Genomic DNA, 69,570 nt, shown 5'->3' with positions numbered 1-69,570 from the left:
TAAGGAGAAATATTTGGGCCCACAGCTCCAGAGAGTTCAGTTACTCTTAGTGTTCAACAACTACATCTCCCATGATGCTTTGCTGTCTCCTCTGAGGCTCATTGTGAGAAACAGTTGAAACAGAAATATGGTCCTCTTTAAGGAGGACATTTATTCTGAGGTCACTTCCTCCGGAGCTCTCAGCTGCGTCTCATGGTCTTCATTCAGAGACAGGAGCAGGTCATGTGACCTCTGACCTCCACAGTCTGCTGATCACGTGATCAGAGTCCCACACATGATGGCCGACCTGAACCACAGCGTTCACAGGAGACCATGAGACGCAGCTGAGGGACGCAGCTGAGGGACGCAGTAAGTCAACCTTTGAGACCTGTGAGTACTTCTTACTAATTTCTTGCAGTCTGCTGGTGTGTGTGTGTGTGTGTGTGTGTGTGTGATTATAGTGTGTGTTTGTGTGTGTGTGTAACTGTGTGTGTAACTCCTCCTCTGTGCTCCTGCAGTGTGATCGGCTGACGGAGCAGAGAGACGAGGCGGAGCGACAACTCAAACACATCAGGAGAGGTGAGTCTCACTCCATCTGCAGGAGACACGGACACGTTAGGACACATGAGGACACGTTAGGACATGTCAGGACACGTTAGGACACATTAGGACATGTTAGGACAAATTAGGACATGTTAGGACACTTTAGGACAGGTTACGATATGTTAGGACAGGTTAGGACATGTTAGGGCACATGAGAATACATTCGCACGTGTTGGGACACGTTATAGCAGGTTAGGAATTATTAGGACACGTTAGGGAATGTTAGAACAGGTTAGGACACATTAGGACATGTTACGACACGTTAGGACTACTTAGGACAGGTAAGGACATGTTGGGACACGTCAGGACATGTTAGGACAGGTTAGGGCACGTGAGAATATGTGAGGACATGTTAAGACAGGTTAGGACATGTTAGGACATGTTAGGACTGGGCAATATGGCTTTAAGATAAAATATTAATATTTGCAAAATAAAAAGTAAAGTTCAATGAACTATCGTTACAGTAAAATTAAACAAAACATTAATATCAGAACCATCAGAACCTTCAGAACCATCAGAACCATCAGAACCTTCAGAACCATCAGAACCTTCAGAACCTTCAGAACCATCAGAACCTTCAGAACCTTCAGAACCATCAGAACCTTTAGAATCTTTAGAACCTTTAGAACCTTCAGAACCATCGGAACCCTCAGAACCTTCAGAACCATCAGAACCTTTAGAATCTTTAGAACCTTTAGAACCTTCAGAACCATCAGAACCTTCAGAACCATCAGAACCCTCAGAACTATCAGAACCATCAGAACCTTTAGAACCATCAGAACCCTCAGAACTATCAGAACCATCAGAACCTTCAAAACCATCAGAACTCTCAGAAACTTCAGAACCCTCAGAACCATCAGAACCATCAGAACCCTCAGAACTATCAGAACCATCAGAACTCTCAGAACTATCAGAAACTTCAGAACCATCAGAACCATCAGAACCTTCAGAACCTTCAGAACCCTCAGAGCTGTGTGTGTGTGTGTGTGTGTGTGTTGTGTAACTCTGAATCTGTGTGTGTGTGTGTGTGTGTGTGTGTGTGTGTGTGTGTGTCCTCAGTGTCTCAGATGGTGATTGAGGAGGTGAGCGTTCTGCAGACTCAGCTGGAGATTGAGAAGTCGTGTCGGGAGAATGCAGAGGCCCTGGCAACAAAGGTCACACACACACACACACACACACACACTCAATAATCAATGCAGCAGGGTTGTTGGGGGGTCCAGCGGCATTATGGGAGAGCAGCTGAGTCAGGATGACTCAGAGACAGAGACCGTGAGACTCCTCATCATCAAACTGTTCAGATACGACAAACGTCTTTATTTTTAATCTTTTAAATATTTTTATTATTTCTAACCTTTAAAACATTCGGTCCAGTCAGCAGAAGATCATGTTGCCTTTTGACTTTTCTACAAACCACAGATACGTTACGTTGTTACATCGTTACGTCTCGTAACGGCCTATCACCATTATGACATCATCAACTGATGGAGGTCACATCCATATATGGAGTTTGTTTACGTGAGTGTCACCGACATGACGTCTGAGTGAACAGCAGGATTCACTGCTGCTCGAGTTCAAAGGTCACCGCTCTGTGAATATTATCATGATGTCAGTAGCGTCACACGGTCCCAACATGACAGTCACGTGATTTTTTCTGGGACAATACGTCGTCCAGCAGAAACAGTCATTCTGACGTTTCTAAAGTGACGCAGTAACTGTCCTCAGGAGGAAGAGGGGACAGTGGATGGTGGGACATGAAGGAAAGACGCCTGCAGAGCTGCAGATAAACATGACCACACGTTTACCACACGTTTACCACACGTTTACCACACGTTTACCACACGTTAACCACACGTTAACCACACGTTAACCACGGCGCCGTAAAGGTATCAGAATGTAAGGTATCTGCGGTTTACAGAAAAGCACACCAGCGTGTGTTCTCTCGGCTGGGTTGATAATATCTGATATTTTGTGGCGTCAGTAAATCTGAAATGTGTGACGTGTTCTTCATTCTGTGAATACTTTGAGCTCCGTGTTTGATTTTTAGTGTCAGTGACCCTGTGCCCTTTGACCTCCAGCTGAACTGTGAGAACAGGAAGTTAAAGTACCTCAGTCTGTCGTCGCGGCCCTGTTTGGACGAGCTGCTGCCCAGCATCTCCGACTGCATCGCTCTGGAGGCCGCAGACGCCGCAGACGCCGCAGACGCTGCAGACGGCAGTCCTGACACCTTCACACAGCAGCAGCAGCAGGTTAAAGGTACATTACGTAGAGTTATATTCACACATTCAGCTCGTTCTGGTCTCCAGGATAAACAGGAAACGGACCATCTTCGTTGTTACCACATTAAAGTTTTGGCCATTTTCAAAAAAAAAAATTCTCTATAAAAATGTTGGCTTTCTTTTTTTTCTTTAAATTTTTTGGGTAATTTTTTAAGAAACATGCTGCAGGCTTGAAACATTTTGGCAATATTTGTATCAGCAAATATTTTTGGCAATTTTTGAGGAAAACATTTTGGCTTGGTTTTTAATGATTTTTTTTTCTTTAAATATCTTGGCAATTATTTTTCTCTAAAAATTTCAGCTGTTTTTTTTTCTTAAATTTTTTCGGCAATGTTTTAATTCCTTTAAAAAAACATTATCCATGTGTCAAGAAAACATTTTGCAGGTTCCTCACAGGGAGAACGCAGTGGACCATCATTATGTTGACTGTGCAGGATTTATTAACCCTTACCGCCCTGTTGTGTGTTTGTCAGAGCTGAGGGAGACTGTCAACACTCTACTGGAGGACAAGAAGAACTTCATGTGTCAGATTCATGATCAGCAGACACGCATCGAGGAGCTCAGTGTACAGGTGATCATGATAATATCATGTGGTGTTCACGTGTTTATCCTGTGATGGAGAACACAGAGAACACGTAGAACACAGAGAACGCAGAGAACACACTCTGAGTTCTATCACTGTTCATCTTTTGTCTCTGCAGGCTGAGAAAAGTCAGGCAGAGATGAAGGAGCTTCGCCAAACTATCGATCAGCAGAATAAAACCATCAAGAGGTTCAACAGAGGTGAGTCAGTGCTTTTCACACAGACGACACTATTCACACAGTCAACTTTTTTCACACAGCCAACTCTATTCACACAGTCAACTTTTTTCACACAGCCGACACTATTCACACAGTCAACTTTTGTCACACAGCCGACACTATTCATACACCCAACACTTTTCATACACCGGACACTATTCACACAGCAAACACCACTCAGACAGCTGACACTACTTACACAGCTGACATTATTCACTCAGCCAACACTTCTCACACAGCTGACGCTATTCACACAGTCGACACTATTCACACAACAAACGCTTTTCACACAGTTGACACTACTCACACAGCAAACACCACTCAGACAGCTGACACTACTTACACAGCTGACACTATTCACACAGTTGACACTATTCACACAGCCAACACTTTTTACGCAGCCGACACTTTCCACACAGTCAATTCTTTTCACGCAGCTGACAGTATTCACACAGCCAACACTATTCACACAGTCAACGCTTTTCACACAGCCAACACTATTCACATAGCCAACACTTTTCACACAACCGACACTATTCACACAGCCAGCACTTCTGACACAGCTGACATTATTCACACAGCTGTCACTACTCACACAGCCAACACTACTCACACAGCAGATACTACTCAGACAGCTGACACTATTCACACAGCCAGCACTATTCACACAGCAGACACTACTTACAAAGCCGACATATTCACACAGCAGACACTATTCAGACAGCTGTTATTACTCACACAGTCTTCTGTCTCTCTGTCACTCTGTGTCTGCAGTGTCCATGATGGCGGCTCAAGAGTACGATGGAATGAAGGAGCAGCTGGACTTGGAGCAAAGTCTCAGAGTCAAAGCTGAGACATTCGCACACGAGGTACCAAGACGACCACAGAAACACGCTGCCATCACAGAAACATGCCGCCTCCACAGAAACCTGCCGCCATCACAGGAACACGCCGCCGTCACAGAAACACGCCACCTTCACAGAAACACGCCGCCGTCACAGAAACACGCCGCCGTCACAGAAACATGTCGCCATCACAGAAACCTGCCGCCATCACAGGAACACGCCGCCGTCACAGAAACACGCCGCCGTCACAGAAACGCCACTGTCACAGAAACACGCCGCCTTCACAGAAACATGCCGCCGTCACAGAAACACGCCGCCGTCACAGAAACACGCCGCCATCACAGAAACACACCCCCGTCACAGAAACACGCCGCTGTCACAGAAACACGTCTCTTTCACAGAAACAGGCCGCCGTCACAGAAACACTCGCACGTACAGATGTGTGCTGATCAGCTGCTGGTACAGACATGTTTTTGGGGTCTGACTGTCTGATGTTTATCAGTTTTCTGTCTGATGGACCAAACGTCCTGAATGCTTACTGACCTGAACATGAACCAGCCTGCAGGAGAAAAACACACTCTGTCATCCGTTTACGTGGAGATTCATCTTCACCTCCTCTCCTCCTCCTCCTCCTCAGATGCTGGTGAAGCAGAAGGAGGCCAACAGACAGAGCATGGTTCTCCTGCAGAGTTCTGATCCCACCGTTCAGCTCCTCAAAGCTCTGGAGGATGTCGCTGCCGTCACAAAGACCCTGGAGGAGGAACGTCTGCAGCATCAGCAGGAGGTACACCTGTAGGAGGAGGTGTTACTGTGAGGAGGAGGTGTTACTATCAGCAGGAGGTGCTGCGGTTAGCACTGTCTCCTCACAGTAGGAGGTGCTGCGGTTCGCACTGTATCCTCAAAGCAGGAGGTGCTGTTTTTAGAACCGTCTCCTCAGGGCAGGAGGTACAGCTGTTAGCATCGTCTCCTCACAGCAGAAGGTGCTGCGGTTAGCGCTGTCTCCTCACAGCAGGAGCTGCTGTTGTTAGAACCGTCTCCTCAGGGCAGTAGGTGCTGCAGTTAGCACCGTCTCCTCAGGGCAGTAGGTGCTGCAGTTAGTATTGTCTCCTCACAGCAGGAGGTGCTGCTGTTGGCACCGTCTACTCACAGCAGGAAGTACTGCTCCTCAGCTCCTTCAGGGGGCTCTGATGATGAAGGTGTGTGTGTGTAGGATTTATTTTTAAAGGTGGAGCGGTGCGGCGTGTGTGCAGCATATATATTGTCATATATGTGTGTGTATATCTATATTTATATCGATGTTTACAGGTGGAGCGTCTGCAGCAGCGCGGCGTGCAGCAGCAGCTGGAGGCTCTGCAGAGGCAGCTGGAGCTGCTGGAGGTCGCCAAGAAGGAGGTGGAGGCTCGACTGGAGCAGGAGGAGAACAAGAACCAGGAGCTGCAGAAAAGAGGTGGGAGGAAACACACACACACACACACACACACACACACACACACACACACACACACACACACACACAGGGCAGATCTCCAGCTGAGCCGCACATACTTCATCAAAAACTGGATTCTCCAGGTGCTCCGATACTGGGACAAGGACAGGAGACCAGTTAGAGGATCCAGATGGAACCAGAGCTCCACTAAACCGTGACCAGAGCTCCTCTAACTGGGACCAGAGCTCCTCTAACTGGGACCAGCTCTGTTCATGTTAATGTACTGACGAGAACACGCGTGTGCTGCTGTTAACATTTAACTCTTTCCTGTCCAGAGTCCTCCAGTTGCAGGAGACACAGAGGGAGGTCGCCATGACGACCAACACGGCCCCTCCTCCCCCTGAACCAGGGGTCGCCCCGCCTCCTGTCCCTCCACCACAGCCACCTCCTCCCCCCTCCAGATGCAACCCCCTTAGGTGAGGACACACAAAAAACACATACATGCACACACTGAACACACACAACCCTCAGTGAACCCTCAGTTGGGACACAGGGACAGATAGTGAGACTGATGTCCCCAGTTCTTGCCTTATTACGAGTCTCTGTGTGTCTCTGTGTCTCTGTCTCTCTCTCTCTGTCTCCGTCAGCTCTCTGATCGTTATCATGAGGAAATCGTCCAAAGGCTCAAAGTCCTCTGTGAAGACGGAGCAGCCTCCAGGTCAGTAATCAGATTACACTTAGCCTCCACATTTAATCAGAATATTCTCAGTCTCCACATGTAATCAGATACTCTACGCCTGTAGTCAGATTACTCTGAGCTGACGTGTTGTGTGTCTGTGTGCAGTGGTGGAGGGCGAGGACGTGAAGGCGAAGGCGGTGAACGAAATGATGGAGAGGATCAAACACGGAGTCGTCCTGAGACCTGTCAAGAGTCAGGACAGTAAGGTGAGGACAGGACAGACACGGGACACAAGGACACACTGACACAGAGACACACAGGAACACATAGACACAGGGACACACGGATACACAGACACAGACACACAGGGACACACAAACACACAGACACAGAGACACACAGACACAGGGACACAAAGACACAGGGACACTTATTTCAAAGGATGTTAACGGGAGCTGCAGAGACCTTCGTGTTTCGTTCTGTAACAGAAATTCTGTCAGTAAATCTTCCACAGAACTCTGAGGCTTTTCTGTTGGGTTGGATGTGTTTGGTTGGATGTGTTTGGTTGGATGTGTTTGGTTGGCATATATCACGTCCTTGTTCATTTTGTCCTAAACCTGCTGCTCAGAGGACATGAAGACATCACTGTCCTCTGTCTGTCCTCTCAATGTCTCTGACTGATGGACTGTTCTGTCTCTCTCTGTGTCTCTGTGTGTCTCAACAGAGAGCAGCAGTTAAAGTGAGTATATTGATGTTTCACACACACGTGTGTATGTGTGTGTGTTATTTTGCAGCCTCCTCCTCCTGCTCCTCCTCTGTGTGTTAGTAACGTGTGTGCGTGTGTGTTATTTTGCAGCCTCCTCCTGCTCCTCCTCTGTGTGTTAGTAACGTGTGTGCGTGTGTGTTATTTTGCAGCCTCCTCCTCCTGCTCCTCCTCTATGTGAGGAGAAACCTCAGGAGAGCGCCATGGAGGAGCTGAAAGGCATCCTGGTAAATATTCCTCTCCTCATCAGTGACAGTGTGTGTGTCTGGTGCTGTTTGGTGACCTCTGGTGACCTCTTGTGATGGCTGTGTCCTCCTCCAGGAGACGGTAAAGAGGAGTCCCAGTCGTGGCTCTCAGGAGGCGGCGCCGTCTCCACCCACCAAGAAGGACAGCGAGCTGGAGGTCATCCTGAGACGCCGCCGCAACAAGGCGGGAGAGTCTGGCTGCACAGGTATGCTCACCTGAGGAGGAGGAGGAGGAGATAGTAACGTGTGTGCGTGTGTGTTATTTTGCAGCCTCCTCCTCCTGCTCCTCCTCTGTGTGTTAGTAACGTGTGTGCGTGTGTGTTATTTTGCAGCCTCCTCCTGCTCCTCCTCTGTGTGTTAGTAACGTGTGTGCGTGTGTGTTATTTTGCAGCCTCCTCCTCCTGCTCCTCTATGTGAGGAGAAACCTCAGGAGAGCGCCATGGAGGAGCTGAAAGGCATCCTGGTAAATATTCCTCTCCTCATCAGTGACAGTGTGTGTGTGTCTGGTGCTGTTTGGTGACCTCTGGTGACCTCTTGTGATGGCTGTGTCCTCCTCCAGAGACGGTAAAGAGGAGTCCCAGTCGTGGCTCTCAGGAGGCGGCGCCGTCTCCACCCACCAAGAAGGACAGCGAGCTGGAGGTCATCCTGAGACGCCGCCGCAACAAGGCGGGAGAGTCTGGCTGCACAGGTATGCTCACCTGAGGAGGAGGAGGAGGGAGATCCTGTTGACTCCTCATACACAGAGGACACGCTCTGTGAACACGTGTTGTATGACACTCGTCACAGGTTTAACACGTCACAGAATCAGTGATTGAATGTCGATAGAACGCATTCCAGCCATGTCCACTCGGCCGGTGGCTCTTATTCACCACCAGTGTCTCTGAAAGTCCGCTCCCGTGTCATTCTCCGCTGGTGTTTCCGCCGATTTCTCCGCTGGTGTCCGTTCGGCTCTCATTCGCCGCCGATGTCTCCGCCGGTGTCTCTGAATGTCCGTTAGCTCTCATTCTCCGCCGGTGTCTCCGCCGGATGTCCGCTCCGCTCTCATTGTCCTTCAGGTATTCTCAGTCTCTTCTAGGACACCAAAATGTCTCGATCTGGTCCTGATACTGTCATTTATTAGTGTGCTCGCTGCTTACAGTAACCGCTGAACACCGATATCTTCATATCTCACTTAGGAGTCAAAGGATAAGTGCCCCATATATGAAGGCAATGTCCTTGCAGCAGTGGCCGTGGGTTCGACTCCAGGTCACAGTCCTTTGCTGCATGTTGTCCCCTCTTTCTCCACCTTTCACACTGTCAGTCTGTCCTATCCAATAAAGGCAAAAATGAAAAAAAACAAAAAAAAAAAAAACCAAAACTTGACCAAAATAGTGATTTGATGTATATCGTGATATATATCAGTATGGACTGATATGAAAAAAATTATCGCGATAAGACTTTTTTATACATCGCCCAGACCTGCCGTGGTGCTGACCCTGGTGCTTACCATGGTGCTGACTGTTGTGCTGGCTTTGGTGCTGACTGTGGTGCTGACTGTTGTGCTGGCTTTGGTGCTGACCGTGGTGCTGACCATGGTGCTGACTGTGGTGCTGACTGTGGTGCTGACTGTTGTGCTGGCTTTGGTGCTGACCGTGGTGCTGACCATGGTGCTGACCATGGTGCTGACTGTGTCCATCTTCGTGTCCATCTTCGTCTCTGCGTTGATTTTGCGTGTAATCTCGCTGCGTGGCGTTCTGTGTGGACAGGCCATAACAATACTGTGGGAACATGGACCACTTGATGACATCATGAGTCCATATAACATGTGAACAACATGTGAAGGACATGTGACTGATAGGATGTCTTCTACCCTCATCTCTCTTTGTCTTTGTCTCTTACCCAGACGAGCAGGATGGACAGATGAGCCAGGTGTCCTCTTCAGACAGTCTGAATGGGAGACGCACAAGCAGTGATTCAGGCAGGGATCCAGAGGGTACGGGGGGACTAAGTGTCCCTCTGGATTCTTCAGGTCCCCGGGTCAGTCCAGAGCGACGGGGGTCAGGACCAGGGCCCCTAGTGTCCCGCAGGAAGAGCACGGAGACAGGCAGGGGGGACAGAGTGGGCTCCTGGCAGGATAGGATGTCCTGCAGCTCCCTGACTGAGACGGAGACAGACAAGACACTGCTCAGCAACGGCTGCATCAACAGGTGGGAGAGCAGGGACGGGGGTACAGCAGAGGCAGGGAGGACAGCAGGGACAGGGAGGACAGCAGAGGCAGAGGGGACAGCAAGGACAGGGAGGACAGCAGAAGCAGAGAGCACAGCAGGGACAGTGAGGACAGCAGAGACATAGAGGACAGCAGGGACCAGGAGGACAGCAGAGACATAGAAGATAGCAGAGGCAGGGAGGACGGCAGGGACAGGGAGGACAGCAGAGGCAGAAAGGATAGCACGAACAGGGAGGACAGCAGAGGCAGGAGAGGACAGCAGGGACAGGGAGGACAGCAGAGGCAGGGAGGACAGCAGGGACAGGGAGGACAGCAGAGGCAGGGAGAACAGCAGGGAAGAGTCATTTAGTATTTTCTATAAATATTTAATAATGTGTTTTGCTCTCTATGTCCTCTGTGTGTCCTCTATGTCCTCAGCGTGGGGGATGGCCATCACAATGGGACGGAGCCGTGTGTCCAGTCAAACGGAGTCCAACATGCCAAGTCCCATGAGGATGCACACACCCCTGTCTGCAGCATCCCAGTGGACGGCAGCAGCAGTGCAGAGTGTTAGGCCACCGTCTGAGTGTCCCGCCTCGTCTCGTCTGATGCGAGCTCTCATTGGCTGATGTGAGAGTGATGTCACCAACTCTGACATCAGAAGGGTCGGGGTGCGTTCACACCGTCTGTCCATCAGCTCACAGCGTTCACTTTGTCCTTTATATTTACACTAAAATCACACCCAGAGGTCACATGACCCACATTTAAACGTCTCAGAGAGGTCACATGACCAACACTTAGATCATCTATTACTTAAGTTTTCACCACTGAGCTGAACATCAGTTTAACTCACGTGAAGCTGGACGTGTTGCGTGTGAAGGTGTTGCGTGTGAACGCAGCCCGGCCTGAAGGAGCCGTGGTAGAGTCGCTGAGACAAACTGTGTCTGTCACTCATTCACTGTCACCATGAGTACTAAAGGGTTAAAAGTCAGTTAAAGTTAGAATTTGGTCAGGATGAACTCTTTAACCTGATTTGATCCTGACTTTTAAATTCAAACTTGATGAAATCCTGAGTTCTGTTTTATTTAAAATCTGGATTTACTAAACTCTGATTAGAGCTAATCTGAATTCACCTTTAGTCAGTGTAACCCAGCCCAGGATATAAAAAACGAGTCAAATGTTTTATTTTTATTATTTTTATTATTAATGTTTCAGGAAAAAAACTAAAGATTCTGACACAGAAAAGTTGTTTCTTTTCTGCGTCTGAAACAGAGAGAGGTGAACCTGTGACATCATCAGGTGCTCACAGGTCACGTAGGAAACGCGGTGACAGAGCGGTCAGTCCGGCGCTCTACGGCGACTCATCAGACTCCTGGAGGATGGACGGACAGATGGACGGGCTGAGTCTGTCTGTCCATCAGTGGGTCGTGTGATCAGACGGACGGACGCAGTTCAGCTCAGACGTTTGGTTTGATGCTCATAGAAAGGCTCAGTTTGTGTCCGCAGGAGGAATCAGCTGCTCTTCTTCTTCTCCTTCTTCTTCTTCTTCTTCTTCTTCTTCTTCTTATTCTGTACTGTCAGTGCCGCACAGCTGAATCCTGGGTAATAATCACGTGTTGGTTTTGGCACTGACACAGTTAAATATTTGAAAACACGTTCTTCCTTCAGACTCTGAGGCAGATCCTCTCCATCAGGGACAAACTGCTCTAATCAAACCAAACTGCACTAAACTGTCGTATTTCCTCACGGCTTCATGTGAAATCACTGTTGTAAAAAAAATGTTTTATGCACAAAAATCCCTGAAGAAAGAAAACTGACGGAGCTCCTCCTCCATCAGCATGAACCTGTTCTGTTCTGGATCCCTCGCTTCACTTTGAGCCGACCATTTACACCAAAAATACGTCGGGTCAGAACCGGTTTGTTTTCAGCTGGAGACAAAAGTCACGTCGATTTCTTTCCAAAAAAAAAAGAAAAGAAATGTCACGCAAATATCAAGAAATTTGTAAAAAAGTGAAAAAGGAAATAATGTGAAAATTAGTTTTAAAAAAGCGACAACAACTATGACAAAATGATCAAATAATGTCCAGAAAACAATATTTATAACCATTAATATCATATGTTTGAATTTATATTATTATATATATATATATATAGGTATTTTGATTATATTTCTTGCTGTTATTTGCCGGCTGTGTGCTGTTACGTTACAGGTAATTTTGAGGGTTTGAACTAATTTCTTGCTGTTTTTTGCCGGCTGTGTCTCCTCTGGTGATAACATCCCAGTAACCATGGCGACGGATGTTCAAAACATCAGCAGCTTTATTTCTATTGCAGCCACCACACTAGCCGTCATTATTTCCAATCCAAGGCCACGTAGGCGTGTTATGGAGCCATGATGGAAAGGCGAGCCCCTTATACGTGGGAGCGGCCACGTATGAGGGATTTCTGGGAGATGTAGTCCACGATTTCACAGAGGAATTGTGGGTTAAAAACTTTCTCAGAGTTATGTGATGCAATAACAGCTCTTGTAGCTCCTGCTGCATCATGAGGGAGCCAGTTCCTACTGACAAGCACATGGACACAGCATCATGTGCCCTAAAAAAAGTGTTTCCACTGCAGTTTGGACAAATATGGCTTTTTGTAATCACCTGAAATACCACCTCATGCCAGAGGAAGACCTTTTTTTGTGATAAATGGGAGTTGTTGATTTTTTAATTGACGTGTTTCCTTTAGGCGTATTTTATATTCACAATCATCGTTGGGGACTTTTAAAACTTTAATGTGTAAGTTTTGTCCTGATGGTGGCGTCTGAGGACGGGTCCGGAGCAGAGGAGCGGTGGTGGTTGATGAGGTGGATTCAGTTTTTCGGCTGACAGCTAGTTAAACTCTGAGTGTCCCCTCTGATGAATCCTCTGTGACCCTGACGCGCCACCGTGTCCCTCTCAGGCCTCCGTGTCTCTGGGACAATAACTTCCTCTGTCAGTGAGTGTTCATGTATCACTAAACAGCTCTGACTGAGACATCAGACTGTCCGCTGAGGACGTCTCAGACAGAAACTCGGTCAGCTGTGGGGGTTTTTTTTGGTGAGGTCAGGAGTTTATCAGCAGGGTCATGTGAGAGACACCGTCTGCAGGAGGTCTGTCCTCTGCAGCAGCTGGTTCTAACGTGTCCACTATCAGCGTGCCGAGACGTTTGAGACCGGACAGGAGGACAGTACTTCAGGTTTAAAGGGACAGCAGCCAAAACAGTAGCACAGTTCCAACCAGATGTTCTCAGGGTCCATGATGATCTGACTCTCTGCACTCACACCTGGACGTCCTCAAAGAGTATGTCCCCGCACCAGAGACAACATGTCTTCCACACGCCGTCCTCACTGAATCTGAGACGTTTCTGTGCTCAGCGTCACATTTCACCGTGTACTCCTTGACTTTTATTTTGTAGGGCTGTACTGTCTAAATAAAGCTTTCAACACGTGATGCAACTAAAGTATGCAAGTACACATTTATACGACGCTCTCACGCCTCGTCTGCTGAAAATCACACTTAAAGTGCATTTTGTTCTCTTCAGTCGGGCTTTTATTCTGATGCATAGGAGGGAAGGGGTTAATCAGGATGTTGACCGCAGCCACAACACGACAAAGCGTAGCTCCTCCTGAACGTGACGGAGGTGCCGCTCCTCCTGCGGCTGCGTCGTGTTTCCTGCGGCGGTCGTGCAGTTCGTTGGCGAGTTTGAAGGGATTTCCTGAAGCTCCAGAGTTTGGCTGAAGTTAGATATCGTGTGTGTTTGAGATGTAACTGAAGTTTTTTTAAATAATGGATTTTCATTTTAGCATCACTTGAAATAAACTGAAACTAAAAAACTGGTGTTTGTGTGTTTATTTGAAGAAATCAACTGAAACCTCTGAAAAAAAAATAAGTTTGAGTTTCATTCTCATCCTCAGAGATACTGATCCAGTTTAAATAATCCAGTTTAACTGATCCACCTTTAAATATCCAGTTTAACTGATCCAGTTTAACCAGGCTGGGTTTAGTTCCTCCTCCGGGGCAGCAGGCGGCAGTGTGACGTTATTAACTGTTTAGTCGTTTCCGGTCGGTCGCTTCCGCCCCTGCAGCTCCCTCCAGTTTGAACATGGCGGCCTCCCAGTGCTCCCAGTACTACCAGGAGATGCAGGACAGCTTCAGGACCAACAACAAGAGCCGAGAGTTCCCGGCTCACACCGCCAAGGTGCACTCGGTGGCCTGGAGCTGCGACGGCCGGAGGCTGGCGTCCGGGTCCTTCGACAAGACCGCGTCCGTCTTCCTGCTGGAGAAGGACCGGCTGGTGAAGGTGTCCCGGTAACATGTTTAAATCAGTCCGTGTTCCTGCTGGACGAGGACCCCGGTGAGTCCCGGTGTCCCGGTGTCCCGGTTAGATCAGCAGCTGGAAATTTTTGGTTCTAAAAACGTTCTGAGAATGTTACAATGTAACCAAATGTTCATTAATGTTTTCAGCTGCAAGTTTTATTTTAGTTGTCAGAACGTTCTTCTTAATGTTCAGCTAATATTCTCCAGAAACATCAGAACATGTTAAATCTTTTTGATTGTTAACATATCACATTACATTTTCATTCAGTGTTGCAGCTCAAACGTTACGTCTCAGTCAGCATTTATTTGATATAATCAACATTTTTTGGGCCGTAGGTAGATTTATTGGTCACTTTTTAAATAAAGTTTAAAACACGAAATTACAAAGATCCTTGATCCTGCTTCATCTCTGGAGCTGAAGGTTGAGTTGATTAAAATCAGCAGATACTGTGAAGATTACACCTTAAAACGTTTGTTGAACATTAGATTAAAATGTTTTCTTTAAACATTATTGGGACTTGTAGGTAATGTTAGTTGGTGTTGTGGGAACGTTCCCTGCTGGCTGGTGAGTCTTGGGAACATGTTAGATCTGTCCCTGTCCTGCTGGAGAATCGGGTCCATCTTTATTTGGAAAGTGTCAAATGAAATAAGAGAACAAAATAAAAGCATGAAAAACAGCAGCAGAACGCCGTGAGGACCGATTCAGTGAACAAACGTCTTCATGTCTGAAAAAGAGGAATTTTGCAAATCATTAAAGTTGATTTTAAACATGATTATTCAAGATTTCTGCCCAAATATTCACCACACACACCTCGAAATAATCACTCAAGAATGAAGACCAACACAAGAACAGATCAATCTGAATAAACACACACACACACACACACACACACACACACACACAGGTCACGTATCACAGTCGCTCTGTGAGAAACAGCCGTCCTGTCTGTCACATCTGACTGTTTCAGCTCACATCTCTTTAATATGTTGTTTTTTTAAATCCTCTTTAAATGTGTTGGATGTTCTTCGTGTTTTCAGCTGTTTTAAAATTAACCCCTCTGACGGACTGACCAGTTTACAGATCACTGCTGATGTCACAGTTTACCTGAGCACCCCTCTGTGAGGAGTCAAAGGGTTAATATGGGTCTCATTGATGGATGATGTCACCAGTGATGTCACCAGATGTCACCTGTGTGTCACTGTGTGTGTGTGTGTGTGTGTGTGTGTGTGTGTCCGTCAGGTGAAGGAGAATAACTACCGGGGTCACAGCGACAGCGTGGATCAGCTCTGCTGGCATCCGACCAACCCCGATCTGTTCGTCACGGCGTCCGGAGACAAGACCATCCGCATCTGGGACGTCCGCACCACCAAGTGCATCGCCACCGACAACACCAAAGGTACGAGCTCAGCTCACCCAGGAGGAGTCAACTTTTTAATCCGAGAGAGGAATATTTTAAAAACAGGGAGTCATTCTGATTTATTTGCAGGACGACATAAAAATAACTGAGAATTCAAATCTGACGTTCTACGTGAAGTCTGTTTGTTCTTTACACAAATTGGACGAAGTCGATTCGAGGTGAGCGAGATGTGACCTCCGACAAAAACCATCAAGACAAACTGAGATATTTTGAGATTTATGAAGTTAGCATGTTAGCATAGCTGCACCCTCAGAGCCAGACACTTCAGAAAACAGCCAGACACTTCGCGTCCTGAAAACACGCGCCCTGAACTACGCGTCCTGAACTACGCGTCCTCCTGAGCAACGCGTCCTAAACGACACGTCCTAAACAGGACGCGACACGTCCTGAAGGACACGTCCTAAACAGCACGTGCTGAACAAGGCCTTCTACGACTGACTGACGGAGGCTGTGCTCCCTCCTGCTGCTTCATCAATACAAAGAAAAATCGTTATTCAGAACATCTGACCATCAGTCAACATGTCGCCGTCAGTCTTTTCATGTTCGGAGTCATTGATCGGAGATGATCTCAGGTAAAACAGTCACGAGTCTCCTCGTGTGTTTCAGGAGAGAACATCAACATCTGCTGGAGTCCTGACGGTCAGACCATCGCCGTGGGGAACAAAGACGATGTGGTGACCTTCATCGACGCCAAGACGCATCGCTCCAAGGCCGAGGAGCAGTTCAGATCGAGATCTCCTGGAACAACGACAACGACATGTTCTTCCTCACCAACGGCAACATTTTAGGGAACACGAAATCAAAATTATGACAACGTGAAAGTGACTGTTTTTATAAAGAAGTGATTTATTTGTCACATAAATTCTGCAGCGCAAACAATCTGGTCTCCTTCTCCTCCACTCACCTCCTCCTCTCTGCTCTCCTCCACTCACCTCCTCCTCTCTGCTCTGTGTGCTCCTGCAGAGGAGGGAAAATAACTGCAGAGTTCAAGGGTGGACCTCCTCAACAGCATTAGCCCATCTCCTCCTCGCCGTCAGTCCGTCTGTCCATCGTTTGTCTCCTGCAGTGAAACTTTTTATTTATTACCCCGCGTAAATGAGCTCTTCTCTCTCAGGGGTTTATGGGTAATCCACAGCTTGTCTTCTTCACTGTTTTCTGGTGCGGACACACTGCTGATACACACCTGGTGTCCCAACACGCTCATACACACACACCTCTGGAGTCATGTGACCTCTGTGTTACCGTTCTGTGTGTAGTGGTGGGGACGTGATAATTCACTCAACTCACGATTTGATACGATTCACGATGCAATTTTCTCACGTGTGTAGGCGGAGCTAACTGGAGCTCCTCGTAGTTCAGCGCGCTCTGTCAATATCTGCAGACTGTTTTTGTCTTTTCTGTTATCTTCACCTTCATTACTTTCTAACTTGAGGAAGCTCAAATGTCGCCACACTTCTGATTTGAAACTGGAGGATGCATCTTCTCTTTGCTTCGTCTTATTTACGTTGGCGAGTTGTCTTTAGTTTCGACATGACGCAGGAAGTTAAACGTGGTTTTCTCACCGAATCTCAGATCTCAGATATTTTGTATCGATTTTTAACTGCCTCGCCATGTATCGTTACATCTCTATGTAGTCGTGATTGTGTGTTTTGAAGCGTCTGTACAGTGTGTGTCTGCTGTGTGTGTTTTTGTGATGTAGTTTGGAGATGAACAGTGTGTGTTACAGTGTGTAGTTGTGTGTTTTGGAGCTGATCTGTGTGTGCGTGTGTGTGTGTGTGTGTGTGTGTGCGCGTGCGCAGTTATCCGGAGCTGAAGCCGATCCAGTCCATCAACGCTCACCCATCCAACTGTATCTGCATCAAGTTCGACCCGACAGGAAAATACTTTGCCACAGGAAGTGCCGACGCGCTGGTGAGCCTGTGGGACGTGGAGGAGCTGGTGTGTGTGCGCTGTTTCTCCAGGTCAGTGTTTCCATGACAACACCTTGCGATGAGTCGTCACGACTCGGCTCTGTGAGGTCACCTCTGACTCTGTGCTCTGATTGGCCGGCTGCAGGCTGGACTGGCCCGTGAGGACGCTGAGCTTCAGCCACGACGGCAGGATGTTGGCCTCGGCCTCCGAGGATCACTTCATCGACATTGCAGAGGTCGAGACGGGTCAGTACGATACGGGACAGCGGGAGGGGAAAGAGTTAACAAATCTCTGGAGGAAAAATTCAACAGAAATTTGACTTTTCAAAAGTTTTTCCACAAAGTATTTGAATGAGAGCTGTCAGACGATTCATCGTTAATCGCCATTAATCACATTTTTTAATCATGTTTTCATTTCCTTTATTTTGCATCAAAAACTGTGATGAAGTTCATATCGACGAGGCGAAGCAGTTCTCACCAGATCGTCTCGATCAGGAATCAATGACAATAAAAACATCACGGGACCGTAGCAGAGTCTTCATGTCTGTAAAGAGGAGACTGATGGGGACCACAGAACCCAATCAGATATCTGGAGGTCAGAGGTCAAGGGTCCCCTGTAAAATGACCGTGCAGTTTTTCCATCGCGGCGAGAATGACCCGGTAGGTTTCAGGTTATACAAGGATCCCGCTGCAGCCTCTTAAAGACAGAGAGACAGAGAAGAGGACAGACAGTCATGGTGAAGGTGGACCGGTTCATGGACTCCTCAGATCTGGTCCGGTCTATGAGCGGGCGAGTCCACATGGCTCCGGCTCGTAGCTGCCCCAACCCAGCAGAGGAATCGAGGCTGGTGTACATCCCGACCGTACAGATCACGATGCTGATGGTTTCCTCCGGATCTTGATTCCTGCGCACAGAGATTTTAAAGTCTGTCAGTGCGTAGCATCTTTGTAAAACGAAGCCTTACAAATAATGAATAAAAAAACCCAGGAGACGGCATCTGTCACATACTGACGCACTTTCTCAGTTTTGATCATTTCTAAAATTCTTCTCCTCAAACTGGTTTTTAAATGCCTTCAAAACTTAGGACGTTATATGCGAATGTTTCAGCAGGCAAAATAGGCAGGAACACCAGGGACACAGTAAGAGACATTGTAAAATTTAAAACAGCCCGCCCCAGCGCAGACATGGACAGCAGGCGGACACGTCCGACAGCACGCTCCCGCACGGACATGTGCGACTGCCCGAACTTGCATGCGGACTTGTCCGATTGCCTGGTCTAGCGCGGACTTGTCTGACAGCCCTCTCCAGCGCGCGGACATGTCCAATATCCCGCTCCAGCGCGCGGACATGTCCGCAGCCTGCTCCAGTGTGGACATGTGTGACAGTCCGCTCCAGCGCGCGGACTTGTCCTATTGCCCGGTCCAGCCGCGGACATGTATGACAGCGTGCTCCACTGCGGACATGGACAGCCCTCTCCAGCGCGCGGACATGGACAGCCCACTCAAGCGCGCGGACATGTCCAATATCCCGGTCCAACGCGAAAATGTGTGACAGCCTGCTCCACTTGAGCAGTTTTACAAACTGTCTCGCTCCTGCAATGTTTTCCAACTCCAGTGTGGACATGTGCGACAGTCCGCTCCAGCGCGCGGACATGGACAGCCCAGTCAAGCGCGCGGACATGTCCGCAGCCCGCTCCACCGCGGTTGTGTTTTCCAAAAAAAAACACCTGTCACTGCGCGCGACCAACACGGCGGTGTCTGTTAACAGCGCCCATAACACTGAGTCATACATGTACCTGTAAGCCAGGCATCACCAACTGGCGGACCGCGGTCCGGATCCGTACCAAAACTTCGTCCTATCTGGACTTGTAGTAATAAAATGAGAACAGTATTAAGTTGTAGTGCTGGGCAATTAATCGAAAAATAATCGAAACCGACATTCTGGTGTTTGATTCGTTCCTCCTGTATGACGTGTTCCTCCTCTCTCTCCGGTGTGTGTAGGAGAGAAGCTGTGGGAGGTCCAGTGTGACTCCCCGACCTTCACCGTCGCCTGGCACCCAAAGAGGCCGCTGTTGGCGTACGCCTGCGACGACAAGGAGGGAAAATACGACAACAACCGGGAGGCCGGCACCGTCAAACTGTTCGGACTCCCCAACGACTCCTGACGAGCTGAGATCAATAACCACGATCAGTGTGATCGATTATCTTCATCGGTCTGATGGATTGTTCCGATCAGTCGGAGGACAGGAAACAGAATCTTCCTCATTTCCTGTTTGAGTTTGCAGATATGACGTCAAGTCTGTGCCGTAAAATATAGTTTTTCTGTAAAATAATCTGTTTTTGATATTAAAGTGCGACTCTTTGTAAAAGCAGTTTGTCCTGACTGTTGACTCCAGACTCGACATGTTCGAACGCGTCATTGGCGAGTCCGAGTGAATCTGAATCTGTAACAGAAGGATATTTGCTTCATTATCAGCATTTATTATAATTATTTAACTCGGTTATTTTCAGACGCTGCGTCTCAAACTCAATAAGATTTACTGCCGTAATCTAAGAGACAACACGGATTCACATAAAAGTCTCAATAATTCATTTATTGTTTGTTTTATCAGCATTCCCATGGTCATGGAAAACCTGGAAAAGTCCAGGAAATGTGGTGCGTTTATTTAGTTTCATAATGTCAGGTCGACGGTCAGCGCGTGAATGCTCACCGTTACGTTTCGACATTTCTTCACTTTTCAACGTCTCTCTTTGATTTCTTACAGCGAGCTGAAATTATGCGTGAAGACGGTTTGAACCTGAAGTGATTGAATAAGTAGGACAAGACAAAAAAAGGTATTTTGGGTCCTTGAAAAGTCATGGAAAAGTTTTAAGATATTTTCCATGAATATTGTGGGAACCTGGTAACACTAGCTCAAACTGAATACATCGTTTAAAAAATGTCCCGTTCACGAGTTTAATGATCCAGATTTACACGTTTATACTGGTCAGGTTTGCATATTGATGAAGTGTTTATATATTTGTATTGATGGTGTTTGTGTGAATGGAAAAACATGTCACTCTTCAGTGTGTGTGTGTGTGTGTGTGTGTGTGTGTGTGTGTGTGTGAGAGACAACAGCAGCTTGATGTAAATGTTAATTAAATGTTGAACACAGTTCAGCGCTGAAGTAACAGAAGGTTCTCCAAACATTCACACGTCCATCAGCTCTGACTCTGTTTCGGATCTGAAGACATGAAAGACGTTCACCCTCAATATTTCTGCAGTCTGTTAGCTGTCCTCGTGTCTCCTCGCAGAGACGTGTCTCCTCGCAGACAGACGTGTCTCCTTACAGAGAGACATGTTTCTTCTGAGAGACGTGCCTCCTCTCAGAGACGTGTCTCCTCGCAGAGAGACGTGTTTCCTCTCAGAGAGACGTGTCTCCTCTCAGAGACGTTTCTACTTGCAGAGAGACATGTCTCCTCGCAGACAGACGTGTCTCCTCACAGAGAGACATGTTTCTTCTGAGAGACGTGCCTCCTCTCAGAGACGTGTCTCCTCTCAGAGAGACGTGTCTCCTCTCAGAGACGTTTCTACTTGCAGAGAGACATGTCTCCTCGCAGACAGACGTGTCTCCTTGTAGACAGACGTGTCTCCTTGTTCACCGGAGAGAACGCCAACACAGCAGTGCTTAGGAACTTGTGAGTGTCCCCACACTCTGTGTCCCGGTGTCCTCTTCTCCTTTGTGCTCATCCTGGTGTCCTTGTCCTGGGTGAGGTACTCTTTATCTGGATGAACCGTCTGGTTGGGGTCTTGTTGAGTCTTTAGTCTGACCCGTCCTCTGGGACACTGTCCCCAGGATATTGCCGTGGTGGTCCCGGCTCTGAGGGTCTCGGGGACGGGGGAGTTTTCAGGTGAAAGCTGCTGGTTCTCAGGCGGAGGTGTGTCTCCTGCTGTGGTGAGGACGTTGCTCCACTTTCTCCAGATTCAGATTAAATATTGACGTCGTCGTTGCGTGCTCGGCACTGTGTGAGGGGGCGGAGTTTCTGACCCGATGGTGACGGTATGGATCGATGTTTTCGCTGGACATCGATGATTTTGGATCGTCGATCATTGAACCCAAACCTTCAGGTGACGTCACGGAGCTTCCTGTTATTTTCTTCAGTTTATACTGAAAATAAATCCGTTTATTCTGCGGCAGGTTTTCACACACGAGCTTCGTGTTTCTGTGCGTAAAGAAACAGAAATACAGAAAACAGAGACATGAAGAGTGTCGCCGCGTGAGACGGCAGAGAGGCCGGTACGCGCAGACGTGAATTTTAATTTTGAAGAATAATGTGGCGTCCAGACGGGAAGTGTGCTGATGTGTGGACACTCGTGGAGACGTCAGAGAGTCTGGTTCCTCTTCATAAATCGATGAGTGTGTCTCTGTGCGTTTCTCTGAGGTCTGTTTGCTTTGACTCGGCCTGTTGTTGGCGTGATGCGGCGGCGAGCAGCGGGCAGCACCTGTCCGGTGTGTTTGCTCAGTGTGTGTGTTCAGTGATAAATGAGGCTGCTAATGACACGTTAACAATGAGTGCATTAGTGTGACACCATCGTCAGCCTCCAACACACACACACACACACACACACACACACACACAGAGTCGGCAGGCGGCGGCGCCGGCTGTCTGACACATTATGACACCTGACCAGCAGCAGTAGCTCCACCCCTCTCGGTCAGGGTCAGTAAAGCTCTCCATATGTTTTATTAACATTTATTTAATATCACTGAAGTTTTGTACAAATCTGTGATGAAAACCCGCCTGCTGTTCAGTCAACTGGTGACATCACGCGAGGTGTTTGTTGGGAGCTCCGCCCCTCATCACCATGGAAACCTGCAGGTGTCTGTCTCCTGGTCACACTGATAAAGGAGCAGTTCAAAGTTTCAGGAAAAGCTTTGGGTTTGAGATAAACTCTGAGCCTCAGCTGGATGAGTCGCCGTCACTGCAAACACAGACTTTAAATGTGAAACTTCATATTATTTTTATTATTATTATAATTATTATTATAATTATTATTATTATTGTTGTTGTTGTTGTTGTTGTTGTTGTTGTTGTTGTTGTTGTTAATTAATTTGTTTATGATTTTAAAAAAAACTCTGTCAAAGATTGAGGGATTTCAGTTTGGGAGACGTTCTGTGTCAAATTGATGGACATGAGATGTGAGACAGAGACCTGCTGCTGTCTGCTGGGTCTGAGTCTGTCCACATAAGCTTCATGATCTCTGTCTCTGTCTCTGTCTCTCTCTGTCTCTGTGTCTCTCTGTCTGTCTGTCTCTCTCTCTGTGTCCTCTCTCTTTCTCTCTCTCTCTCTGTCTTTGTCTCTGTCTCTCTCTGTCTCTGTCTCTCTCTCTCTCTGTCTCTCTCTCTCTCTGTCTCTAATCTCTCTCTCTCTGTCTCTGTGTCTCTCTCTCTGTCCCTCTGTCTCTGTCTCTCTCTGTCTGTCCCTCCATCTCTGTCTCTCTCTCTCTCTGTCTCTCTCTCTCTGTCCCTCTGTCTCTGTCTCTCTCTCTCTCTGTCCCTCCTCTCTGTCTCTGTCTCTCTCTCTGTCTCTGTCTCTCTGTCCTCTCTCTCTGTCCCTCCATCTCTGTCTCTCTCTCTCTCTGTCCCTCTCGTCTCTCTCTGTCTCTCTCTCTCTCTCTGTCTCTGTCTCATCTCTGTCTCTGTCCCTCTGTCTCTGTCTCTCTCTGTCTCTGTCCCTCTCTCTCTAGTCTCTGTCTCCTCTTCATCTCTGTCTCTCTCTCTCTCTCTCTGTCCTCTCTCTCTGTCCCTCTCTCTCTGTCTCTCTCTCTCGCTGTCTCTCTCCCTCTCTGTCCCTCATCTCTGTCTCTCTCTCTCTCTGTCCCTCCGTCTCTGTCTCTCTGTCCTCTCTCTCTGTCCCTCTCTCTGTCCCTCTCTCTCTGTCCCTCTCTCTCTCTCTCTCTCTCTCCATCTCTGTCTCTGTCCCTCTGTCTCTGTCTCTCTGTCCCTCTCTCTCTGTCCCTCCATCTCTGTCTCTCTCTCTCTCTGTCCCTCCGTCTCTCTCTCTGTCCCTCTCTCTCTGTCTCTCTTCTCTGTCTCTCTCTCTGTCTCTGTCCCTCTGTCTCTGTCTCTCTCTCTCTGTCTCCTCTGTCTCTGTCTCTCTCTCTGTCTCTCTCTCTCTCTCTGTCCCTCCATCTCTGTCTCTCTCTCTCTCTCTGTCCTCCGTCTCTGTCTCTCTGTCCCTCTCTCTCTGTCTCTCTCTCTCTCTGTCCCTCCTCTCTCTGTCTCTGTCCCTCTCTCTCTCTCTCTCTGTCCCTCCATTTTTTCTCTGTCTCTGTCTCTCTCTCTCTCTCTGTCCCTCCATCTCTGTCTCTCTCTCTCTCTGTCTCTCCATCTCTGTCTCTCTGTCCCTCTCTCTCTGTCTCTCTCTCTCTGTCCCTCACTCTCTGTCCCTCTCTCTGTCTCTCTCTCTATCCTCTCTCTGTCCCTCTCTCTCTGTCCCTCTCTCTCTGTCCCTCTGTCTCTGTCTCTCCCCCTCTCTCTGTCCCTCTCTCTCTGTCCCTCCTCTCTCTCTGTCTCTGTCTCTCTCTCTACCCCCCTCTCTCTGTCCCTCCATCTCTCTGTCTCTCTCTCTCTCTGTCTCTCTCTCTCTCTCTGTCTCTCTGTCTCTCTCTCTCTCTGTCCCTCCGTCTCTGTCTCTCTGTCCCTCTCTCTCTCTGTCCCTCTCTCTCTGTCCCTCTCTCTCTCTCTCTCTGTCCCTCCATCTCTGTCTCTGTCTCCTCTCTGTCTCTGTCTCTCTGTCCCTCTCTCTCTGTCCCTCCATCTCTGTCTCTCTCTCTCTGTCCCTCCGTCTCTGTCTCTCTGTCCCTCTCTCTCTGTCTCTCTCTCTCTCTGTCCCTCTCTCTCTGTCTCTGTCTCCTCTGTCTCTGTCTCTCTCTGTCCCTCATCTCTGTCTCTGTCTCTCTCTCTCTCTCTCTGTCCCTCCATCTCTGTCTCTCTCTCTCTGTCCCTCCTCTCTGTCTCTCTGTCCCTCTCTCTCTGTCTCTCTCTCTCTCTGTCTCTCTCTGTCTCTGTCCCTCTCTCTCTCTCTCTGTCCCTCCATCTCTGTCTCTGTCTCTCTCTCTCTCTCTGTCTCTGTCTCTGTCTCTCTCTCTCTCTGTCCCTCCATCTCTGTCTCTCTGTCCCTCTCTCTCTGTCTCTCTCTCTGTCCCTCTCTGTCCCCTCTGTCTCTGTCTCTGTCTCTATCCCCCTCTCTCTGTCCCTCTCTCTCTCTGTCCCTCTCTCTCTTCTGTCTCTCTGTCTCTGTCTCTGTCTCTCTCTCTCTCTCTGTCCCTCTGGACCCTCTGTCTCTGTCTCTCTCTCTCTCTCTCTGTCCCCTCTCGTCTCTCTCTCTGTCTCTCTCTCTCTCCCTCTCTGTCTCTCTCTGTCTCTCTCTCTCTCTGTCCTCCGTCTCTGTCTCTCTGTCCCTCTCTCTCTGTCCCTCTCTCTCTGTCTCTCTCTCTGTCCCTCCATCTCTGTCTCTCTCTCTCTCCCTCTGTCCTGTCTCTCTGTCCTCTCTCTCTGTCCCTCCATCTCTGTCTCTCTCTCTCTGTCCCTCCGTCCTGTCTCTCTGTCCCTCTCTCTCTGTCTCTCTCTCTCTGTCCCTCTCTCTCTGTCTCTCCTCTTCTCTCATCTCTCTCTGTCCCTCCTGTCTCTGTCTCTCTCTCTCTGTCTCTCTCTGTCCTGCCATCTCTGTCTCTCTCTCTCTCTCTCTGTCCCTCCGTCTCTGTCTCTCTGTCCCTCTCTCTCTGTCTCTCTCTCTCTCTCTGTCCCTCCGTCTCTGTCTCTGTCCCTCTCTCTCTCTCTCTGTCCCTCCATCTCTGTCTCTGTGTTGTTGTTGTTGTTGTTGTTGTTGTTGTTGTTGTTGTTGTTAATTAATTTGTTTATGATTTTAAAAAAAACTCTGTCAAAGATTGAGGGATTTCAGTTTGGGAGACGTTCTGTGTCAAATTGATTGGACATGAGATGTGAGACAGAGACCTGCTGCTGTCTGCTGGGTCTGAGTCTGTCCACATAAGCTTCATGATCTCTGTCTCTGTCTCTGTCTCTGTCTCTCTCTCTGTGTCTCTCTGTCTGTCTGTCTCTCTCTCTCTGTGTCTCTCTCTCTCTCTCTCTGTCTCCCTCTTTCTCTCTCTCTCTCTGTCTTTGTCTCTGTCTCTCTCTCTCTCTCTCTCTGTCCCTCCATCTCTGTCTCTCTCTGACCCTCTGTCTCTGTCTCTCTCTCTATCCCCCTCTCTCTGTCCCTCTCTCTCTGTCCCTCTCTCTCTGTCCCTCTGTCTCTGTCTCTGTGTCAGCAGTGAGGTAATAGACCGCAGGAGGGGGAGTTGGAGGTGGAGAGACGGAGCAGAGGGAGGAGAGGAGGGCGGGTATCAGACGGAGGTTTGGCTGCAGACTGCTCGCTCGGTCCGGATCTCTTCCGTCGCCTCGGTCCCTTCACGCGCTTCAGGTCAGTAAACCCGTGCGCACCGTTCACACGGTGACGGTGAGGGGGATCCTCCGGTATCCTCCGGTGTGTTTGTGTGTTTTTTGTCTTTGTGCTGCAGCTCCGAGACTGAGAGGCTGCGCGCGCTTAGGCGTCAGCTGCTGTGTGTGTGTGTGTGTGTGTGTGTGTGTGTGTGTGTGTGTGTGTGTGTGTGTGTGTGTGTGTGTGTGTGTGTGTCAGTCAGTCAGTCGGTCAGGCTGCAGGTAGCTTCACCTGGCTGCATGCTTTAATTCATTCGGTATACAGGTTACTGTAAACGGTCGCGTGCTGCGGATCATCCTCAGCGCCATAACGAGCCTGAGAGGAGTGGAGGAGGAGGAGGAGAGGAGAAGGAGGCTGCAGCTGACTGTCGGTGCTGAGGATGAGGAGGTCCCGGATCCTCTCCTCCCGCAGTGCCGTCAGCACAGAAGCCTCCTCTCCTCCTCCTTCTCTTCCTCCTGTACTCCTCCTCTCCTCTTCCTCCTGTACTCCTCCTCCTCCTCCATCTCCTGTACTCCTCCTCTCCTCCTCTCGGCTGATGGAGGAGCTGAATTATTTATAGCTGCCGGTGCATTGATTAGCTTTATGTAACAACACCGAGTGTGTGTTTCTGCCGGAGGGGCGGTGTTAGTGTGTCCCTGCATGAAGGAAACACAGTGTGTGGTGTGTGTGTGTGTGTGTGTGTGCGTGTTGGGGTGTTGTTGCGTGTGTTTGCGTGTGTGTGTGTGTGCGTGCGTGCGTGCGTGCGTGCGTGTGTTGTGTGTGTTTGACTGTGAATGAATGAGAAAACACAAGCGTCTTCCTGCAGCCAGAGAGACTGAACTGTAGTAACCTATAAAACAGATTTACTCAAAGAAATATTTAAAATCGGACCGAATCACAGTAACCTCTGTTCAATAACACCGAAATATATTTTAGACACATATGATATACATGCTGTTTGTAGTTACTTAGATACTCTCCCTGTCTCTCTCTCTGTCTGTCCCTCTCTCTCTGTCTCTCTCTCTGTCTTTCTGTCTCTGTCCCTCTCTCTCTGTCTCTCTCTCTGTCTTTCTCTGTCTTTCTGTCTCTGTCCCTCTCTCTCTGTCTCTGTCTTTTTTTCTCTGTCTTTCTGTCTCTGTCCCCTCTCTCTCTGTCTCTGTCTTTCTCTGTCTTTCTGTCTCTGTCCCTCTCTCTCTGTCTCTGTCTGTGTTCAGACTGAATGTGTCAGACTTCCTGCTGTGAGACCTTTAAAGACTCATTGAGTCAAGCGACCCTTGTACAATCAAACAAACAAACAAACAAACAAACAAACAAACAAACAAACAAACATTCACACGTTATGTGAGATTGTCTGATGACTGACGACATAAAAAAAAATATTCTCATCTTTAATCCAGAAGTGATGATCCTGAGAGGGGAGTTGCTGAGCATGATGGGAGAATGAGTCCTGTGAGTGTGAGCAGTCACAGAGAGGATCAGCTGCTTCACGAAGAATCAGAATCAGAACATTTTTAAATCTGAGCTCACAGTTACTCGACAGATCTCACCTGTTTTATCGTCTGTGGAGCTCACTGACAGCAGAAAGACGCTCCTCATTTTTCTCCTTTAACACCCTTCGAGCTCATTTAATATTCTGTGTGTCATTCATAAAGAAATGCTGCGTTCATGTGACGTCTGAAGGTCGTGGTTTCCGAGTTGGAAAGTCGTTCTTCACACTTGTTTGTGTTGATGAGCTTTGAGGCTGTAAAGTGGAACAACATGAAGCGACAGAGAAAGATGAGCTGACTGTTAATGCTGAGAGCGTTTATTTAGATTTTTTTAGATATATTATGCATTATATTTTTATGTATTTTAATATATATAATCAAGATGATTCGACATGAACACCAGTTAACATTAATACCGTGTTACACTTACATGTGATCAAAGATTGATAATTAATACGTGAATTGATAAAAAGTTTCCCGTTTGATCAAACATTGATTTCCCTCCGTGTTTGTGCGTTTGTGACGTGGGCATCGGCGCCTCGTGCTGTAAAGTCAGCGTGTTGTCAGTGTCAGTTTTCTGGCTGCTGCAGAGTTCACAGTTTGCTGCAGCTAACAGACGCAGAAACTCAAATGTGACTCTACTAAAAGTCAATGAGAGCTACGAGGAACAAAATAACCAAATATATCATTTTTACCGTCAGTCATTGATGCTGTTTCCATGATTTCTGACATTTCTGCTGAAACGTCACGCAAACATAAGAACTCGAAGATTCGGGTATCATCGAAATTTCCCAACGTAATTCCGACTTATGCGGGCCGTTGGTGACTACAGTGACATCATCAGTCCCCTCTCATTGGTTGGTCTGTGTGACGGATCAGTGACGGCTGTGAACGCGCTCCTCAGATCTGTGACATTATTGTAACGGCAGAATTACCTTCTGATTTTGGATATTTGAGGTAAATAATGTGAGTTTGACAGAAGCTCTCAGCTGTAACTTATTTGGACCGAAGGGGCGGCGACTTCGTCGACTTTAAAAACCCGATGTGTCCAACACGGCGGTGCAGACGAGCCGCTCGGCGCACCGTGAATTATGCAGGAACTCTGAGCTGCACAGCTTGTGATGACTAATTCAGAGGCTCGTCTTTCTTCTGCTGCGGCCGCTGGACTCGTTTGCATCATCATGACATCATTTATTGCGTTTTGGAAAAACAGAGGACCTCTGTTGGATAAATGAGTAAAAACACGCTGCTCTGTCTGAATCTGTTTTCTGTCCTCCACCTTCAGCTCGCTGCGTCTCTGCTGACTCTGCGCCTGCGCTTCTTTGTATCTGTTTTATTTATTTAAAAAGGGGACGTGTACATGAAACAACATTTAAACAAACGTAAGTGTTGGCTGGGAGCTCGTTTTCATCATTAGTCTCCGTCTGATGTAAAATAATAATAATAATCGGAGTGTGTTCAGTGTGTAAGACAAACAGAATTAAGATAAAAGGCGCAAAGTAAAGTTAAACATGTAAAAGTTCACATATAACACGATATGACCGTATGAGTGGCGAGTCGAGCTGTTTTTGACTGAGGTCAAATTGTTGCCTCTCAGTGAACCGTTTCGTCACACTGAGATGGGTGATACGATGGAGACGCCCTCGCTGTCTTTATTCCGCTCTGATGGATGTTCTCCCGTCGTCGTTCACGCTGCAGATTCAGTCGTTCAGCTGTGTGAATGTTTGACAGCTGGACAGATGAAGCTGGTTAAAGTCCGATTTAAGGCTCATTTAATGGTCATTTTAAGGGTTTTTCTTCTCTGCAGTTTATCAGTCTGAGACTCAAAGTCATGACTCGCAGGTCGATGACTCGCAGGTGGCCTGTAGCCACAGCACACAGCTCGAGGCGGCAGACCGTGAACCGTGTCAGCTGAGTGTTTCTTCATTATTTTGTCCAAAGCTGCTGTCTGAACGTCTTCTGTCTTCAGGCGTCTGAAAGTGTCCTCTGAGTGGAGGTAATCAGCAGTGAGGAGGTTCAGAGGAACGTTTTCAGTCGTCACAGGGAGCAGATCAGGCCTGACTGGCTGATTGATTGACTGACTGACTGATTGATTGATTGATTGATTGATTTTTGTCACTTAAAGCAGATTGTTGTTGTTGGACTCTTTAAGTGATTGAAAAGCTTTAGACGATCAATCTTTCCTTCATTGGTCTCTTAGTCTTCTGCCTCCTCTCCTTCCTTTATCTTCATTCCTTTTTGATATTTTTTCCTCTTTACATTTGTCCACCAATCGTCTTCCTCTCTCCTCCCCCTCCTCCCTCATCCTCCCCCCTCCTCCCTCCTCCTCCCCCCTCTGTCCTCATTCCTCTTGGTTTCCCTCTCTCTCTCTCTCTACACCCCCCCCCCCCCCGTCTTTCTTCTCTTCTTTGTCTTTCTTCACTGTCCAACCACAAGACAAATGGACGAGTGCCTGCTCGGTGATATATAGGCTGCATCCTCCCCCTCCGTCCTCCATCGCTGGAGGGGAGGAGGAGGAGGAGGGCGAGGAGGGGGGTGCTCTGCAGCCTCATATAGAGGCGAGTGGCGGAGTCGGTGGAGTCGGTGGAGTGTGTTGACGTTTCTGGCCACGAAGCTTCAGAGACGTCGACTCTGCTGCTCATGTTTTCACTGTTTCACTGTGACAGAAATTCACTTATTCATTTTATAATTCATTTTTATTATTATTATTCATTATTATTCCTAAAAATAACATTAATAATAATAATAATAAACTTCATTATGTAATATCAGAATCAGAATCTAGTTTTATTGCCAAGTACATTTACATATACAAGGAAACAATTAACATAAAAGAGGAATAAAAAAGTGAATTTAAATAGAATTGAACATAAGATTAAAAAAAATATAGAGGCAATTTAAATATATTAAATGACAGAATATAAAGGACACAAAAAAGTATGTACAAAAGGTGCAAGGGAGGGAACGTACAATTTTTCAGAAGTTTAGTTACAGTGCAAATACCTTAAGTTTAAATTTTAATTTAGCATAATATATATAGTAATTTAATATACAAATTTAATATTCAACAGGCTGCCTCCGTTTGTCGCTGTCACTCAGTATGAGATTCTCTCTCCGTCCTTCATCTTCAAACCTTCAACCTGTTTGTTTCTGAAATATTTTTCTGTGAAAACAAGTGAAAATCAAACTCTTTACTGCAATAACTCAAAGAACAGTTCTCCATCATGGTCTGCAGATCTGTCTGCAGTAACATTCGTTAAAACCGGCTTCAATAAAAGCCTTCACAGACGACCTTTGACCTCCCGTTGTAACCTCTGGAGTCCACAAAGACTGCAGCTGACCGCATACACATAAATATAATATTAAATATAATAAAAACATGTCAAACCTGCAGCAGCAGGATAAACACACAATGAAAGCCAACAACAAGAAGACAAGATCTGAGCATCACATGATGCAGTTCATGTAGTTAACAGCTTTTCTGACTAAAACCACATTTATTTCTGCTAATAAATCCTGAATCATATCCACCCAAAGTATGAAATATCTCACCTGTCATCTATTCCAAGTCAGCACCATAATGAGCCATATTAAGATTTATTAAAATGTAAAATATGCAGGTTAAAACCTGCTTCCTCAATGCCACATCATTTCACAAAAAGCTCCTTGAACATCGCTCACTTTCAAAGAAAAAAGGGTTAAATGGAGTTTTGTAGCCCTCCTCTGCCTTCCAGTCTGAGCTGAGGGAATAATTCATTATGGCACATGAATAAATGATGTCAGTGCCCGGCACGTCTGAGAGCGCCGCCCGGCATCGGCGACTCATCATTAATTCATTCACTGAAAACTCCACAATTTACGCTCTGTTTGTGATGACGTTTCACTGCAACGAGTTATTTTATCCTGCAGACGGCAGCTTTGTAAATAATTATTGTTTAAATAACCAGTTTAAATAAGTGTATACCAGTTTTAACCAATTTTAACCAGTTTTAACCAGTTTTAACCAGTTTAAATAAGTGTAAACCAGTTTTAACCACTTTAAACCAGTTTAAATAAGTGTAAACCAGTTTTAACCAATTTTAACCAGTTTTAACCAGTTTAAACCAGTTTAAATAAGTGTAAACCAGTTTTAACCACTTTAAACCAGTTTAAACGAGTTGAAATCCATTGAAACCACTTTTAATCTGTATAAACTGGTTTTGATGGATCCAGTCTGTGTCTGTACTGGTTTTGATGGTTATCACATTACAGGAGGAGAAGAAGGAAAGGTGGGGGGGGGGGGGTCTAACAGAGACACACAGAGGACAGAGACATTATCAGAGTCCAGGATCTTCACTTCCTGTTTGTGAATCTGATAACGTCCCTGCAGGAAGACGATAATGAGAGACAGCTGTCTTTTGTCAGACAAACAGAACGAGACGTATTAGATTTTACTGATGAGACATCTGAGACACGAAGTCTGTTTGAGACACAAAGACAGTGTGAGACACGAAGACAGTTTGAGACACAAAGACAGTTTGATACACAAAGTCTGTTTGAGACACGTAGTCTGTTTGAGACACGAAGTCTGTTTGAGACATGTTATAGTGTTCTGCGTTGTAGTGTTCTGTGTTGTGAAAGTGTCTCACTTTGTCCAGCACAGGACATGTTGGGCAGAAAGTGTCTCACTGTGTCCAGTGTCCAGTACAGGACGTGTTGGACAGAAACACTTGATAGTTCATCTGTGTTCATTGAAAACCGAGCTTCTAAAAGTTATTTGTGAAATCATCATGTCTCATGTCTCACACTGCATGTCTTATGTCGTCCCTCTCAGGTCCAGAGGAGTCCCTAAAGACGCTCAGCACTACAGGCGAAGAGACAGTCCCAGACACTCGGATCTCTTCAATTTTAGAGGAACGACTCGACGAACCAACAGGAACCAGCAGGAACCAGCAGGAACCAGAAGGAACCAACAGGAACCATGGACTTCGTTATGAAGCAAGCTTTAGGAGGTGAGTACTTGTTAGTATTAGTTAGTTAGCATTGAGACCTGATAGTTTTCATGTAGAATGAGAACAAAGAGAGTGGCTCTGTCTTCAACACAGAACAGGAGGACGTGGTTAAACACATCCGAACAGGAGAACGTAGTTTAAACTCAGCTCCGCTATTCTGTCGTCTCGTTTGTCTTAAAGATCAGAGTTTGTCTCCAGAGACACCTTGTCCTCTGCAGCTGCGCTGATGTGAGACAGTGGACAGATGGACAGACATGCTGGTGATCAGAGGTGACCACACGTCTCCAGAACACCATCAGAATCAGCTTCCTGTCTTCAGCGGGACATCAGACACGTGTCCCCCTCCTCATAAAGGAGCTCATACAGAAGAGATGATAATCTGTTAATATCTCTGAAGGAGCCGCGAGCTCGTCCTGACCAGCCGCTGCCCGAGCACGCTTTCATTTCCTGAAGATGGCGAGGACGGAAGGTGATGGCGAGCCGGCAGGATGATGGCTGAACTGTCCCTCTGATGTCTCTCAACTGTCCCTCTGATGTCTCTGAACTGTCCCTCCGTCTCTGACGGAGCGTCAGACTGCAGCTCTCAGCTGACGGCTGAGGAAATCGTTTCTCGGCGTTTCGTTTCTCTCTGAGTGAATCCGTCAGGTTTTGGAGTCGTTAAAAGTTGAACTCTGATTAGATTCTGCAGCAAGGCAGGAGCACACCAGCAGGACTGTCCCCACAGTCCTTATCTCCAGTGTCTGTCTTTCTGTCCAGGGGCCACCAAAGACATGGGCAAGATGCTGGGAGGGGAGGAGGAGAAGGACCCGGACGCCGCCAAGAAGGAGGAGGAGCGGCAGGAGGCGCTGAGGCAGCAGGAGGAGGAGAGGAAGGCCAAACACGCCCGCATGGAGGCCGAGAGGGAGAAAGTACGGCAGACCATCAGGGACAAGGTAAGACATCTCCTCTGTTCCACAGGGGCCACAGTCTGGTTCCACTTCCTGTTGGCAAAACACGCTTCAGGTGGACCACCAGCCCAGAGTGCACTCAGAGCGCTCCGATGGTTGTCTCTCTGATGGTTGTCTCACTGATGATTGTATCTCTGATGTCTGTCTCTCTGATGGTTGTCTCTCTGTGTGTCTCCTGTCTCTGTCCAGTATGGGCTGAAGAAGAAGGAGGAGAAGGAGGCGGAGGAGAAGGCAGCGATGGAGCAGGCCTGCGAGGGCTCGCTGACTCGCCCGAAGAAGGCGATCCCTCGGGGCTGCGGGGACGATGACGAGGAGGACGAGGAGAGCATCTTGGACACCGTCCTCAAGTTCCTGCCGGGACCTCTGCAGGACATGTTCAAGAAGTAAAAACACACAGCGACAGACAGACGGATCCCTGCGCTCGGGGTCCGGCGGGAGGCGTTTCTGTCGGGGTGCGTGTTGAGGAGGGAAGGGGGGCTGGTTGGGGTCTGAGCGTAGATTTAGAGCATGTAGAAGGTGAAGCAGGTTGGGGGCGGGGCTAGAGGCTACTCACTGCCTTTTAGAAACAGTTTACTTCTTTTTTACTCCTCGACGACGGCGTCATTCTCCTTTTCTTTGTCTCAGCCGACACTCAGCAGGTCAAACACTTCGTACGTCTTCTGTCTTTTTACGCCTGTCAGGCTCAGACGCTCTGACCAGAGGACAACAGGATTCCCCTAAAGACTCAGAGGACAGTCTCACAGGACAGTCTCACTGTGTGTCCAGCATGTTGTCTTCATGTCAGCGGCTTTTCTCTACGTCTCAGAACCTGCAGTCGCTCTTTCTGTTCAGATCAGTCCGTCAGCGTTTGAGTTTTAGGAGCCGTGCCTTCATCTCCTCCAACAGAAGATTGTACATGTTGGTGTTTGAACATGTCGGCACACATTCACACACACAACATTCACACACACAACATTCACACACTCTTTCAAAATGTCTTTGGGGTTTCATCGTTGCAGCAGCTTCTGAAAATCCCACAGTGATTTCAAACAGAATTCTCTGAAACGTTTTCTTTTCTTGTTTCTTCCACCTTCAGTTTTACTAAATCTGCGCGTCAGGCTGCCGTCCTGCAAGAAGTGTCAAAGTAAATCTCGCCAACATGTCGAGAGTTCGTGTAAATATAAAAAGATTTTCAAATAAGTTTTCCTTCGCTCCGTCAAAAGCGTCAAAACCACAAGAATCCTTCCAGCTCGTTTGAATCCAGTTTTCAAAACCAAATCTGCTGTTTCGTCCACAAGAGACGAGGAAATGATTTTCAGTCGTGAGGTTCCCAAAGACAATCATTTCCTGTCACGCCATCTGTGATCGGTTTACATGAAGCACTCGACCAACTGATTGCTGTTAAGTGTCTTTAATGTATTAACTGTTTTATTGTCTGTTTCCTTCTTCACACATGAATGCAGCGTCAGGTTTTGTTAATTGTCGTGAATCTGCTGTCACTTTATTTTAAGCCGACTGAAACTGAATCGCTGAGCTCACCGTTATCTTTTGACTTCATCTTCATCAACATCCAGACCAAAGAAATACTGGTGAGACTCTTTTATTTCTTTTGTCACCACGGAAACACAGACGTACTGCCGACGCCAGTTTTAACCGCACAGTTTTTATCAGACGTGCACGGCGTGCGGCAGAAACACAGCAGCCTGTTGAGCGTGCGCATGCATCCCAAAGAGCGTCGCACTAAACGAAGCTTTTTCCTCTGAAGTGTTGTGAAGCTCAATGAGACGAGATGATTGAAGAGAGAAACCTGAACATACTCCGGCATCTCGAATCCCGACACAATATCAGCGTGATCCGTCCTTTAGCGTTAAAGTAGCCGAGCTGTAAATGGAATCGATCCGTATTTCGTGAAACGACCTGATTCTCTAAAACAAAGCATGTTTCCTGAATGAGCTGCGTGTCGGTGTGTGATGAAGACAGCGCTCCACGAGACTGATGATGAAGCACTGTACAGACATTTTCCTTTGGTTCATTTTCTAGCTCAGATAGGACTTTTCACTAGACGAAGCCATACTGTTTAGATCGCAATAATGACTTCAGATGATAAAAGAGAAGTTCGCTGTCTCATGTTTTTTTTCCGGTCAAAGAAAAGTGAAAAAAGAAAGATATTTGCATAACTGTTTGTAAATCTTCAGCACTGTATATCTTTAAACGCGTGTACCGAAGTACACGCAGAGAAAATGTCGGTAGAAAAAGAAGCCATTGTTGTTAGTGTCAGTGTCGACGTGTACTGTAGATGTGTGTGTGTGTGTGTGTATCCGTGTGTCTTTCTACGTGTCCGTGATGTGACTCCATGTCGTCGTTCTGTATTCCTGCTTTGACCACGTTCACGTGTCTTTGAACTCGTTGTGCACATGCCGCACCCGGGCGCCGTCCCGACCTGCCGCGTCTTAAACTTTTAAACTTCACACATTCCTTCAGATGTCGAGCGTGCACATGTTGTCAGCTAATTTACCAGAAGACAAAAAACAGACAGTTTCCTGTTTCTGTCGCCGTCTCCCGACAACACGAAACACAACGATCCGGAACAATCAGCCGTGATTGAAGTTCCTGAGTCCACGAACTCCACTGTACGTTTGGTGATGGTCAAAGTCAAACTTTTTCTCCCAGCTTTGTGACACCGAGGTGTGCGTGCGTGCGTGCGTGTGCGTGCGTGCGTGTGCGCAGGTAAACAGTGTTTGGCCTCCCTCCATGTTGCCGGTGCCTGGAGGTCCCTGTTCGTCCGCTGACGGGGGTCTGCCAGGTGACACAAGAAGTCTCATTACTTTCCTAAGAAGTTTCCTGCAGTTTCACACAGAACCAATCAGACGGCGGTATCATGCTGCTCCAGAGTGTGATTTTAGACAGCATGCCGGCATCACAGAAACTACAGAGGTTTAATGCAACAGCGTGGGCCTCTAGTGTGACAAATAACATACGTGTCAGCAGCTCTTTGTAAACAATAGCAATGACATCACATGTCAACAGCATTCATTGATTGTCCCTGTTATATTGGTAATCAATAACAATTATTGATTGTCTTTGTTATAATTGTAATCAGTAACATATATTGCAAAAATGTATTCTTTAAAAATTGACAAAATGACCCTATTATTCAGCAGGAAACTGTAAACACAGAAATTATCGTTGGATTTTCAAACAATCTACAGTTTGTGGACATTTACGGCATTCTGGCTTTACACAGATCCATTTTAGGGCTCTGTCCCGTCTCAGAGGTGAGACCACTCTGTGTCCCCTGTCTGTGATCAGACACTATATTTAGAACAACAAGGCGGCATGATGGCGTGGTATTCCCCGCAGGAGGTGTGAATGTGAATGCGGAAGGGTGTGTGATCCGGTGAACGTTTGGGAGCTGCGAGCGCTGAAAACACTGAGGGAGGCCAGACAGCGTTCACCCGCTCACAGTCCGGTCGGTCGGGGACACAGAGCCGGCTGAAAACCAGCAGCTCGGTCCTCAACAGAGATACAAAGATCGGAGATGTTTCTGATTTCTGGAGAACACGTTTGTCATTTTAACACGTTCACACATGAAAGTTGAGTTCAGAAAACTCAAAGAGCTGAGTGTGCAGACGGAGGTCAGAGGGCGTCGCTTCCTCAGTGGTGGAATCAAACTACTTTTTCTCAAGTACTTTAGAACAAACTGAAGGTACTTGTACTCGAGTATTTCCGTGTTCTGCTCTGTCTCAGAGGGAAGTATTTATACTTTTACTGACAGCTTTAGTTCCTTCCTGTCCACGAAAACCATGAATCTGCAGATGATTGACAGCAGGAATATTCATCCAGAAAGAGCAGATAGAAAAGGAAAATATTTCCCTGCACTCTGCGTACTTTAACGACACATGAATGCAGCAGAGAGACAGACAGGAGGACACATTTCCCATCATCCCCTCTGATCAGCAGCTCTGTGGTTAACTCTCTCCGAACCCCTCACATACGTTGAGTCTGTCGGTGCTTTCTGCGTATGATTGTAACTCCAAAAGCCACCTTTCGCATCCGCACGCAACGCACACGTACAGAACCGGTCCCGTGCACATAAAACACTGAGGGACAGCGTCAGGTAATAACGCCGCCAGTAACCACGTAATATAAGGACGAGAGTGCGTTCATAGAACGGGTGGCGAGGTCGATTTTTGATGGTCGATGAGTTTTTTTGTACCTCACCATATGTCTCTTTTGCCTAAACCCAACCATGGTGACAGTCGGCGTTGTTGTGTAAACGTAAGGTCCGTGTTGCTTCATCCCGGCGTGTGTGTTTGTGGACGTCATGGTAACAGCGTCCTGGAGCGTAAACAGCTGCCGCAGAGGGTCACTGACAGAGCGGCACCATGTGACGAGTTGAGAACGTGTTGGAAACGAGGACTTGCGATTAAAAAACGTTTGCTTTTAGAAAAACGTTTTTAAAACGTTTAAACGTCAGTGTGGACTCCTTCGTGCTGACTCAGCGTTTCTGTGTGAGAGCAATGATGTCGTTGATGGTGAGCTAACTCGCCGTGCCAGAGCGTCGGACACAAACGGTCGACTGAAAACACTCACAGCAGAAACTGGAAACTGAGCTGCTTTGTCTGATCTGAATGATCACTGGGACACGGGGACCCCCACATCTCGTCCTGCAGCTCGTGGATTAACTTTGTTCCAGCCTTGTCTCTCCGAGGTGGATAGATGGGAGCGAGGGGACATAAATCCTGGACGAGGCTTAATTCATGGAAACTACAGCCATAGACTGTGTGTGTGTGAAACGTGTTGAGGCGTCACAGCGTGTGAACTGCCTTCAAAGGGCTATAACATGTCATCTGTGTTTGAGGTCACTGAGACTCGTCCCGTCCTGCCGTCTCGTCCCGTCTCGTCTCGTCCTGCCGTCTTGTTCTTTCATTTATGGTGGTTGCATGAGATAAACTATGTTTGTTGTTTTCAGAGTTGCTGTGGAGTTTGAGCTGTCGGGTTGTAAAGTGACGGGACATTTGAAGAAGATAAAAAAGTGTAAATTTTCTACCACAGAGGAAGACATGAGCGTCCATCTTGACATGAAAACCCTCAAACACATTCAACATGAAACCCCGACTGCCGTGTCCTCCACTGACGGTTTGAAAAACTGGACCTCATCCTCTGTCCACCTCAGAGACAGACTCTGTTCGGAGACAGACTCTGTCCACCAGTGAGACAGACTCTGTTCAGAGACAGACTCTGTCCACCAGTGAGACAGACTCTGTTCAGAGACAGACTCTGTCCACCAGTGAGACAGACTCTGTTCAGAGACAGTCTCGACTCGTGTCCTGTAAATAGAACTGACTCGTCCCGACGTGGAGCTGCCGCTCGGTTATTTTCCAGCACAGAGTGATTTCAGGTTTGTTTACTTGATTTTAACTTTTTGAAAGGTTGCGAGCGGTTGAAATAAGAATAGTTTCCTCAAACTTTATCGTTCCTCCGGATGGCGAGGACTGTTTGCTGTGATGATGTCATAGCGTTTGTCTTCTCAGTAACATTTTTCACGTGCTCTTCTTCTCGTCACTGCCCTGCTGATTCCTGCCAGTAAATCCAGTCCACGTGTCGTTCTCGGCGAATGTTTAAGATGTCACATACGTAGGATGCTCGTCTCATCACCACGTTTACGTTCCCGCCGGTGGAAGATGAGATTTTGGCGAGCGCTCGTTGGCACAACTGTTACTGTGAAAGAAACTCGAATACATTCCAGTCTTTTTGGCGTTTGCACTTGAAAATGTGGAAATGTTACATAAACAAAGATTATGACATCAACAGAGTCGCCGCCTTCAACTTCCTGTCGTTTCTTTACGATTCGGCTCCTCGACATCAGAGTTCAAAGGTCTGACCGTCGTGAGCGGGTTCGATACCCGGCAGCAATCCCTTTAGTTCGTCCGTTTGTGCCAAACAACGTGATTGGCAATGTTCGCAGGTTTTCTGACGCTGTGATGGCGTTCTGTGGCAGCGTTCTGTGGCAGCGTCAGCAGCCGGAGAGGAAAGCGGAAAGGGTTCAAACAGCCGCGAACCGGAACCCAGAGGGTCTTTCTTTTTAATTCAGGGTGAAATCATTTCAGGGTTCGGAGGTGGAGAATGTAAAATATGAGTAAGTGCATGACGTAAACTATGTGTGGATCTCTGTTAACCCGTTATCAATAACTGTTAACCGTTATCAATAACTGTTAACCGTTATCAATAACTGTTAACCCGTTATCAGTAACTGTTAACTGTTATCAATAACTGTAAACTGTCATCAGGCCAGTTTCATCTTTTTGGAAATTTAACGCAGAACACAAATAAAAAGCTTTGATAAAGAAAGAAATTCGTGTTTTTATTCTGCTGTTGGTCTACCTCACCCTGGATCTTGTCCTTGCGTACGGCATCGAAATTTAAGATTTATCAGTCTTCCCTGAGAAGCCTGCTCTGTCAGACCATTAGTTAACAACTTTTCGATTACGCCTCAGCAAGAGTTTCTATACTAGATGTCTGTCCGATGGAACAGTAGCTACAATTAAGGAACTGATTAATTCTGCATTGAACTCGTTACCATGTCTCAGTGCGACTGACAACAATCTTACGAATTTAAGTCACTCTCAAATTGATCGTCTTGTTGATAGTGCGACTGGCTCGCTGTGAATACTGTGTTTGGCCCTCGGCAGTGATGACGTTATGAGTTTCTTTAATGATAAAATTATAACTATTAGAGATAAAATCCATCACCTCCTGCCGTCACTGACCGGACCTCAGACACAGGTCATTTGGATATGGCCGCGGGGCCTGAAGTTTATTTAGACTGTTTTTCCCCATTGACCTTCACCAACGCTCTACATTTATTTCCACATCCAAGCCATCAACATGCCTGTTAGACCCCATCACAGCAAGGCTACTTAAGGAAGTTTTACCCTCATTAGACAACTCTTCATTAGATATAATCAATGCGTCTTTATTAACGGGCTATGTACCTCAGTCCTTTAAAGTAGCTGTCGTTAAACGGTCCAGAGGTTTTAACTAACTATAGACCGATACCTAATCTCCCCTTTATTTCTAAAATCCTTTAGAAAGTAGTTGCTCATAAATCTGTGATTTTCTCCAAGATAAAAGTTTCTTTGAGGATTTTCAGTCAGGATTCAGAGTTCATCATAGTACAGAGACGACACTAATTGAGGGAATTTCTTAAAATTTGGCACAAACGTTTGAGTGGACTCACAGAAGAAATTATTATATTTGATGATCAAAGGTCAAAGATCAAGGTCACTGTGACCTTACGTTCGTCTCATTCTTGTGAATGCAATATCTCAGAAACACCTTCAGGGAATTTCTTAAAATTCGGCACAAACGTTCACTTTGACCCAACAATGAGCTGATTTTGGTCAAACGTCAAAGGTCACTGTGACCTTGGATCCATCTCATTTTTGTAAAAACAAATTTAGAACAAAAGTCCAGAAAGAACTGAACAGAATCTGAAGGTGGGAGGTCAAGCGAGAAACTGAATAAATAACACGTGCGTTAACCCCAAACTGTCTGACAGCTGCGTCTGTCTCTGTCCCCCCTCTGGATCAGGTCCTGCTGAGTTCCAGTTGTCCCAGTTTGAGTTTCAGGCTGGAAGTTAAAACACTGAATGAGCGATTTGTGTTTCAGAGTGACGCAGCTGAACTCAGAAAGAAAAATCTTTAATGGTGCAAAAGGTTTTACAGAGATATGAAAATATATTGAACAAACAAATGATTATATAGTGATGATGTCAGTGTGCGTGTGTGTGTGTGTGTGTGTGTGTGTGTGTGTGTGTGCGTGCTTATGTGTGTGTGTTTTTGTGTGTTCGTGTGGATGTGTGTGTGTGTTTCTGTGTGTGCATGTTGCTGTGTGTGTGTCCGTGTGAGTGTGTGTGTGTGCGTGTGTGTGCATGCGTGCATGCGTGCTAACAGCTACATTCAAACAGATGTCAGATGTTCACATGATGACATCATCATTTAGGTTGAAGTGTGATGACATCATCAGTGTGGGAGGAGTGGATGATGTCATCCTCAGCAGGGTCCGTCTGAAACGATCAGGATGTCGGCATTTTTCACCCTAAACACAAACAATCAATAATCACTAATCAGTCACAATGGAGATTATTTCTGATAAAGAGCAGCATGTTTATTTATTTTCAGATTGTTTGAATGTTTCTCTGCTGTGGGAGGTGTGCGTGTGTCGCTCTGTGGTGTTTACTTGCTGTTAGGGGTGTGAGTGTGTCGCTCTGTGCTGTGTTCTTGCTGTCTTTGGTGTGAGTGTTGCTCTGTGGTGTGAGTGTGTCGCTCTGGGGTGTGTTTTCTTGCTGTCGTTGTGAGTGTGTCGCTCTAGGATGTGTTTTCTTGCTGTCGGAGGTGTGTGTGTCGCTCTGTGGTGTGTTTTCTTGCTGTCGTTGGTGTGGGTGTGTCGCTCTAGGATGTGTTTTCTTGCTGTCGGAGGTGTGAGTGTGTCGCTCTGTGGTGTGTTTCCTTGCTGTCAGAGGTGTGAGTGTGTCGCTCTGTGGTGTGTTTCCTTGCTGTCAGAGGTGTGAGTGTGTCGCTCTGTGGTGTGTTTCCTTGCTGTCAGAGGTGTGAGTGTGTCACTCTGGGATGTGTAATCTTGCTGTCGTTGGTGTGAGTGTGTCGCTCTAGGATGTGTTTTTTGCTGTCAGGGGTGTGAGTGTGCCGCTCTGGTTCATGTGTCCAAACACTGCATGCTTTTTGTTCAGTCGTCTTCAGCGTCTGTTGATCAGTGCGGGACGATGCAAACTGATTGATGATCAATATATTTTATTAGTGTTTTTACTCACAGACTTCATAAAGAAACAAAGCGATAAATTATCAAACTGTAACTCTGGAAACTCTTTGATACTCACAGTCTGTTAACACACAGAGAACATTCGTTTGGGTAGGTGATGCCATCGCTGCCACACACGGGAGAGTAATCCAGAGGACACGCCTGAGTCACGGTCGTCCCCCCACAGGAGGGCTGCAACAAACAAACAAACAAACAAACACACAAACACACAAACAAACAACACGTTAGCCAAACGTCAGACACAGATCCAGCCAGTAAAAAAAAGGCAGTAAAACCACGAGGTAAAGACAGAAACCGTCACCTCTCACACACGGTCTGAGAAAGCCGAGGAGAATAATGAGTTTTTAATCGGGGGGGGGGCAGCTGTTTGGGGGCCACAACAGCAAAGTCTCTGTCTCCTCTATATTTCTGTCTCGTTTTAGGGATGACGAGGACCTCGGTGACCGTGTCAGTGTGTGGCTGTAAAAGTTCGGAGAGGTATGACGGTCCGTTCAGAGCTTTATAAACAAACAGAAGGGTTTTAAACCGAATTCTCAGGTGAGTTGGGAGCCAGTGGAGAGACATTAGTGTGGACGTAATGAGCTCAGCAGGGGAAGCCTGAGTACCGCCCACAGAGAGAGCATTACAGTAATCTAGACGGTGGAGACAAAAGCATGAACAATACATCCGCTTCTCGTCCATTTGAGCCGCACGGACCCTCAGTAATGTCAGGTGGTTAAAAACAGTCACAGTTTAACTGTTTAACGCCTGAAAAAACTTCAAGTGGTTGTGAGAAATCTCAATAAAATAAATAACAGATTGAATGAGTTACATTAACCGTCATTAGCTCCTAAATCATGTTCAGGGTGAAGAAAACGGTTTGTAGGATGTTAGTTTCTTACCCTCCTGTAGAGCCGTGACTTATCCTCAGCATCTGAAAACACACGGAGAAGATTATCAGGTTAGTCTGACCCCAAACTGTACGGCTGTTTCTGTAAGGCTGTTTCTGTACGCTTGTTCCTGTAGATACTTTATGACACTAAACACGAGAATGTTTTGAGCTGAATTATTCAAAGTTTTTAAACATTATATATATTATAAAAAATACGTTTCTGCTCTTGCCCTGTGGGCCGTTTCCTCCTTCCAGATCGGGTCCTCCACCAGAGGTCTGGGAGCTTGAGGGTTCTGCGCAGTATCTGTACCTGGACTACACTCCAGTTTGGGTGTTACTGTCCCGAGTGCTGAAATCACCACAGGTACGACTGCTGCCTTCTCCTTCCACACCTTCTCTGGCTCCTCTCTCAGCTCCTGGTATCTTGGTATGCTGTATGTTGGTCGCTTCATCGATCACTGCTGCCTTCTGCTGTTGATTAGCCATCACCGGTTTGTCGGTCTGGATCTGGAAGTCCCACAGGATCTTGGCCCTGTCATTCTCCGCAGCCTTTGGAGGATTCTTCCATTTGGATCTTGGGACCTGAAGTCCAAGTTCAGCACTGATGTTTCTGTACACGGTGCCAGTCAGGTGGTTATGGAGGTCCGTGTATGCTGTGTCCGCCCGCATCTTACATCCTGCTGTTATGTGCTGGACTGTCTCAGGGGCCTCAGTGCACAGCCTACACCTGGGGTCCTGCCTGATGTGGTAGACCCTGGCCTCGGTGCACAGCCTGCACCCGGGGTCCTGCCTAATGTGGTAGACCCTGGCCTGTTCCTGTGCAACCATGATCAGTGTGTCTGTGCTGTCCTTCAGACCTGCCTTTGGTACGATTTCTTGATATCAGCCCCTCTGTTATCTGTATCTGTTTACAGCTCCTCCTCCTCCCCCTCCTCATCCTCATCCTCATCATCATCATCATCATCATCATTATCATCATCGGGGTTCTGCTGCCTGAGACATTCACTCAGCACACGCTCGGCGGTGCAGGCAGCAGGACAGTCGGTCAGGGAAATGTTAGCGAGGTCAGCGGCTGGTTTAACATCATCCTTCAGTGCACAAAGCTTCAGCTCTCTTACTGCTGCAGCGCTCGGCTTCAGCTCCGAAATGTAATCGGACCACATTTACCAGCAAAACAGTAATTTATAAAAATGCACATCATGCAGTGTTGGGGAGATTACCTTAAAAATGGAGTAGGTTACAAATTACTCGTTACCCTATTAAAAATGGAAATAATATAACTGTTTCTAATAACTTTATTAAAGTGATTTTACTGTAACATTTGAACACTTTTCGATTAATTTTCTAACAAATGTTTTAAACCGAGCAGGAGGGTGTGTGCGTGTGTGTGTGTGTGCGTGTGTGTGTGTGTGTGTGTGTTCCTGTCACGTCAGCTTCTCACATAAACAGTCAAACATGCACAAAGTCACACTTCGACACATCCCCACACAAACACACACACATCCACTCATTAGCACACACACACACACACACACACACACACACACACACACACACACACACACACATCCTGAGCTGTTTCTGTTGCTTTCACTGCTGCAATTTGAGCTTTGTTATCTGTTTACATGCAGACTTGATCAAAGTCCTTTTGTTGACTGACCGACTTCTCTGGATCTGGATCTGAGGGTCCGCCTCCACCCACTATTCTGGTTTCATGGTGCAGCGCTCAGTTCTACTCTGAGTTCTACTCTGAGTTTTGGTCTCAGTTCTGGTCCAGCCTTACCTGCACAGAAGAAAACAGCGACACAGATGAGCAACAGAGTCCGGCTGAACATCCTGGAGGAAAAATCAGGAGTGGAATGAAACCAGAGAGCTGAACTGGTGAGGGGTGCTGGCTGTGCACCGATCTGGGGGGTTTCCTGGTGTTTGATTGGCTGCCGATGTGTCTGTGTGCAGGTCCTCTGTGGTTGTGGTGTTTGGCGTTGGTCTGATGTTGTCATATAGAGGACGGGCCGCGTGTTGTTGTCTGAAACCATGTGAGCTCCTGTTGTTGTGGCGGCTGCTTTCCTCTTTTGTTCTCGGGTTTAATCTGGGGATCAACATTCTGTCTGCCGCCAAATATCGCTGACCGGGCAAAACTCTGCGGAAGAGGACCCACAGCAGAGCAGAAAAACAAGCACGGCTCTGTCACGAGGCTGCACAACAACAACACGCTCACACTGATCAGTAAAATCACTGCAATAATCACCGAAATCACAACAACAACACGCTCACACTGATCAGTAAAATCACTGCAATAATCACCGAAATCACAACAACAACACGCTCACACTGATCAGTAAAATCACTGCAATAATCACCGAAATCACAACAACAACACGCTCACACTGATCAGTAAAATCACTGCAATAATCACCGAAATCACAACAACAACACGCTCACACTGATCAGTAAAATCACTGCAATAATCATTAAATCACAACAACAACACGCTCACACTGATCAGTAAAATCACTGCAATAATCAATGAAATCACAACAACAACACGCTCACACTGATCAGTAAAATCACAACAACCTGAGGACAACTAGACACAGCGTGACTGGACTGGACTGGACAGTAATGCGGATCTAAATATATTTCATAAATATATCTAAAAATATCTAAACATATTTAATAAAAACATGAAAGTATATAAGGTATTTAATAAAAAAATATAAAATATTTAATAAAATTCTACATTATATAAATATATTTCATAAAATATATAAAAAGTATATAAGCATATTTAATAAAAACATAAAATTATATATATAAGTATTTAATACAAACATATAAAAGTATATAAAATATTTAATAAAATTCTACATTATATAAATATATTTTATAAGAATATGTGGTAAGTATATAAAATATTTAATAAAGAAACGTATATGAATATGTTTACAAAAATATATAAAAGTACAAAAAAGATTTAATAAAAATATATGAACATATAAAAATTGTTTAATTATGATGTAAAAGTGTTTACTAAAACTATATAAATGTATATGTGTTTTTTAAAAATATATAAACATATATAAAAATATTTTTAAAAGAAAGTTACATAAAAGTGTTTACTTAAAATTAAGAAACATATAAAATATTAATAAAAATAGACAAAATTACACATAAGTGTTAACTAAAAATATATAAATGTATATAAATATATTTAATAATGAAAAGTATAGCAAAGTGTTTACTTAAGATATATAAACGTATATAAAAGTGTTTCTTAAAAATATATAAAAGTATATAAAAATATTAAAAAAGAAAGGTACATAAAAAGGTTTCCTTAAAATTAATAAATGTATATAAATATTTTCTAAAACTATATAAAATATTTAATAAAAAAATAAAAGTGTTTAAACATATTTATCAATGAAAAGTAGAACAAAGTGTTTGCAGATAATATACAAAAGCACATTAAATATTTAATAAAAATATTTGAAAGTATACAAAAAAGTTTCCTGACGGTAAAATCGTTGTTAGTTGTGTCGCGGGATTTAGACCAGCAGGTGTAATGACCGGTGGAAACACAGCGGGGCAGCAGCGGCCTAGATTGCCATTAAAACACGAAGAAGAAGGAGGAGGAGGAGGAAGTGACAGGTTTGTTCCGGGGCGCGCTGTTCGTCTGCTCGTCGTCAAAGACTCTGTGGATAAATATTGAATATTTTGTTCAAAGTTAGAGTGTATTTGGTGTCTGAGTTTGATTTTATTTTCATATTTTCTGGACGTGAAAGATGTACGACCAGGACGAAGGTGAGCCGACAAACACACCGCTAACTCCGTCTGAAAACATGAAAACACATGCTAACAGCAGCTAGCTCCGAGCTAATGCTAACTCCGTCTGAAAACATGAAAACACATGCTAACAGCAGCTAGCTCCGAGCTAATGCTAACTCCGTCTGAAAACATGAAAACACATGCTAAAGCAGCTAGCTCCGAGCTAATGCTAACTCCGTCTGAAAACATGTAAACACATCAGCTAGCATCAGTAACAACTCAAACATTATTATATCCAAACAAACCGGTACTTTACAAACACGCATGCTAACATTAGCTCCATACAGCAGCTAGCTTCAGTAACGATTTTAACAACAGCTGCGGTACTTTACAGACACATGCTAACATTAGCTCCGTCTGGTAAACATGAAACTTCACTGACCGGCAAGCTGAACTCAGACAGCTGAAGCTGCGGAGCTTTGTTTCAGCTAATATGCTAACATGACCGCAACTTGTGTAGAGATAATCAAGCGTGTGTGTGTTCGTTATTGTGAGACTCAGACGCGTGTGTGTGTGTGTGTGTGTGTGTGTGTGTGTGTGTGTTCTTGTGAGACTCAGACGCGCTGTGTGTGTGTGTGTGTGTGTGTGTGTGTGTGTGTGTTATTGTGAGACTCAGACACGCTGTTTGTGTGTATGTTTGTTATTCTAAGACATTCTAATACATTCAAATACACAATAAAACACACAAAACATAAGTAATGCCCTGAGTCGATGGTTCAGCGTACAGTAATTGATGAGTGATAATAAATATTGATCAGAGAAATGTTTATTCACTCCTATATTGACTCGTGATAATGTAAATTTGTGATCATGTCTTTCATGTTTGTGTGTTTTCAGATAATCAATATGATGAGGACGAGGATGAAATTACTCCAGATTTGTGGCAGGAAGCGTGCTGGATCGTCATCAGGTAAACTCACCTGGACGTCTGAGTGAATCAGATCTCTTTACATACAGACTTTTGTTTTGAATATGAATGAATCAGATCTCTTTACATACAGACTTTTATTTTGAATATGAATGAATCAGATCTCTTTACATACAGACTTTTATTTTGAATATGAGAGACTCATTAGCTGTCTGTTGAATTTTACAACAGAAACTTAACAAGTGAAACACATCAAACAATTTTCAGGAGGAAATTTAAATATGAGACGTTCTCACACATCTGTTCTCCTGTCTGAGGCTCTCCTGTTGTCTGTTATTGGGTCGGGGTGTTTTTAAAAAGTCCTCTAATTTTTCTGGATTATAATCTGGACTACGGAGAGCAGCTCCTGGTTACTTATAGCTCTTATTTTGAGGAGACTGTGCTTCTCCGCCAGCAGCTCTTATTTTGATGAAACTCTGTGTTTCTCTGGAAGCTCTTATTTTGAAGAGACTCTGTGTTTCTCTAACAGATCTTATTTTGATGAGACTCTGTGTTTCTTTGGAAGCTCTTATTTTGACAAGACTGTGTTTCTCTGGCAGCTCTTACTTTGACGAGAAGGGTCTGGTGCGGCAGCAGCTGGATTCTTTCGATGAGTTCATCCAGATGTCGGTTCAGAGGATCGTTGAGGACGCTCCGCCCATCGACCTGCAGGCTGAAGCCCAGCACACCTCAGGAGAGGTGGAGGAGCCGGTGAGCAACACCCGGACCAGGACCTGGATCTCGACCAGGACCTGGATCTGGTCACAGCTGTGAAATCAGAGACACGTTTGTTTCTGTCGTCAGAAACGTTCTTAGATTTAAAGCTGGTCCCTGACGTTCCTGCTCGGACCATTTTATGTTCTCTGTCACGTTGATAAACCAAATCTACCAAACAGAAACTGAACGTGTCCCACACAGAAAGTGAACATGTCCCTCTTTGGACGCAGCCAAACAGATTTAGAGACCTAACAAACAGCCTCAGTCAGAGTGAAGGTTGAATTTAGAATATGTTCAGTGTTTTTCAGTGAAGGTTAAATGTGTTTTAACTCTTCGCTGACTGATGGAGGGAGCAGCAGCTGAATGAACGCAGTCTGATGTGTTCACGGTTTTTGTGTTTTTGTGTTGTTATTGTTGAAATTCTTGGTACACCTGGTGAGTAAAAGTCGGCGTCTCACCTGTTCAGGTGGTGTGACATCACTGTTTTTCTCCTTCAGCCTCGTTACCTGCTCAAGTTTGAGCAGATCTACCTGTCCAAGCCCACCCACTGGGAGAGAGACGGCGCGCCGTCACCCATGATGCCCAACGAGGCCAGACTACGAAACCTCACGTACGTCTCACCTGTTCTGACCTGCTCTTACCTGGTCTCGCCTGTTTGTTCTCCCCTGGTCTCACCTGTTGTCATCTGTTGTACCTGTGTCACAGGTACTCGGCGCCGCTGTACGTGGACATCACAAAGACGATCATAAAGGAGGGCGAGGACCAGCTGCAGACTCAGCACCAGAAGACCTTCATCGGAAAAATTCCCATCATGCTCCGCTCCACCTACTGTCTGCTGAGCGGCCTGACGGATCGAGACCTGTGCGAGCTCAACGAGTGTCCGCTCGACCCCGGAGGTTATTTCATCATCAACGGTTCCGAGAAGGTATGCCTGACATCATCACATGACGTCGCCACGTGACATCACAGCGTTGTTGCTGAGAGTGTGTACGTGATCTGTCTGTCAGTCGGCGGTCACAGTGGATCATCGTATGGCCGTTACAAAAAGAGAGTTAAGTCAAACTCTGAGTCAGTCGCCATGGTAACTGACTCTGTGAACATAACGTGCTCGCTGGCAGGTTTTTTACAAGAAACACTGAGTTTCTACCTGCCTCCTCCCACCTGAAGCAAGCTGTCAGACACAGATTGTATGTAGCCCGCTCCAGCGCGCGGACATGTGCGACAGCCAGCTCCAGATGTTATTTTTATCGGGGGCCCGGGGCCACAAACACAAGCTTATTTTCAGCCTTTCTCTAACTGTGAATGTTGGCAGGCTGTTGGCAGCTACAGGAGAAGTAGGCCGACTCAAAAGGGCAAAAAACAAACCACAAAAAAGCAAAATAATCTTTCATGAATCATAATGGAAGTAAAATGTTCAGTTAATGGTGATATTGATTTTAGGTATGAGGCTCGGACCTTTGCTGGGAGGAGATTTTAGTAACTGGACCTCTTTGAATTTTAGTAGAATAGACAGAAAATAAATAATATTTAAACCAAAATTAACCTGATGATATCTGCATATCTTACTGAGGAGTCAAAGGAACCTTTAAACTCGACAGAAATACTGATTTGATGGATATTGTGATATATATTGATATGGTGTGTTGGTGGTTTACTGGTTAAACTGTGTGTGTTGGTGGTTTACTGGTTAAACTGGTGTGTGGTTTACTGGTTAAACTGGTGTGTTGGTGGTTTACTGGTTAAACTGGTGTCCCCTACTGGTTTCCAGGTGCTGATCGCTCAGGAGAAGATGGCGACCAACACAGTGTACGTGTTTGCTAAGAAGGACTCGAAGTACGCGTACACCGGAGAGTGCCGGTCCTGTCTAGAGAACTCGTCCCGCCCTACCAGCACCATATGGGTCAGCATGATGGCCCGAGGAGGACAGGTGAGTCCACCTGCACACAGGAAGGAGAGGACCCATGGGAGGACAGGTGGGATTGATTGGTTATTGATCGTCTCTCTCAGGGTGTGAAGAAGAGTGCCATCGGTCAGAGGATCGTGTCCACGCTGCCGTACATCAGACAGGAAGTGCCCATCATCATCGTGTTCGGGCGCTGGGCTTCGTGTCGGACAGAGACATCCTGGAACACATCATCTACGACTTCGATGACCCAGAGATGATGGAGATGGTCAGTACCGTTACTGCTTACCCATCCTCAGTGTAACCACCCCCCCCCCAGCTGTGATGTCACCAGTGATGTCTTTGTGTCTGCAGGTGAAGCCGTCTCTAGACGAGGCGTTTGTGATTCAGGAGCAGAACGTGGCGTTGAACTTTATCGGCTCCAGAGGAGCAAAACCTGGAGTGACAAAAGAACGAAGAATCAAATACGCCAAAGAAGTCCTGCAGAAAGAGATGCTGCCGCACGTCGGAGTCAGCGACTTCTGCGAGACCAAGAAGGCCTACTTCTTAGGGTGAGTCAACACACCTGCACACCCTCACACCTGCACAGGTGAGACCATCACACCTGCACAGGTGAGACCATCACACCTGCACAGGTGAGCACCCTCACAGCTGCACAGGTGAGACCATCACACCTGCACAGGTGAGACCATCACACCTGCACAGGTGAGACCCTCACAGCTGTCAGTGCATGTTAGTGTGTAACAGTGTGTATTTCTGTGTGTATTTACAGGTACATGGTCCACAGGTTGCTGCTCGCGGCTCTCGGCAGACGTGAGCTGGACGACAGAGATCACTATGGCAACAAGAGGCTGGACCTGGCCGGGCCGCTGTTGGCCTTCCTGTTCAGAGGGTGGGCTTCTGTCACGCCTCGCACTGACCTTTGACCCCGACTCACTCTCCTTTAACACTGAAACACAGAAACACAAACAGTTTATATCGTATAAAACACGATTTAATGTGCTGCAGGTTCATTAAGTTTCAGTTCTGTGAATGAATAAAACTTTGTGTTCAGCACGTTTAAGAACCTGCTGAACACAGTTTAATTATTTAATCTAAACATGAACCTTTGTGTGTTCAGCATGTTTAAGAACCTGCTGAAGGAGATCAGGATTTACGCCCAGAAGTTCATCGACAGAGGAAAAGACTTCAATCTGGAGCTCGCCATTAAAACCCGAATCATCTCAGACGGCCTCAAGTACTCGCTGGCCACCGGGAACTGGGGCGACGTGAAGAAGGCTCACCAGGCCCGAGCGGGCGTGTCCCAGGTGAGCACACCTGCCTCCATCTGATACCTAAGGAGTTAAACTCTCAGAAAACTGAAGGACCTCATCATCAGGGCTTTCTGTCAGACCGACACTGTAAAAACGTTTTCACTTGAATCCTCATCGACACGTCTTCCTGTTTCAGGTGTTGAACCGTCTGACGTTCGCTTCGACTTTGTCCCACCTGCGCCGAGTCAACTCTCCCATCGGCAGAGATGGCAAACTGGCAAAACCCCGACAGCTGCACAACACACTGTGGGGAATGGTGTGTCCGGCCGAGACACCCGAGGTACAAACAAACACCTGACAGGACCCCAAAAATATCTGAAGATACACAGGACCCAAAAAATATCTGAAAATATGTGACAAGGACAGGATCTACAATGTGAATCTGAAGTTTACACTAGGACCCGAAAAGTATTGAAGATATGTGACATTGACTGGATCTACAATGTCCATCAGTGTTTAACTTAGAATAGCATTGATTGATGAGTCAGTGTATTGATTAGTTGATTGATCCATCAGTGGTATTGAATAGTTGATTGATGAGTCAGTGGTATTGATTAGTTGATTGATGAGTCAGTGGTATTGAATAGTTGATTGATGAGTCAGTGGTATTTATAAGTTGATTGATGAGTCAGTGGTATTGACTGGTTGATTGATCAGTCAGTGGTATTGAATAGTTGATTGATGAGTCAGTGGTATTGACTGGTTCATTGATCCCGCAGTGGTATTGATTAATCCATTAATCAATCAGTGGTACTGACTGGCGGACTGTGTTTCAGGGTCACGCTGTGGGCCTGGTGAAGAACTTGGCCCTCATGGCCTACATCTCTGTGGGCTCCCAGCCGTCCCCGATCCTGGAGTTTCTGGAGGAGTGGAGTATGGAGAACCTGGAGGAGATCTCACCTGCTGCCATCGCAGAGTCAGTCCCCTCACTGGGTTTCATCTCTTTAGTTTTATTTTTATATTCGTTTTATTCTCCTTAGGTTTTTTTTATGCTTGCTTTCATCTTAGTTTTATTTTTACGATTGGTTTAATCTCTTAAGTTTTGTTTATTTTATTACTCTGCAGTAGTTAAGTTCATTCTTCGTGTGTCATGTCTCAAACTGCCCTGCAGATGGCAGCAGCACTCTGTGTCTATCAGAGTGACAACAGGAAGTCAACCAAACCTCCAGAATAAAAGGATTATTAGCTCCTGCACAGTGTTAAATGTATTTTCATGAATCAGCAATCAAACATTTAAATCAAACTTTCTGTGACTTTACATGTGGTGAGTATATTTGGATTATTTGTGGTTTGTTTTAATGTGTAAGTGCCACGAAGATCTTTGTGAACGGCTGCTGGGTTGGAATCCACAAAGATCCCGAACAGCTGATGAACACTCTGAGGAAACTCCGCAGACAGATGGACATCATCGTGTCCGAGGTAAACAGATCCTTCAGTTCCTGATGGAAACCTGCTGCCGAGTCCACACTGACAGTCACAGTCCGTCAGATCCACTCTGTCTAACTGTCAAATTCTCGCAAACAGTCCGGCACGCCGATCCACACCGAGACCCGACAGTCGTGTCCTTCGAACGCCTGCATACCTGAGCTCAGGTTCCTGCTTGTTCTGAATGTTTCAGGTGTCCATGATCAGAGACATCAGAGAACGAGAGATCAGAATCTACACGGACGCTGGACGGATCTGCAGGCCGCTGCTGATCGTCGAGAAACAGAAACTGCTGCTGAAGAGACGACACATCGACCAGCTGAAGGAGAGAGAGTACAACAACTACAGGTGAGACAGAGGACAGGTAAGCAACAATTCAGACAGAGACAGGTGAGACAGAGGACAGGTAAGCAACAATTCAGACAGAGGACAGGTAAGCAACAATTCAGACAGAGGACAGGTGAGACAGAGGACAGGTAAGCAACAATTCAGACAGAGGACAGGTGAGACAGAGGACAGGTAAGCAAAGAACAATTCAGACAGAGGACAGGTGAGACAGAGGACAGGTAAGCAACAATTCAGACAGAGGACAGGTGAGACAGAGGACAGGTAAGCAACAATTCAGACAGAGACAGGTGAGACAGAGGACAGGTAAGCAACAATGCATCGAGACTAGAGAGGACAGGTGAGACAGAGGTGACTCTCAGGAGAAGGGTGTTGTTTGTGTAGAGTTGTCGGCTGATCTTGTAAAGGAGTTTGTTTCCATCATTTGTTTGTGTGTGTGTCAGCTGGCAGGACTTGGTGGCGAGCGGCGTGGTGGACAAACAAACAACGACACATCTAGAGGAGGAGACGGTGATGCTCGCCATGACCCCAGGTACAAACAAACAAACAACACGATCTCCAGGAGAAGGGCGTGGCTTACTGCTCCACCTACACGCACTGCGAGATCCACCCGTCCATGATCCTCGGAGTCTGCGCCTCCATCATCCCCTTCCCCGATCACAACCAGGTACAAACAAACAAACAAACAAACATCACCACAGCCAGGTACAAACAAACAAACAAAACACCAACAAACAAACATCACCACAGCCAGGTACAAACAAACAAACAAACAAACATCACCACAGCCAGGTACAAACAAACAAACAAACAAACAAACAAACACACCACAGCCAGGTACAAACAAACAAACAAACATCACCACAGCCAGGTACAAACAAACAAACAAACAAACATCACCACAGCCAGGTACAAACAAACAAACAAACCACAGATGTGTAAAGAAGTAAATGTGTAACCAATGAATGTGTGTTAACGGGTGACTGTTTGTGAATGCATGAATGTGTGTGAACGGGTGACTGAGTGTGAACGGGCAACTGTGTGTGAAAAGGTGACTGTGTTTCAACGGGTGACTGTGTAAATGGGTGACTGTGTGTGAATGGGTGTGAACAGGTGACTGTGTGAATGGATGACTGTGTGTGACTGTGTATTAACTGGTGACTGTGTGAACTGGTGACTGTGTGTGAACGGGTGACTGTGTGACTGTGTGTGAACGGGTGACTGTGTGAATGGGTGTGAATGGGTGACTGTGTGTGAACGTGTGACTGTGGTTCATGTAGAGTGAAGGTGATTCGTGTGGCTGTAGAGCAGACAGGTGGTGTATGAACGCTGGTGTGTTCAGCAGGTGGATGCAGGTAAAAAGGCTGATCCTGGATGATGTAAACACTCTGTCAGGGATCGTAGCACCTCTTTGTTTATGTTGTGTTTGACTGTTTGACTTTGTTGTTCAGTCTCCCAGGAACACCTACCAGTCTGCTATGGGCAAACAGGCCATGGGCGTTCATCACCAACTTCCATGTTCGGATGGACACGCTCGCTCAGGTGTTGTACTACCCTCAGAAACCGCTGGTGCACCACACGATCTATGGAGTAACTGCGCTTCAGAGAGCTGCACCTCAGGTAACGTTTTGTTTGTTGTACAGGTCCCAGGAACACCTCACCAAACACATACCTGTACAGCCTGCAGGTAAACACACTGCTATGGGCAAACATACCTGTACAGCCTGCATCACCAACACACCATGTACAGGACACACATACCTGTACACCTTCAGAAACACACACCTGTACATAACACATACCTGCGCTTCAGAGAGCTGCCTGCAGGTAACACACACCTGTACAGGTAACACATACCTGTACAGCCTTCAGGTAACACACACCTGTACAGTCAGACTGATGGTTGTGTTTCAGGTATCAACTCCATCGTGGCGATCGCCTCGTACACGGGATACAACCAGGAGGACTCAGTGATCATGAACCGCTCAGCCGTCGATAGAGGCTTCTTCAGGTCAGTCAACTTCTTCACCCCACTCACTCGTGTTTTCTCTTGTCTTACTGGTGTTACTGGTTTATGTTGTGCTTGAATCTCTGTGTGAAAGTCCTGCTGTGTGTTTTCTCTTATGTTACTGGTGTTACTGGTCTCTGTTTTATTTGAATCTGTGTGTTCCCCCTGCAGGTCTGTCTTTTATCGGTCCTACAAAGAGCAGGAGTCAAAGAAAGGTTTTGATCAGGAGGAGATCTTTGAGAAGCCGACCCGTGAAACCTGTCAGGGTGAGAACTGGTAAAAGCTAACACCTGTGCTCAGGTGTGACCGCAGCGTCCAATCATGGGTGTTGGAAGTTGTGGTGGGTTGGGCTAATCTAAAACCACAGAATGAGAACCAATCTAAATCCTCCATAGGTATGAGACACGCAATCTACGACAAGCTCGACGATGACGGGCTCATCGCGCCTGGAGTTCGAGTCTCCGGTGAGGACGTGATCATCGGGAAGACAGTGACGCTGCCGGAGAACGACGACGAGCTGGACAGCACCAACCGGCGCTACACCAAGAGGGACTGCAGCACCTTCCTGAGGACCAGTGAGACCGGCATCGTGGACCAGGTGATGGTGACCCTGAACCAGGAGGGCTACAAGTTCTGCAAGATCAGGGTGAGAGGACGCGCCACACTGCACCTGACAAAACACCTGAGACACCTGACAGAACACCTGACACCTGACAGAACACCTGAGACACCTGACAGTGGGTGGATTCCTGGTTTTGCTGGTCTGGTGTTCGGGTTCCAACTGGTTAGATGTCAGACGTGATGTCAGAGTTATTCTCCTGACAAAAGACGGCTGACAGAACACCTGACTCTGACAGAACGCTTTGAAAGCGCTGCAGAGGACGACAGGGCGAAACTGAGAACAGAACAGGAAATGTATCTGTTGTTTCCTCTGACCAGCTTCCTGTTTCCTGCAGGTTCGCTCCGTCCTGGATTCCTCAGATGGAGACAAGTTTTCGCCAGCCGTCATGGACAGAAGGGAACCTGTGGGATCCAGTACAGACAGGAGGTAAACAGGAAGCTACACAGACTTTTACAGACTGGAGGTAAACAGGAAGCGAAACACAGACAGGAAATGACAGGAGGTGACCAACAGGAAGTACACAGGATTCCTCATACAGACACAGGAGGTCAAACAGAAGGGAACACTGTGGGATCCATACAGACAGGAGGTAAACAGGAAGTACACAGACATACAGACAGGAGGTAAACAGGAAGTACACAGACATACAGACAGGAGGTAAACACAAAGTCTTATTTATCTGTTTATTTATATATATTTTGTTTGATTCTCGATGTTTGTTAAGTTTATAAAAGCTGATGCTATTTGTTGGTAAACAGCGATGTGTTTGTTGGTAAACAGCGTGTGTTTGTTGGTAAACAGTGATGTGTTTGTTGGTAAACAGCGGTGTGTTTGTTGGTAAACATGTTTTGTTTTGAAGGACATGCCGTTCACCTGTGAGGGAATCACACCTGACATCATCATCAACCCGCACGCCATCCCGTCCAGAATGACAGTCGGCCATCTGATCGAGTGTCTGCAGGGGAAGGTACTAATCAATATCATATATTGATCAATGATCTGATCCTTCCACCTTTATTTTAAAATGGAAAGTTATTTTTGTTTAGAGAATAATAATTCATTTTAATTTTTTTTTAGTTAAGTCGCTTTGTGCAAAAGTTTCTGCCAAATGTTTGTGATCATAAGACTGTCAGGTTCTCTCTGCTCTCAAATATTTACATAGATTTATATTTTCATGTATGTTATAAATGAACATGTATTGACATCGACACGTATATCTGGTGTCTATATTCACATATTTATAAAGTCTATAGTCACATATTACAGTTATCATAGTCCATATACATATTACATGTTATAGTTTATATTCACATATATTTATCGTTTATATATTCATATATATTTATAGTCTGTATATTCACATATATTTATATTCACATGTATTTACCTGAACTCCGTTTGTGTGTTTCTGGTTTCAGGTTTCTGCGAACAAAGGTGAGATCGGCGACGCTACGCCATTTAACGACGCCGTCAACGTACAGAAAGTGTCGAACCTGCTGTCTGAATACGGATACCACCTGAGAGGAAATGAGGTCACTGTTAACTTATTGATCAATACAGATGATGGGTTAAGATGAGTTCAGATTATTGATCTGTGATCGATAAAAATGATCGGTAAAGATGAGTTGATCTTGACACCAGATTATCGTTCTTATTGATCAGGTCCTCTATAACGGGTTCACGGGGAGGAAGCTGACGTCTCAGATCTTCATCGGTCCCACTTATTATCAGCGTCTGAAGCACATGGTGGATGACAAGATCCACTCGAGGGCCCGGGGCCCCGTCCAGATCCTCAACAGACAGCCTATGGAGGGCCGATCACGGTGAGGGAGACACCTCTATACCTGTCTGTGTGTCTCACCTGTGTGTCTCACCTGTGTGTCTCACCTGTGTGTCTGTCTGTCCCTCAGTGATGGCGGTCTACGTTTCGGGGAGATGGAGCGTGACTGTCAGATCGCTCACGGAGCGGCTCAGTTCCTCAGAGAGCGTCTGTTCGAGGCCTCTGATCCGTATCAAGTCCACGTCTGTAACCTGTGTGGGCTGATGGCCATCGCCAACACGAGGACGCACACGTACGAGTGTCGAGGCTGCCGCAACAAGACACAGGTAAACATGACCAATAACAGGTAAACATGATCAAAACAGGTAAACATGATCAATAACAGGTAAACATGATCACTAACAGGTAAACATGACCAATAACAGGTAAACAAGATCAATAACAGGTAAACATGACCAATAACAGGTAAACATGATCAATAACAGGTAAACATGACCAATAACAGGTAAACATGATCACTAACAGGTAAACAGATCAATAACAGGTAAACATGATCACTAACAGGTAAACATGATCACTAACAGGTAAACATGATCAATAACAGGTAAACATGATCAATAACAGGTAAACATGACCAATAACAGGTAAACATGATCAATAACAGGTAAACATGATCAGTAACTACATATATAACCTTTATTTATAAACACATTTAAAGCATGTCTCAAATGTCTTATAGGTTTACCCATAAACATCTGTCGAGTGTTAAATTAAAATCAGAGTGAGCTGTGAGAGGATGAACTCCAGCTGTCCAGTTATTAACCGTCCCTCTGTCCGTCCCTCTGTCCGTCCCTCTGTCCGTCCCTCTGTCCGTCCCTCTGTCCCTCAGATCTCTCTGGTCCGGATGCCGTATGCCTGTAAGCTCCTCTTCCAGGAGTTGATGTCCATGAGCATCGCTCCTCGTATGATGACGTCATAGAGCCGCTCAGCCAATCACAGGCCTCCTTATATGTGACATCGTCAGCAGGAAGTTTAATGTTTTAACCCTTTGATGTCGTCTCTCTTTGTTTTTGTAAAATTAGAATAAATAAGTTTCTTCAATAATTTTTGGTCACGACTCTTTTTCTGCGTTCTCATTCGTTTACAAACATTGTGTGACCAAACGAACGTCTGCACGCCAAGAAGGCAGAGTCTGCACACCGCTAACGTGGTCGCCGCTACTGGCTGACACATTTATGCCGGCCCTCGCCATCACGTGTTTAGCGGAGCACTGAAATGTCTCTGCATTGTCCTCTGGTCCATTTCATAATAATGAGTAATAGTAATAATAAAGTAATAATAATAAATATAATAATGATTTTAAAATATATATATATATATATATATATATATTATAATAATAATGGTTATAAACAATAATAATAAAAACACTTATAAATGATAACTAATACTAATGCTGATAATTATAATGTTTTTACTCTGCTGGTGTATTTCAGCTGATCGATCAGTGATCAGAACATCGATCAGTCCGTTGGTATTTAATATCTGATGAATCAAATTGACGTCGTCGTGCTCACAGAGCGGACAGAGTTTAAAGAATCGGCAGCTGTCGCCTTACAAATAAAATCAATCGTGTCAAACAGATTCAGGTGTCACAGAAACGTCTGAGAACAAAGTGGAAACTTTGAAGTCGATTTATTCAACAGTGAAACAGCAAACATTGATTATTGATCAGTTTCACTCGACAAAATAAAAACTCGACTTTTATTACAGTTAAAGAGAATAAAAATCATTTCAGTTTTATCAGAAACTGCAACTTAGAGATTAAAATGGTTAAATACGAAACTCTGAGCTGATGATCAATACAGAGATTAAATCTTTCCAAAATAAAAGCATGAATGATTTCAGTTCAGAGAATAAACGAAAAAAAAAAAAATAAAAAAAGTTCAACTTTGAATCCAGAAAGACGTGAAAAAATCAAGAAAAAAAGACAAAGAGAAAAAAGGAAAACAACAAAAAAAGATTTCTTTTTTTTTTTACTGAAACCAAATTATTCATCGAAATGTTTATTTTAAAATCAGAACATGAAAACAAAGAAGAAAGAAAATCAGATTTCACTGAGTTTTAAACGTCCTCAGCCGTTTCCTGTGACGTCCTCCTCTCTGATCAGGTGATCACAGCTCGTCCTCCTTCGTCACTGAAAGGAAATGACATCATCAGGTCAGAGTTTTTACAAACAGGATCGCCACTTTTTCGTTAGTCTGTCTCACTTTCATCAACACGATGTCTCAAGAACGCCTCGAGGGAATTACCTCAAATTTGGCAAAAACGTCCAGCTGGACTCAACCGAACTGATTACAATCTGGAGGTCAAAGGTCACTTGTTTTGTCCATAGCTCAAGAATTAATGTGCTAATTATGACAAAACTTCACACAAATGTCTCACAGGATAAAATGATGAATAATGAAAAGGTCAAAGGTCAACTTCGCCGTGACATCATGTTTTCAATCTGCTCTCTATGTAAACATAAACATAACAACATAATCCCCCAAAATCCGACACACTGGACCGCGTGTTGTGGTTGTTTGTGTTGTTACCTTTCTTGACGATGATGTCATCGATGGACTCGACCAGGTGAATGGCGCCGACAGCTGAAGCTTCTCCTTTGGAGTTGGTGGCGTGACATTCGTACGATCCCTCTTCGTCTTTGGTCAGAGGGGAGATCTGAAATAAAGGCACGGTCAGTGATGTTGATTGGCCCAACATGACATCACTTCCTGTCACAAAAGGTTTTTCTGCTTCAGTGTTTCGGATCAATGAAAACATTTTCCACTGATTTCTGTCAACGTTTGACATTTCTGCAGCCGCACGTCCACAGCTCCGAGACAAAAGCTCTCAGGACGTCACAACATAACGTGCATATCGACAGTATTTATACTCTATATATATATATATATACTCTCTCTGTATATAAAACACTAACCAGCACCCAGCCGGTCACTTCGTGTTTCTCTGGTCCTCCTCTTGTCTGAATGGCGAGGTTGTCTCTGTCTCCAGGAAGAAGCTCCATCCTCCTCTTCCCACTGAGGACCTGAAGGAAGACACCCAGTCATCATCAGCATCATCCAATCATCGTCTGGCAGGTTGTTTATCTTTCATGTCAATAAAGATTTTGTAACAAATTAAATTAAAACGATGATTTCACAGAAGAAAAATTTGTTTCTGGAGGCTGAAAATAATCCAACAGTCAGAAACAGTCTGCAGACACACAGACTTTACGTCCACATGGTCTTTACGTCCACATGGTCTTTACGTCCACATGGTCTTTACGTCTGTACTTCACATTGTTTGTGTGTCTTCAGTGAAACTGTGATCTTCATGATAATTCAGTTTAAAAGATTCTTTAAAACATCTGAGATCAGTTCTTGATCTTGCAGATGATCTGAGATCAGTTCTTGATACTTGCAGAATCTGAGATCAGTTCTTGATACTCTGCAAATGATCTGAGATCAGTTCTTGATACTCTGCAGATGATCTGAGATCAGTTCTTGATACTCTGCAGATGATCTGAGATCAGTTCTTGATACTCTGCAGATGATGATCTGAGATCAGTTCTTGATACTCTGCAGATGATCTGAGATCAGTTCTTGCAGAGACAGATTTTGGTTTTGGGCGTCTGACTCTGTAGAAGGTCATGAGGAATATTCTCTTGTGATTGCAAACGTGTTTCAGCTGGTTCTCTCTGCAAGAACATTTCTGTCGATCTGAAGTGGATAAACAAAAAGAGTCTGAACCTGCAGAGAAGCCGTCTGCTGACAGACGTGCTGACAGCTGACACACCTGAAACACCTGAGCTGCAGGTGAGCTCATTACGGCTGTTTTTCTCTTTATAACCCCTCCAGTCCTCAGCATCACGCTGACATTTAATTCAACCATCTTTCTTCATCGCTCCACGTTGAGCCACGAGAGAGAAATGAAACCTGAAAGAGGCTAAAGTTTTGGACCTCAAACGAAGCTCGTTTGTTTTTCTGCAGGTTTCAAACCTCCGAATTTATTTTCATGATCAAACTGACGCCCTACAGACCGACTCATGATCCACCGCACCGCCTCTGACACGGAACATCAACATGTGATGCGTTAACATGTTACATTTAACATGTGATGCGTTAACACGTTACATTTAACATGTGATGTGTTAACATGTTGGATGTAACGTGGCATGATAACATGTTGGATGTGACATGTTAACTTGTTAGATGTAACATGTGATGTGTTAACATCCATCCATTCATTTTCTTCTGCTTATGTGGGGCGGTGTCGGGGGGGCAGCAGGCGTGGTGTATTTCAGCTGTGGTTGTGTGTGTGTGTGTGTGTGTGTGTGTGTGTGTGTGTCAGTGGTAAATCTGGGTTAATTTTAAATTGGGTGTCAGTTTCTGTGTGTGTGTGTGTGTGTGTGTGTGTGTGTGTGTCGGTGGTGAATCGGGGTTAATTTCCTGTTGTGTGTGTTCGGGTGGAGCTCTCTTATTGTTTTCTACAGCAGCAGGAAACAGGAAGCGGGACGGCAGCGAGGCGCACCGGCGCTCAGAGGTTTCATCTTTATATTTTACTTTTCGATAATTGAAAGTTTATTTTTAAAAACTCTGAAGGTGCAGACTGAATCTGACTGAGTGAAGACACAGAAACTCACCTTCTTCCAGGTGAGGACAGGTGTGGGCACACCCACCGCCTCGCAGCTCAGGTACACCTGAGAGCCGCTTACGTTGTACACCTCACCTGGAGGGGTGACGATGACCGGAGCTGGGGACACAGAGACAGACGGGTCAGAGAGAGACAGAGACAGACGGGTTAGATAGAGACAGATGGACAGACAGAGACAGACAGTAAATGAAGTGGTAGTTGAGGTTTTCTGGCAGAGAATCACAAACAGGATGAAACAGGTCGCAGGAATCCATCAGAGACAGTAAAGCCTCGGTGACCTCAGAGGAATTCAGTTTGCTCTGAGCGTGCTCAGTGAGGGTTTTCGGTTTGCTCTGAGCGTGCTCAGTGAGGGTTTTCATGTAGAAAGGAATTTGCTGTTTTCGGAGGGATGAAGCTGGATTATCATCACTCACTGTCTGTTACTGTCAGAGGCTCAGAGAGGCGCTGACACGTTCTCCTCCAAAAACACACCCGAAAACCAGCCTCGACCCGAGGAAACCAAACAGATCAACACTGCAGACACCCTGTCAACCCTAAATATTTTAAATTAAACTGAATTCATCATGTCATTGTAAATTCTACAGACGCCATCTCAATCTGACATATTTTAAATAAAACAGATTTTTATGATCGGCGCTGCAGACGTGATGTGAACTCGTCCGTAGTCTGTCTCTCTGACGTGTCTTCAGTCTGTTTTTGTAGCAAACATCATGAAATATTCATGTTGTTTCTACATAAATAACATCAGAAGAACCTGATCAATAAACTTCATTAGCCATTAGCCTCACCTGAGGCTCAGATCTCACCTGAGGCTCACCAGGCTCATCTCACCTGAGGCTCAGATCTCACCTGAGACTCAGATCTCTCTGAGGCTCTCATCTCACCTGAGGCTCACAGTCTCACCTGAGACTCAGATCTCACCTGAAGCTCACATCTCACATGAGGCTCAGATCTCACCTGAGGCTCACAGTCTCACCTGAGCTCAGATCTCACCTGAGGCTCAGATCTCACCTGAGGCTCACAGTCTCACTCAGATCTCACCTGAAGCTCACATCTCACTGAGGAGATCTCTCAGATCTCACCTGAGGCTCACTGAGGCTCTCACCTGAGGCTCACATCTCACCTGAGGCGCAGCGGCCCTTGTTCTGGATGCTGATTGGCTCTTTGCCCTCCCTCTCGGCCTTCAGGTTGGCGCTCTTCAGTGCGCAGCCGCTCCGGTACGTGACCCCGTCGGTGCCGCAGACCTCGTAGTTGGTCTTGCACGCGCACACGCCCAGCTTGCTCTTCTTGTCCTCATTGCTTTTGATGCATTCCAGTCCGGGGCCGCAGCGGCGCGCTGCCGCGCGGCGGCCGCCGCACAGCTCTCCTTCCGCAGCGGCGCACACCGAGCAGCAGCCGCAGGAGTCCAGCTGAGAACCGGCGGGACAGCCGTCCGTCGGGAGAGGAGCGCACTGAGCCGGGTCACACGGTCCGCAGCCCGGACCCGCAGAGACCCGGTCCGAGAGGAGGAGCAGAACCGGAACCAGAGACAGAAAGACGGAGGCAGACTTCATGACGGAGGTCTGATATGAATCGTGACGCGCCTGAATCCGGACTGAGACTGTGAGACTGAGCGCTGATCTGAACCCTGACTGAGACTGTGAGACTCTGACCTGATCACTCAGAGCTGCTGCTGCTGACTCCGCCTCACACAGCAGACTGATCCCAGAGCTGCTGTCAGCCGCCACACACTGTTCAACGACTACACCCATAATAACGATAATAATTATAATAATAATAATGTTAAATAAAACTTTTTTCAGACTGCAAATAGAAAACACAAAATCAACAAACATCGGTTGAGTAGAAAAAAAAAAAAAAAAAACTCCACAAAGCTTTTAAAACCTGTTTTATGTGAAAATCAAACTCACAGTTTGTTTTTTATAAAATAAAAACAGGAAATGCTCCTGAGTCAGAGGTCACAGCGACTCTTCCTGTTATTGTTCAGACTGTTTGGTTCAGTTCAGCCGGATGAATTCAGGACGTCCCGGCGGGCTCTGAATCACAGGGTTGAAACTTCCGGCAGACGCCGTCTGACTGCTACATCTCAGGGACAGAAACAGTCAGAGGCCCCAAATTTGGGGGGTGAGAGAATAACAGCTGATCTCGGCGACTCCTTCAGTCTGGACCGGGTTTTCTTCGTGAAGCTGCTGATCCATGTTTGTCTGATATTTCCCTCGCCTGAATCTGCTGCTGGTTTTAGGTCGTCAACGTCAAAACTAATTTCACTCTTCAGGATTTGGACTGAGAGTAAGATCCAGATGTTGAGCCTGCTAGATGAAACGTCTCTCAGATCCCATTTTGAAAAATCACACAGTGATCGATGCCCGTGAGAGGACGAGGTGGTTTGACTCTGATCTCAGCTTCTGTTAGCGATTCAAGTCAAGAGTTAATCTGTTTGTAGATGATGTGGTTCTGTGACCTCCAGGAGTCCCTCAGGTGGTTTTAAGTCTCTTTGTGGTCACTGTGAGTGTTTTTGTGGTGATTTTGAACAGTGATGCACTATAATAATTTTCAAATAGTCCAAATTCGTCCAAAAACAACATTTCAGACAAAAAGTTGGAAAATTGCATTTTTGTAAAAGAAAGTCTTTCAAGAGCAAAATCTGTTTCATTTATATATTTTAGGGTTTTTTCCCCTCTCATCTTCTTATGTTAACTTGAATTGTACAAAAATAATGTCGAAAATAATATTCAGTTGTAGTTATAGTGGATGTAGAGAGGAACATTCCCCAAAATGTCAGGACAGGTCACAGCTACAGAACAGACCCTAAGTATTATTATTATTGTTATTTTCAGGGCAGAACATGAAGAAAGAGCGCTAACAGGACAATAAACTATTATCAGGGTTTTGGGTTTTTTTGAGCACGACCAGCGGCGCCCCTCCAGCGTGTGGCGCTCTCAGCGGCCTCCTATATTTCCTATAAGGGCCCTGGACTGTATATTTCCTCCTTGTTCACTGATGATTTAAATAAGTCGCTAAATGTTTCTCCCGTTGCGTTTTTTTAAAACAGCGCCGCTGAGCGTCTCCGAAAAGCTGCTAAATAGCGATAAAGTCGGTACCTTAGTAGTCCTCTCCTCCGTCACCCTGGGACCTTAGATCGTCTTGTTGGTTTGTTTTTGGGTGGAAATGTTGTTTTATTGTATAACATCGGTAACAGTGTCCCCACACTACAGTGGAAACACAGATTGACAGAAAATCTCATCAATGGCGGGGAAAGAGTTAAAAAAAAGAGAAAGAAAGAAAGGGTTAAACCCTGCTGACTGATGACATGTTGTGGACTGATCGAGCAGCAGCAGTTTGACACGCAGCATAATGCAGTGTGTGTAGTTCTGGAGGAGTGAAACCATGGCAACACGGGCGAAATTACAGCAATTTACGCTTATTATTATCGGTGCTGTTTATCGGCCAAACACTTTGTAATCGGATTATCAGTATGACGTCATAAATCTCATTATCGGGCCGACAATTATCGCGCATCTCTAGTTTTCAGTCTCTGTGGTCACTGTGAGTGTCTTTATGGTGGTTTTAAGTGTCTTTGTGGTCACTGTGTCTTTGTTGTCTCAAGAGACGAGAAACCACAGAGCACAACTCTAATCTGTCTGTCTGTCTGTGTCTCTGTCTGTCTGTCTGTGTCTCTGTCTGTCTGCATCTGCGTCTGTCTGTGTCTGTGTCTGTGTCTGTGTCTGTGTCTGTCTGTGTCTGTCTGTGTCTGTGTCTGTGTCTGTGTGTCTGTGTCTGTGTCTGTCTGTCTGTCTGTGTCTGTCTGTCTCTGTCTGTCTGTGTCTGTGTCTGTGTCTGTCTGTCTGTGTCTGTCTGTCTGTCTGTGTCTGTCTGTGTCTGTCTGTGTCTGTCTGTGTCTGTGTCTGTGTCTGTGTCTGTGTCTGTCTGTCTGTCTGTCTCTGTCTGCGTCTGCGTCTGTGTCTGTCTGTGTCTGTGTCTGTGTCTGTGTCTGTCTGTCTGTGTCTGTGTCTGTGTCTGTGTCTGTGTCTGTCTGTCTGTCTCTGTCTGTCTGTCTGTGTCTCTGTCTGTCTGCGTCTGCATCTGCATCTGCATCTGCGTCTGCATCTGCGTCTGTGTCTGTGTCTGTGTCTGTGTCTGTGTCTGTGTCTGTGTCTGTCTGTCTGTGTCTCTGTCTGTCTGTGTCTGTGTCTCTGTCTGTCTGTGCCTGTGTCTCTGTCTGTCTGTGTCTGTGTCTGTGTCTGTGTCTGTCTGTGTCTGTGTCTGTGTCTGTGTCTGTCTGTCTGTGTCTCTCTGTCTGTCTGTGTCTGTGCCTGTCTGTGTCTGTCTGTGTCTGTGTCTGTGTCTCTGTCTGTCTGTGTCTGCGTCTGTGTCTTTGTCTGTCTGTCTGTCTGTGTCTCTGTCTGTCTGTGTCTGTGTCTGTGTCTGTGTCTGTCTGTCTGTCTGTCTGTGTGTCTGTCTGTGTCTCTGTCTGTCTGCGTCTGTGTCTTTGTCTGTCTGTCTGTCTGTGTCTCTGTCTGTCTGCGTCTGCGTCTGTGTCTGTGTCTGTCTGTGTCTGTCTGTCTGTCTGTCTGTGTCTCTGTCTGTCTGTGTCTCTGTCTGTCTGTGTCTGTGTCTGCGTCTGCGTCTGCGTCTGCGTCTGCGTCTGTCTGTGTCTGTGTCTGTGTCTGTGTCTGTGTCTGTGTCTGTGTCTGTGTCTGTGTCTGTCTGCGTCTGTGTCTGTGTCTGTGTCTGTGTCTGTGTCTGTCTGTGTCTCTGCCTGTCTGTCTTTGTATTTTTGTTTTGAAATCTTCTAACGTTTGTATTGTTTATTAAAACTCATCGTGTGAGTCCCAAACAAACACAAAAATGTCCTTTTTCAGCCCAGCAAACATTCACAGACGGTTAGGGACTGTGAGTTACCTGGATTGCTCCCCCCCGCCTCGTCCGTCGACTGGGCAGGTGTACTGGAGTCAAAGTCAAAGCGCCGGCCGACTCTCGTCATCAGCTGACTCGGAGTGCATGCTCACTGTTTCTGTGTCTTGTCGGTTCATTCGAGGATTCGGGTTCTCAGATGTGAAGATTCTTGTTTCTTAAATGAAATTCTGGCTTTAGGGGTTTGGATCTGAGGCACAGTCCCTCTCTAAGTAAAGATTAGGGTCAGCTGATGCTGTTTTAGGGTTGTTTCTGGTGGAGCAGTTTACGCTTTGTGTCCTGTTACCTTTTATTAAATCAAGTATTTATCCATTTCTCACTGCGTACCCTTCCTTTACATTTTGTATTTTATGCCTGTCTTGGCATTTTTAAGCCTGATTTGTCTGGTCTTTATGTGATCCTTTAATAGGTATTTAAATCTTGCTTTAATGTCGAAAGCCTGGTGAAGCTTAATGTTGGGTTTTAGATGAGATTTTGATCCCATTTTGGTGTGTTTTAAAGAGATCCCTATCAGGAGTGGATTTTAGGACCATCATCAGTAGTGGACCCCAGGGTCATCGGGTGTTTGGGCCATTATCCCCAGACATTTGGGGTTTAAACTAGTCTTCCTGGGAAACCCCAAATTGTTTTTCTCTTTTGGTCCTTTTAGAAGTTTTAGGTATTTCAAATGGAACTTAAATTTATTAAAAGAATAAAAAAAAAAAAACTTGGGGGATGATTCGATAGTTCCATATTTATTTATTTAATGTATTTTAAATTTTTTTTAAATCAAATAAAAATACACAAATAATAAATACATTATCATACAAGGGGGGATCAGTCTAAACTTAATCATGTACTCCAGTGGGAAAGTGTTTAGTCCTTTTAGTGTGTTTTAACTAATTAATTAAATGAATTAAAATAAAAATAAATCAAATAAAAATACGAAAATAATACATAGATTTTCATAAGAGGGAGGATTCAGTCTAAAATTAATTATTTACTCCAGTGAGAAAGTGTTTCAGTCCTTTTAGAGTGTTTTAACCAAATAATTCAATAAAATAAAATGAATTAAATGAAATGAAAATACATAGATTATTAAATATATATATTTTTCTCTGTTGGTCCTTTTAGAAGCTTGGCAACATGCTTGGCAACGGTAACTAAGGGAGGCGGGGCCTAGCTGTGGGAAAGTTTTGGGTCTTTTTAGACTGTCGATGCCCCGCCCACTCTTCCGGTCCACAGACAGTGCGCAGGTAGCGTCGGCCGAACACCTGAGGATGCTACATTAGCATTTCATTAGCTAGCTAGCTTACTGACAGCCCATAATGTAGCTTTAGAAAGACTTCGTAGAGGAAATCAACGCGTTTTCGGTGTTTTCGGTTGTTGTTTTTCACCGTCGGAAGACCTCAAACATTTCCCGTGTATCGTTCTTCAGTCTGTCGGTCCTAACGGCCGCTAACATCTTCGCCCAGAGGCTACAGGAAGGCGCGTCTACGGTAAATACCTGCTGTTTGTTAAAAATGCTGGTTTTAATTTCTGTCTGTTCGCTGTTTTTTGAGGCTGCTGGTTGTTTTATTGGTTGGTGTTTTCTGTCGCTGTTAGCTGGTTCTGTCATGTTGCTTTGTGCGCTAGGTCTGTTTGTACTGGTTGTATTGGTTGTACTGGTTGTTAGCATTGAATGAGCTTCGGTTGCTCTTTTTTGTAGCCGACTAATATATTAAAATCAATTCCTTTTAAAGTCCACCATATGTTGCTGTAGTAAAGAATATTAAAATAAACTGTAAAATATATATATATATATATATATATATAAAATTATATAGAATATGTTAGAATAAGATAAGACAGAATGAAAACTTCTGCAGTGTGAAAAAGCTAATAAATAATAGTATCATATATGTGTTATCAATATGCAGCATATTGCAAAACATTTAAAATTGCAATGATAGTGTAACATTTACTGTGTGGTGTTTAGAGTGCAGTGTGGGGAGGTTCAGGCTTTTTTGTATGCACAGTTTTATAGTTTTTATAGTTTTATGGTTTACAGTTTTTAGAGTTTTACTGTTATTTATTCTCTGCATGTTT

General features: G+C 45.8%; 6 protein-coding genes across 6 annotated transcripts in view; 4 read left to right on the top strand and 2 right to left on the bottom strand.

The window, feature by feature from the left end:
• The window catches only part of shtn3 (shootin 3), an 11,747-nt gene extending 1,206 nt beyond the window's left edge, over window positions 1-10,541 (top strand). The window contains 16 exon segments of the mRNA XM_042493811.1: window positions 498-558; window positions 1,642-1,736; window positions 2,658-2,835; window positions 3,332-3,429; window positions 3,560-3,641; window positions 4,434-4,528; window positions 5,142-5,306; window positions 5,816-5,951; window positions 6,268-6,406; window positions 6,578-6,648; window positions 6,775-6,875; window positions 7,334-7,348; window positions 7,525-7,599; window positions 7,694-7,823; window positions 9,500-9,803; window positions 10,241-10,541. Coding sequence (XP_042349745.1) covers window positions 498-558; window positions 1,642-1,736; window positions 2,658-2,835; window positions 3,332-3,429; window positions 3,560-3,641; window positions 4,434-4,528; window positions 5,142-5,306; window positions 5,816-5,951; window positions 6,268-6,406; window positions 6,578-6,648; window positions 6,775-6,875; window positions 7,334-7,348; window positions 7,525-7,599; window positions 7,694-7,823; window positions 9,500-9,803; window positions 10,241-10,376 — 1,881 coding nt within the window. The 3' untranslated portion in view covers window positions 10,377-10,541.
• A 3,367-nt stretch (window positions 10,542-13,908) lies between these two features.
• On the top strand, window positions 13,909-19,842 carry thoc3 (THO complex 3). Its single transcript, XM_042493216.1, is given in 7 exon segments — window positions 13,909-14,122; window positions 15,386-15,542; window positions 16,170-16,289; window positions 16,292-16,343; window positions 17,342-17,524; window positions 17,619-17,719; window positions 19,475-19,842. Coding segments are annotated over 7 exon segments (969 nt in total). The 5' UTR covers window positions 13,909-13,930; the 3' UTR covers window positions 19,639-19,842.
• Window positions 19,843-32,315: 12,473 nt separating this feature from the next.
• Window positions 32,316-33,993, top strand: LOC121948034 (complexin-2). The gene is made up of 3 exons (XM_042493275.1): window positions 32,316-32,411; window positions 33,168-33,343; window positions 33,548-33,993. The coding sequence occupies exons 1-3, from the start codon at window positions 32,381-32,383 to the stop codon at window positions 33,743-33,745; spliced, it is 405 nt and encodes a 134-aa protein (XP_042349209.1). The 5' UTR covers window positions 32,316-32,380; the 3' UTR covers window positions 33,746-33,993.
• Window positions 33,994-41,209: 7,216 nt separating this feature from the next.
• LOC121948323 (serine protease inhibitor Kazal-type 7-like) lies at window positions 41,210-45,525 on the bottom strand. Its single transcript, XM_042493695.1, has 4 exons — window positions 44,830-45,525; window positions 43,057-43,088; window positions 42,234-42,346; window positions 41,210-41,437 (listed from the first exon to the last, which is right to left on the bottom strand). The coding sequence occupies exons 1-4, from the start codon at window positions 45,080-45,082 to the stop codon at window positions 41,392-41,394; spliced, it is 444 nt and encodes a 147-aa protein (XP_042349629.1). The 5' UTR covers window positions 45,083-45,525; the 3' UTR covers window positions 41,210-41,391.
• A 1,175-nt stretch (window positions 45,526-46,700) lies between these two features.
• Window positions 46,701-58,995, top strand: LOC121948118 (DNA-directed RNA polymerase II subunit RPB2-like). The gene is given in 30 exon segments (XM_042493393.1): window positions 46,701-46,847; window positions 47,709-47,781; window positions 48,339-48,489; window positions 48,993-49,105; window positions 49,201-49,420; window positions 50,264-50,422; window positions 50,503-50,584; window positions 50,587-50,666; window positions 50,753-50,949; window positions 51,171-51,290; window positions 51,519-51,705; window positions 51,848-51,991; window positions 52,488-52,627; window positions 53,019-53,130; window positions 53,330-53,484; window positions 53,925-54,030; window positions 54,032-54,148; window positions 54,933-54,982; window positions 54,984-55,050; window positions 55,257-55,308; window positions 55,396-55,492; window positions 55,661-55,755; window positions 55,885-56,135; window positions 56,446-56,481; window positions 56,484-56,537; window positions 56,971-57,078; window positions 57,530-57,643; window positions 57,774-57,934; window positions 58,022-58,217; window positions 58,781-58,995. Coding segments are annotated over 30 exon segments (3,546 nt in total). The 5' UTR covers window positions 46,701-46,828; the 3' UTR covers window positions 58,871-58,995.
• A 946-nt stretch (window positions 58,996-59,941) lies between these two features.
• On the bottom strand, window positions 59,942-64,233 carry igfbp7 (insulin-like growth factor binding protein 7). Its single transcript, XM_042493511.1, has 5 exons — window positions 63,713-64,233; window positions 62,579-62,688; window positions 60,875-60,982; window positions 60,489-60,615; window positions 59,942-60,088 (listed from the first exon to the last, which is right to left on the bottom strand). Exons 1-5 carry the CDS (start codon window positions 64,140-64,142, stop codon window positions 60,066-60,068), a joined length of 798 nt encoding a protein of 265 aa, XP_042349445.1. The 5' UTR covers window positions 64,143-64,233; the 3' UTR covers window positions 59,942-60,065.
• Window positions 64,234-69,570: the final 5,337 nt, after the last annotated feature.

This window comes from Plectropomus leopardus, chromosome 9, assembly GCF_008729295.1.
Source record: "Plectropomus leopardus isolate mb chromosome 9, YSFRI_Pleo_2.0, whole genome shotgun sequence".
NCBI lineage: Eukaryota > Metazoa > Chordata > Actinopteri > Perciformes > Serranidae > Plectropomus > Plectropomus leopardus.
The sequence above is the reverse complement of the archived record's forward strand: the minus strand, read 5'-3'. Positions and strand labels throughout refer to the sequence as shown.

Coding starts and splice junctions, on each gene's coding strand:
- igfbp7 (XM_042493511.1), bottom strand. CDS start 64,142: ATGAAGTCTGCCTCCGTCTTTCTGTCTCTGGTTCCGGTTCTGCTCCTC. Junction 62,689..63,712: donor CAAGGGCCGCTGCGCCTCAG/GTGAGATGTGAG, acceptor CTGTGTCCCCAG/CTCCGGTCATCGTCACCCCT. Junction 60,089..60,488: donor TGACATCATCGTCAAGAAAG/GTAACAACACAA, acceptor ATTTCCTTTCAG/TGACGAAGGAGGACGAGCTG.
- LOC121948323 (XM_042493695.1), bottom strand. CDS start 45,082: ATGGTTTCAGACAACAACACGCGGCCCGTCCTCTATATGACAACATCA. Junction 42,347..43,056: donor AGTCACGGCTCTACAGGAGG/GTAAGAAACTAA, acceptor TGTTTGTTGCAG/CCCTCCTGTGGGGGGACGAC. Junction 41,438..42,233: donor TCTCTGTGTGTTAACAGACT/GTGAGTATCAAA, acceptor GTTTGTGTTTAG/GGTGAAAAATGCCGACATCC.
- LOC121948034 (XM_042493275.1), top strand. CDS start 32,381: ATGGACTTCGTTATGAAGCAAGCTTTAGGAG. Junction 32,412..33,167: donor TATGAAGCAAGCTTTAGGAG/GTGAGTACTTGT, acceptor CTTTCTGTCCAG/GGGCCACCAAAGACATGGGC. Junction 33,344..33,547: donor GGCAGACCATCAGGGACAAG/GTAAGACATCTC, acceptor GTCTCTGTCCAG/TATGGGCTGAAGAAGAAGGA.